Below are 61,486 nucleotides of genomic sequence, written 5' to 3'. Positions count from 1 at the left end.
CACAACCCACCGGTTGAAACTCGGCCCTCCCTGGACAGCCCTCAAGCACTGCATTTTTTTTCAGTTGCTCTCACCAACCCCACAAATGAAATTATCTTCCCTGCTTGTGCCCTTTGGCTGTTTCTGTTTCAGGGAACCGTGGGCTCAATAAGCTCCACTGTTCTACCCAGCTGGCCAAACAGCCTCGTCTCTGTTTTCCTGGCCAGACCCTGGGGCCTGGAGTCCTGCCTCCGGGAATTCCAGAATTCGAGAATGTTAGAGCTGGAAGAAACCTCAGCCCTCACCCAGTCCTGCCCTAACCGCTGTACAGATGGGGAAACTGAGGCCCAGGGAGGGAGGGGAAGGCTTTAGGAGCTCAGAGCCTCAGCGTTTCCTGTCAGCCTAGCTCATGCAGGCAGCAGCCATAGCCACCATCCCTGGCCTGCTGGCCTGCCTGCCATGGAGAGCTCAGACTCTCCCAGGTAGCCTGCCCCATTGCTGGAACAATAGGAATGTTCTTCCTAATGTCGGGCTAAAATTGGCCTCCTACCTCCGTTTAACACTCACCTATCTGTGCAATCTCCATGGAGATACGACTAACCTGGACAGAACAACTGGAAGTCAATTCACCATCAAAGGGAATGGAATAGACTGTCGGGGACCATTCTTGGGCAGCCCTTGCCTACAGGACTAGAGAGAAGGCCAAGCATCTGGATCAGAGGGACCCGGGTTCAGTTTCGCTCTGTTGTTTCAGAGTTGTGTGATGATGGTGTGTTACTTAACCTGTTTAAGCTTTAGTCCCTTGTCTGTAAAAACAGGAATAATGGTAGCTGCCATCTCGAAAGGCTGCTGTGAGGATGCTGTGGGATGAAGTGGAGAGTGATTTGGCATGGAGCTGGTGTGTGGTCAGAATACAGCCGCTGTGGGTTTCATTGATGCTGTTGTAAGAGCACAGGCTCTAGATTCACATTGCCTTCATTTGAATCCCAGCTCCTTCACTTACTATGTAACTTACTTGACTTTGGACAAGTTACTTAACCTCTCTGGGCCACATATTCTGCATCAGTTTGGATATTTTTGGTTGTAAGTTACAAAAAAAAAAAAAAAAAAGGAAGGAAGGGAGGGAGGGAGGGAGGAAAGAATCCAGCTCAATTTTCTTAATAATGGACTTTATTAATTCACATGAAAATCCTAAAGTCATGAGAGTTTCAGGAATAGTTTGATCAGGACTTCTGCTTATTCTCTATGATTCTTCTGGCTTTGCCTTCCTGATATGTTGGTTCATCCTCAGTATGGTTCACCCATGATCCTAAGATGGCTGCAGACAATTCTAGGCCTCCCACCTGTACATATCACAGTCTAGCATAAAACGGAAAGAGAGGTCTTTTCTTCCCTCATTATTAAGTCAAGTTCTAGTCTACACTTCACTTCAGGATCAACCTGAAGGTGTTCCTCTGGCATGGCTATGGGGTTACCCTGATTGGCTCAGTTCTATTGGGGCCTACCCTCAGACCTGGGACTCGGGTCAACCCTGCCTAGCCTGCAAGTCTGCTACACAGTGTGGGTGGGATATGATGATGGCTGCATGGAGAGGCAACCACCATGCATTTGTAAGGACTAAATGCAATAATGCATGCAAAGCTTTTAGAGCAGTTGTCTGACACCCAGTGTTAACTGTTTGTCATTAACTATTAATGTTATTCATATCCTGAGCACATTCCATCAGTCACTTTTCAAAGGCACTGCTGAGGGCCAGTTTGGGGGACTGTTCCAGTTGTGTCACCAAGCCCTCTCCTTTCTGTTTTTGTTTTTTTTTTTGTTTTTTAACATTTATTTATTTTTGAGAGAGGCAGAGATGGAGTGTGAGCAGGGGAGAGGCAAAGAGAGACAGAGACACAGAATCTGAAGCAGGCTCCTGGCTCTGAGCTGTCAGCACAGAACCCGATACAGGGCTCGAACTCACAGACTGCGAGATCATGACCTGAGCCAAAGTCAGATGCTTCACCAACTGAGCCACCCAGGCTCCCCAAGCCCACTCCTTTCTACCTCACAGCAGCCATGTTGCTGCAGCCCTCCTCCCTGTTTCTTTCTCTCTTGGGCCCCTCCTCAGCCTCAAGCCGTTGGGAATGCTTTTAGGCCCTGCAGTGCCGACAGCCTGCTCTTGATCATGGCTTATAACTCCCTAACCCTCTCCTAGCTCCAGGGTACAGCTGTGCTGCCCAGCTCTTTGTCCTGAAAGTAGGGTTTCCTTTATAGTCTCTCCACATCTTTTTAAAAAAAATTTTTTTTTCAACGTTTATTTATTTTTGGGACAGAGAGAGACAGAGCATGAACGGGGGAGGGGCAGAGAGAGAGGGAGACACAGAATCAGAAACAGGCTCCAGGCTCTGAGCCATCAGCCCAGAGCCCGACGCGGGGCTCGAACTCACGGACCGCAAGATCGTGACCTGGCTGAAGTCGGACGCTTAACCGACTGCGCCACCCAGGCGCCCCAGTCTCTCCACATCTTAATTTGTCCCTCCAAAAGTTGCTTTAAAGCATCCTGGACCCTAGCTCCATTCTCCCCTTTGATCTGTGTCATTCAAAAAACACCAGCTCCAAAATACAGGGGAAAGATAATACATCATCCTCTGCTGGCTCCATAAATTATCCCAGGAGAGATCAACTTTCTCCTCTGGACAAAAGTTTAAGGGTGTCCTTAGTGGCATGTGTTCTACCAACCTGAGTCTAGGCAGATTAAACCCAAGTCTTGGTGATGCAAAAATGCAAGAGATTTCTTACAGGAAAGAACTTCACATTCATGGTTAGTATTGGAATCTATTATTTTCAGATGACTGATGCTGTGAGCTTCTCTTTGACCTTCTTGCTACAGCAGAGAGACCATGAGTGGTTCTGGTTACCAAGACTCTGGTCAACACTAGCCCCTTGCCAGAGCCTGGAGAAATGTGTCTGGATCCCTTCTTGTCTTACTGGTGCCATACAACTTAGTCCATTTGGTATCTTTCCAAGGATCTGCCCAATGGCCCTGGGAGGTGGTGGTGGGGGGCTTATAAAGTTTACAGGTAAGAGTGCCAGGCTGGATGACTTTACATAGTTTGTGTAAGATCACCTAGCTAGGGGTGTCTGGGTGGCTCAGTCGGTGAAGCATCTGACTCTTGATTTTGGCTCAGGCCATGATCTCACGGTGGTGAGATAGAGCCCCAAGTTGGGCTCTGTGCTGAGCATGGAGCCTGCCTTGGATTCTCTCTCTCCTTCTGCCCCTCCCCCCCTTAAAAAAAAATCACCCAGCTAAAAAGTGAGAGAACTGGGACTTGAATCCCGGCCTCCTGCCTCCTGAATGCAGTTCCAGTGTTGTCTCACTGCTGCAGATCCACATCTTGCCTTTGGACTGGTCCTTGGGAAAGAATACCTTGAGAAACTGGAGTCAGGCCTGTGTCTTCGTGCACACCCCAGCCTGAGCCAGAGCAGGGGCTGGCCAGTGCAAATGATCAGGGAAGGGCTCTAGAGCCAGCTCTGACCCTGCCTGGCCTCTTCTCCCAGCAGGGGAACACAGTGGGGGGATCCCAGGAATTAGACCAAATCCTTAGCTCCATCTGTAAACATGGCTGCAGTCTCCTTCAGATTCCTTGAGCTCCATTCACATCTTGCTGGGTGAATCTCTCTCTGTTTTTGGCTTCAGTCTCCTCCCTATGTCTCTCCTCTCCATCGGACTTTGATTTTCCTCTCTCCTGGCCTGTTAGTCTCTTGATATCCAGTGTATCTTGGTTGGCCTTTATCTCTTGTTGATGTCACCTTTCTTCCTCTCCCTCAGTTCCTCCTCCTGAACTTCCAGGTCAAGCAGGCAAGGGGGGGCTCCAGGAGAGGGGCTGCTGAGCTGCCTCTTCTCCCTCTCTCTCCCCCACCAGTGCCCTCCCCTGGCAGCTGCCCTGCACACTTCTCTTGGGCCCTGGCTCCTCATCACCATAGCCAGGTCTTCCTTGATGTGTGGGGCTGAGACAAGGCACAGGGAGGCCGTTAGAGCCACTTCTCTGGATACAAAAGCCTCTTTCTCCCCCTCAGAGATGAGGTTTCCAGGCAGGTTATTTTTATAGCAGGGCTCAGGCAGGATCCTTCAGAGAAAATAAACAAAGTCCCACACACCAGTCCTTCACACCCCTCAGTCCCTTCCCTGGAGAGGGGTCTGGCCTGGCTGTGCCCGCACAGGGACACCCACCACCTCAGAGGGGCTACAGGGGCTGCTGCCTGGCTGGAAGAGGCTGGGAGGTCCAGCTGGGGAAGGAGCACTTGGAAGGGAGACAAAGGTCCTCTGCAGCTGGCCCCAAGGGGTCCGGGAGGAGAGGGCTGAACTCCTAGGGACCCCATCTCACAATGTGGGAAGAGGTCTCCATTCCATATCTGCAGGGGAGAATTAAATTCAAATTCAGATTTAACCCAAATTTTCTAAATGCCTACCAGGCACCGTGCTTGGAAGTTTCAAACACATTTCACTTATTCCTCATGGTGGAATCCAGTAGAATTCAGATGGACAAATTGCCATTTTGTACCCACTGCTATATGCCCTGTTTTAGGTGCTTGAAAGACAAGAATAAACGAGACACGTAGGGGGCTGTTCTCATAGAGCTTTCCAACTGGTGGGGGTCTAGATTCCTCAGTACAAAAACTTGAGGTAGGTAGTATTATACTCATTTTGCAGGTGAGAAAACTGAGGCTTAGTGAGATGAATGACTCATCCAGGGGAAGCTTGGGCCTCAGAAGTCAAGGGCATCAGGGATCAGCAATCTCTTGGGGACAGGTTTCAGCTAAGAGGCTGTAAAGGACAAAAAGCCTGAGCAGGGATAAGGGAACAAGGGACAAATCCACATCCAGCCTTCCTGGGGTCCCCGGCCCCCATCATTCCAGATCTAGGGTAGGGCACACGAGGTTCCTAATCCTTGAAGGTAGGCAGGCAGGCAGTGATGCCTCGTCTAACAGAGCCCCAGAAAGGAAGGCCTTTCATAACTAGGTTCCCTGGAGTCCCCTCAAAGCTCCTTTATGAGGCAGCCTCAGGTTGAAAGGACTTCATAAATCATGTGCATTCCCCGTTTGGCGACAAAAATACCCAACCCCTGCACGTCCCTGCCCAGTGGAGGCAAACAGAACTCACTGAAGCAAAGTGCGAGTCCACACAGGCAGCCACTGTCCTCGCCTCCCTCAACAGAGTCTGTCCCAGGACTCAGGCCCCTCTCCCTCTCTGGACACAGAATTCCAGATACCAACCATTCACACTAATTACCCTTCAGGAGGAGTGAGCTTCCTTCCACGTGCTTCCTCAGCCCCACTGTTCCTTCAGCCTTTTCATGACTAATAGTGGAATGAAGGAATGTGTTCAGAAGTTCCAAGTATCAGTAGGTAGAGTTCTAGAGCGTTCTTGAAGAGCCAGAGGAGGCCCAAATAACACGTTCTGGTATCTGTACTTCGTCATCTTTAAAATGGAGCTAATAACCCTTGTGTTGTTGTCTTACCAAGAGCTTATACGCAGGCAGTGTTTAGCACGGTGCCCGCCACATGGTGAGTGCTCAAGGAGTCCGAGCCACTGTTGGCCCTCCTCCCCAGGAAAAGGCTAAGTATTTACTCATTCATTCAGTTTATTGAGTGCCTGTATGTGCTGGGCACTGGGGGCTCAGGGTCTCCTGACGCCCAGCCTCCAGCCTCCGGGGGTTCACAGAGTGGAGGCTGTTCAGACAGACCTTACCCTCGGGACTCCCAGGATCAGGCAGGGCCGAGTATGGGGCATCCCCTTTAAAGTCCACCGGTTTACTTCCCACCCACCGCTTTCCCTGGTTGCAGTTTGTTGTTTTCATTCTGCTAGGGGCTGACCTCAGCATGGTTTAATGGCCTCGCCTCCTGTGGCCCCTCTCAACTGACACCTGGAATGCCACTCTGCGCCGCCTGGGCCTCGCTGTCGCTGCTAATGAGGTTTCCTAACAAAGCCCTGCCTCGCTGGAGTCTGCTCAGAGGGACTTCTGGACTGCAGCCTGGGGACCCGGGCTCTGTGGGAGGAAGGGGATGTGGCGAGGGGGGAGGGCGGAGGGAACACACATTTCTTTCAGAGAAGGCCGACGACCGGGTGGGGGAGGGAAGGCCCGCAGCTCCTCTAGGCCTGTGGCCACTGGCCGGTCACTGGGGCACTGATGCTAAACCCCAGGCTCTGGGGCCGTCTCTGTAGTCAACCAGAGCAAGGGCTGAAGGGGACAGGACCAGGGGTAGGGCCTGGGCCTCCAGGGCCACACCTAGCACAGTGCCCTGCACAAGGGGGCCCTGGCTCAGTGTGTGCTGGTGGCCTCTCTCTAGTCTGCAAGATGGCCTTGTGTGTGCCCAGCCGTTGTCCCCTCTGTCCCCTCCCATCTGCCCCGGGGAAGCTTCGTGTGCCACCGCTGCCGGTCTTGGCTGCCCCTGGGAAGATTCTAGCGTGAGGCCAAACTTGAAGGAAGAAGAGGTAGCTCCACAATGAGCCCTCAAGACCAAAGAGGACTCACCCAGAGAAGAGAAGGCAGTGAGATGGTCCAGGAATAGATGCGTTTCAAGGCTGCAGAGGACCTTCAGACCTGGGAGAGGGAACACTGCTCTCGGGCTCCGCGGAGCCTCTGATCAAGAGAAGTATGTAGAAAACACATCACAGGACATCCACCATCAGTCAACAAATACCTATCAAACACCTACTCCCTGTAAATGACTGCCAAAAGGCTGCTCTTGGTCAGAACTAAACTCCAAGTTCAAGGAAGGGCAGCCACCGCAGGGTACTTATTGCTGCTGTGTATCTGGTGCTGTGCCAAGGGCAGCATCTCATTCAGCTTTCCCAAAAACCTGGGAGGAGGGAGATGTTGCTGTCATCACCCGTCATTACAGATGAAACAACTGAGGACCAGAGAGGGCAAGTAATTGGCTCAAGGACACACAGCTGGTAAGCAATAGTGCTAGAGTCACAACTCCAAGCCTGGCCCTGAGCGTTGTGCTAGACCATCAGTCTGCCTGTTGGGAGGAGGAGATTCAGAGGCCTGGGAGGAGGTTGAGGAAGCATAGGACAGGTTGGAGGTGAGTGGACAATGTACATCGGCAGAGCAGCTGGAGCAGAGTGATCGCCAAAGGGGGGACACCAGATTTCCAGGCAGTGAGTACATGGGCCTGTGGCATAAACGGAAAGATGGATTGAGAAGGGCCTGAAGTGCCAGGTTGAGGAGTCGGCCTCTATCCCGTAGGTAATGGGGAGTTATGGAGGGCTCTTGAGTAGTTTGAATTATGGGAGTAGTATTTGAGGATAGCGAGGCCGGCCAGGTGCAGACCTGTATGGGACGGACGGAACTGCATTCGAGGGAGCTGTGACATGTCCCTGGAGCTATATACAGCCCCTCTCCCTGGCCAGTTCAGGGCAGGACCATCCTGCTGAGATCAAAACCGTGTCTGTCAGACCGCCATGTCCAGGAAACTTCAGATGAGGGCTGAGAGCAAGTGTGCAGCATTCCCAGAACTATTTGTCAGATCTGAGGACCACCTAGACTTATTATTCATTTAATAGCTTCCTTAAATCAACTCTCTCACTCTCTTTTGCTTTACTCAAGGTTACTTGAACTGAAAACTCTGTATCATGGGATTGACATTCTACCTCTCCCTCCAATCACATTGAAATAAATACATTGAAAAATAAATATGTAACTATTAAAATGAAAAATGTTTATCCAAGTTCCGTCTAAAGTCACCCCAGGGACCTCTGCACTTAGGAAATATCGCCTTGGTGACCCTCCCCTCGCTCCTTCCCCGGTTGAAATGACCTCACTCAAAGATTTCACATTTGGAAAAAGCAAGTCAGAAATCACTCAGAGCCAGGGGAGGGGAGGAGGTTGGGCACCAGGGGGCCTCTGCACACCAGTCCCAGTGGGGTGTGAGATGGAGGGGCTGGGGCAGCTGAGGGAGCTGCCTGGGGAGTGAATGAGGCCTTGTTTCCCGCAGTGGCAGTTAGGCGGTGTGCAGAGACCGGGCCGCAAATGTAAAGTTTCCAATAACTTTTGTGGATGGTTTTCCAATAAACATGTATGCCGTCTGTCTGGACCAGGAGATGTGCAGTCCCAGGTGCCTGGCGACGGGGCTGGGTGGGGGGCTGCTCTCTGCAACGTCAGGCCTCTGAACCCCTCCCACCGTGTCCCCCCTCCCCAACCCCCACTTGTCCTCTTGTTCTTTCTTTTCGCTGAGATTAGAATAGCTTGCATTTGCTGAGAGCTGAGTGTGAATTCTCTTCACATTTTATCTTACTTAATTCCCACAATCGCTTTATAAGGTAGGTAGGTGCTAGCATCGTGCCACTTTCGTAGGTCAGGAAACATGGCAGCACATCAGCCCAGGAGCCCTTTGGACCCAGGTCCGTGTGACCCCAAAGCCCGTGGTCTCAGCCACCTGCACCCTATTTCCACTGCATCGCTCTTCCTCAGCCTCATCAGCGCACCGCCCTCCCTCTCCTCCTCTGCATCTCTGGTCAGAGCCAGTCTCAGCCAGAAACAGCACGAGAGAAGCTCCTCTCACAACTGACACCACTCATGAATACAGAGGGCTGGTCTGCAGGTCAGTTGAGCTTTCTGACATGGGATTGACCAATCTAATCTCAGAGACCTTTTTAGCCATTGAAAGTCATTTAATTTATTGGCTCTGGCTTCAGATGAACAGAATAAATAAACGTCAGCTGAAAAGGAAATGGTTTCTGTGGTCTTTCTCTGAATTTGGTCCATCAAAGCCAAGTTCTAACTCTGGTTGGAAGCATGCTCTCAAAAGCATCTTCCAATGGTGTCCTTTCTTTGTTTAGTTGACTTATCACAGGGCTATATGAATTGATAATATATCTTTTCCTTTTTTCTTTTTTTTTTTTTTTTTTTTTTTTGTAGATGCTCAATGGGCTTGTTGGGTCTATCCAAAGACAGAACATTATAGGAGAAGAAACTATCTCAAGAAGTGAGTTTCTCAGATGTCAAGAGACAGAAATGGTGGCCTTGAAGCATTCCAGCTACAGCCCTAGCAAATACTCAAGGCATCGTAGCTTATAATGAATCAATCAGCATGTTGCATTAGCTCCGCTAGCACAGGCCAAACTGACTTCAATCCTCTATTTCTTGGGTCAAGCTTTTTGTAGGGTAAAGTTGATCTGTCAATGTATATAATCTTCACAAACTCCCAATGTGGAAGCAGTCGGCTGGTACTTATAACCCATGAAAAAGAGTCTGATCCTCTGTGCAGAAAAAAGTCCACCAAGGATAGGGGTGCCTGGGTGTCTGAGTCAGTTAGGCGTCTGACTTTAGCTCAGGTCATGATCTTGTGGTCTGTGAGTTCAAGCCCCGCATCAGGCTCTGTGCTGATAGCTCAGAGCCTGGAACCTGCTTTGGATTCTGTATCTCCCTCTCTCTGCCCTTCACCCCCTCACACTCCGTCTCTCTCTCTCTCAAAAATAAATAAACATTAAAATTTTTTTTAAAAAAGAGTATATACACGTTTGAGGTGCCTGGGGGGCTCAGTCAGTTAAGTGTCTGACTCTTGATTTCAGCTCAGGTCATGATCTCACAGTTCATGGGTTTGAGCCCCACATCAGGCTGACAGCGTGGAGCCTACTTGGGATTCTCTCTCTCTCTGTCCCTCTCCTGTTCATGCTTGCTCTCTCTCTCTCAAATAAACTTAAAAAAAGATTAAGAGATTTGCTATTTAAAAACAAAAAGATTAGTCACACCCTAGATCAATCAGTGCATATATGTGTTGTCAAAATCTCAGAAATAGCAGAAGTAAAAACAATGAATCACCAAAGTAGTAATTAGTAGAAATTTACTGTGCACACCAAAAAGACAGTTTGAGAGCAGAGAATGATAGAATCAAACAGTGGAATGAGGCTCTGGGGTATATTGTTGTAAAGCAGCTTATATAGCAAGAAAGCAGGGACTGCTAATTCTTCACGGTGATTGGTTATAGTATTAGAACTTCTTCCTTTTCTTTCCTTTTCTTTTCTCTTTCTTCTTCTTCTTCTTCTTCTTCTTCTTCTTCTTTTCTTCCAATATTAGAATCTTCTTAACTGACAGGGAATTGGTCAGTGGTTATCTCATATCAACCTTGGGAAACAGTTCTTTGCCTAGGATTTCCAGAGGCACAAGCAAGAAATAATCCAAGGCAGGTTAGTTCTGCAAAATAAGTTACATTCAGCTTTGTTGGTACAAGTGAATTGGTTTTGTCTGCTCAGGGAATTTTCAAGATTGGTCTCTATTTTTTTATTTTAACAGTGTGCACTCAACCCTGCTTTATGACCTCTCTTATTTTATGTTTGCATGCAGATTATAAGCTCCCTGAGGGCAGAGACCACAGACTGGGAAAGTCCTTCTCCTTCCGAGATGGAGTTTAAGACAGGCGGGCCGGCAGATGAGGGGGGCAGTGCTCAGGCTCCCTGCATGCCATGTCCACACCTTAATGCTCCGATCCAGCATCTGACAGCGTTGCTGGGCTCCTGGGCTTGGAGCACCATGTTTCTTTTACTTTAACACAAGCAAGAGAGAGAGAAGACAAAAAGATAGGCAGCTAGGGGATCTCAATAGCTGCCCAGCCCAAGCACCAGCAGCCATTGGATGGGGAAGACCGACCAGGAGTGAAGCCTGAGAGCGGGTCTGGTTGCTCCCCTCGCTTCAGCTGGGAAGGTTGCTCAGAGGAAAGAAGTGCGGCCCTAGGCTCTGAAGGGTGTCATCGTCACCAAAGGACAGAGGGCGCCTATTCCAGCAGCCCCTTTGGGGCTGGCATTCCTCTTCAGGCCCCAGCACCTATGGTCATTTTTCTTCCTGATTTATGTTTCCTGTGGAAAGTCTGAAGAAAAACCGTGGAGCATCTTTTGAGTTTGCCTTTGGAAGGGAGAAAATATGCTCCTTCTCTGCTGGGCAAACATCACAAACATTGGTGCTTTCACAATTCAAACACAAGCTGGTTTTCAAAGCCTCCCCGCCTGGCGGCCCCTGGAGCTGTCGCTGTCAGAGGGAGGACGGGCTGCAGCCACCTGGGTTGGGGAGGTTTGCTTTGGGAGCGGAGCTTGGAATTTGTGAATTTTCTACTCCAAGCACATCCAAACGGTGCAGCCACAGCCCCCTTCTGCACAACCTCGTTCAGGCAACCGGGGCTCCATCTGCCTGGGCTGGGGTGGAGAGCCAAGGGCCTCGGATGACTCCCTGCCCCCCCCCCCCCAAGCCTGTGGCGGGGCAGGGGGAGGCTTAGCGGGAGGACAAAGATGAACAAAGATGCCCTCAGGGACTCTGGTCCTGCTCTCAGGGTGATGCTGAGCACAGAGGGTGGAGGTGAGAGTGAAGGGGATACGCTTCTGCATCCACACATTTTCTGGCCTCCCAAACACGAATCAGGGCAGAAGTTGTTCCTATAAAGCGGAATTGTGAGAGGCAGCTGCAGACTGTGGGCTGTCTGGCTCTTTCCATTAGTCTGTAACAAGGGTCTCCTTCCTTCCTCCAACCCTTCCTCCCTCTTTCCTCCCCCTCCTCCTTCCTTCTTTTCCTTCCTTCCTTCCTTCCTTCCTTCCTTCCTTCCTTCCTTCCTTCACAAGAGAATAATATAATAACTGCCAAGCACCCATCAATAGCTTTAACAATTATCAACTCATGGCTAATCTTATTTCATCTGTAACTATACCTACCCCAGCCACTCCCTGAACTCCTACTGGAATGTTTTGAAGCAGATTCCAGGTATCATTTTATCCATAGATATCTGGACTTTTTTTTTTTTTTTAAGTATTGGACTCTTAGGAACACCAAGGACCCACCCTCCTCTCCCACCACTTAGAAAAATGCTCCCCCCAGGCTTACCTATAAATATTGCAAATCACTGCAGGGGTCCAGGGAACCTCTGAGGCACATCTGAAGACCTTAAATTGAAAACCTCAGGTATATAGGATAATTTCTACCTCCAAAGGAGAACCTTCCTTTTGATAGCTTGGAACTATTAGCTGGTCCATCAAAGGAGATTTGCTCTCTTATGTTATTTGCAATATTTACTGAGTGCATGGACCAGAGCCGGGTTAGAAAAGGGGCCCAAAGCAGGGCAGCTGCCAGTGAGGCGCGTAGGGTCTGGTTGGGGAGGAGCTCTTGGGCTGAGAGAGCAGGAGCTGAGGGGGCGCTCGGAGGGAGGGAGGGAGGGAGGGTGAGAGGGAGGAAGGTTCTGCATAATCTCTCCTGGGGATTTGTTTATTGGCCCGCATTAGTTCAGTCTTTTAGTGGCTGTTAATGTGTTTGTCTAGGGTCTGTTGTAATGTCTCTAAGATAAAGACCAGCTCAATTTACACTCCACCAGCAATTGCTGGGTTTGAGGCTCGAGGAGCCTGTGGGGGAAGTCACTCAGTGATCAAAGCCCTACTTCAAGGTGTCCCCAAGCTCCTAAACTTGGAAGGGAAGCCCCGTTTCCCCGAGAACATCAGCAGAGTGCACAGAAAAACAGGGGGTTCCCTCCGGGCCAGACAAATAGATTTTTAAAACGAGGAATAGAACTTCTTTGTTCTTTTTGTTTTTCTTTAGAGAGGAAGTGTGGGAGCAAAACCATTTTAGATGTGGGGAGGCTGTGGAGAAAGCCTAGAAGTTTTCTGATGTTATCCAAGCCTTTTGCTATTCCTCCACCCCTACCCCATCCCAGTCCAGTGTCCACAAGCCCAGGGACCTATAGTCAAGTCCAAGTGGCACAGAAAGAAAAAGAGAGGGCCTGGTGCTGGCGCATGGGTACCTAGGCCAATGAGGCACCAGAGGAAGAGCTGGGACAGGCACAAACAAACCTTGGAATTTATTACATAGAGAGGTTGCATTTCACCCAGTAAGGAGAGAAAGACTTCTCAATAAATATCCTGGGGAGACATTGGGGGAAAAAATAGAGTCAGACTCATACTTCACACCTTTAAAGGAAATGAGTTGCCTGTAGATATAAAGCTTAAATGTAAAAATCAAGGGTACCTGGGTGGCTCAGTCAGTTGAATGACTCTTGATTTCGATTCAGGTCATGATCTCAGGGTTATGAGATCGAGCCCCTCAAGCCCTGCACCAGGCTCCACGTGGAGCCCACTTAAGATTATCTCTCCTCCACTGCCCCTCCCCTGCTTGCATGTGCGTGCTCTCTCTCAAAAAAAAAAAAAAATGTGGGGTGCCTGGGTGGCTCAGTTGGATGTGTCTGATTTCGGCTCAGGTCATGATCTCACAGTTTGTGGGTTCAAGCCCCATGTCAGGCTCTGTGCTGACAGCTCCGAGCCTGGAGCCTACTTCGGATTCTATGTCTCCCCCTCTCTCTGCCCCTCCCCTGCTCGCACTCTGTCTCTCTCTCAAAAATAGATAAACGTTAAAAAAGTAAAAATCAAACTCTAAAAGAGAATTTTGAAATCTATGAATGAAACCAGAAATCGTAAAATAATGATAAACTTGATAAAAATAAAAAGGTTTGCCTGGCAAACAAAATCACCACAGGCAAAGTCAAAAGACAAAATGTCAAACCACAAAGAAGTACTTGCTATTCTTACCCAGGACAAGGTCTAATGATCTGTACAAAGAGTGTGCACAAATCAGATACTACACAAAATACAAAACACAATAGAAAAGTGGGCTAAGTATATGAAAAAAAAGGGCTCCTAGAAAATAAAAACAAAATAAAGCCCAGTCTTAATAAGAGAAATACAAATCAAAACCACACTCAGACACCATTCTTCACTTTTCAGATAGGAAAAGGCCTGAAGGGTTAGTCACCATACAGGTGGCTGTTGTGAGATTTCTCTAGTAAACCATGGCAGGAGTGGCTGGAAAAGGTTTGGTCAAATGGGCACTCATACCCTGCTGAAGGGAATGGCATGTGCAATGTTGAAGGGAACTTAGCAATACCTGTCAGATCAGGTTCCATGTTCAGCGCAGCCCAACGCAGGGCTTGATCCCACAACCCTGGGATTATGACCTGAACCAAAATCAAGAGTTAGACGTTCAACTGACTGAGCCACCCAGGCGCCCCTACCTGTCAAACTTTTTAACACACATCAATTTTGACCCAGCGATTCTGCTTCTAGGAAATTATCCTACAGATAAATGTGTGTATGTGCAAAGCGGCATATATACCAATATTACTGCAGCATTTCTTCAGCAAAAGACTGGAAAGAGCTCAAATGTCCATCAAAAGGGGACTTGTTAAACAGATTGTAGTATGCCATACAATGGAATAGTAAAGCATCATTAAAACAATGAGAACACATTTAATGGGTTGGTATGGAATCATCTCCAAGATACAAAAAAACTGAAGTCCTGTGTGAAGACCAGTATATGGAGTACATTCCCATTTGCGCTAAGAGAGGGGAGGGATGACTTTTTACCATTTGTAACGGAAGTGGGAGATTTTATGCACAGATGTTTGGGTATGCTTGGAATATCTCTGGACAGGTACCTGAGGACAGGTCAAGTTGGTCCCCTCTGGAAGGGGAAGTAAGTGGCTGGGAGGAGACTTTACCTTCTATACCTTTGATATTTTGAATCATGCGAATGAATTACCTATTAAAAATAATATTAAAATTATGATTTTTTTTCTTAAAAAAAAAAAAAGAGAATAATGATGCAAAAAAGGGAGAGAAGAAAGACCAAGTGTACTTTCCTTTCTTTGTAGCTGAAGCAAAGCTGACCCAACTTGGTTCCCAGCAAGGTGGCTTTCCTTTCTCCTTTTTGGGCTCTTCCAGCAGCCATGCTCACAGACACTTTAGGAAATGGGTTGTCTGTAACATCTCACCACCGAACCACACTTTCCATACTTTGGGGTTTACAGGTCTTCCCTTTGAGTGGGGCACAGCTGACTCTATAGGTAGGGTACATGAATCCCAAGCAGCACTGATTCTGGGCAGGGAACATGTACTCTTTCTGAGAAAACTGTGTGCATTACATACCTCTGCAATGCAGAACCCTGGAGGGGAAAAAAAAGGCTTAACCCCAGCCAAAAAGTTAGGGGGAGAGAGAAAGAGAGATTGAGAGGGAAAGGGGAGAGCAGGAAAGGGAAGGAGAGAACAAAGAGAAGCAACTGGATGTCCATCAACATGGTGCCGCCATACCGAGCAATGCGCCACGTCACGCAGCCATTACACAGAAGAGGTGATCCTTGGTGCTCAGTTGTTGTTTATTGTTCATTCGCCATGTCCCACGGCTGTGCTCTAAGCCAGGAGCATGGGGTGAGTAAAAGAACCACAGATGTGGTAAAGCTTGATCAAAGAAACAAAACTCTTGAAGAATGTCATCAGCCTGGGTTTGGAAAGAATGGAAGGGGCTTCCTCGCTTGGAAAGTAGTACAGGTGAGAGAGATTTGGGCTGGGGAACTAGTCCACATCTTGGAATGTGTCCCCATATCTCTTATTATCTCACTGCAGTAACAATAGCTTGACACAACCATTAACAGCAATCCTGTATTTAGAGAATGATTTTGCAGCTTCTTGAACTTGTAAATATTGTTTCTCTGGTTGGACAATAACCTTATAAGGGTGTCATTATTCTACCAATTCAGCTCCCTGCCCACTAGAACTCTCCACTTATTTGGAGAGATAGGATTTGCACTTGAAGTGAACATAAAAGAAGGAAGTTCACAGATTTGGAAGACCCAAGTTCTCCTTTGGCCTCTGGTCAAAACTAGTGTCATCTTGAGCAACTCTTCCTGCCAGGGCCAGGCCTCGAGTGAGACACTCACCTCGGGTATAAACTTGAAGGGGCACCAAAAAACTCAGTAGTTAAGGTAGAGAGGATTTTAAGGCACTGTTTTCAAAAATTAATGCAAAAAAAAAAATCCATAATGAACAAAATACCAAAGTTTTCAATAGATATGGAATCAGTATTACTGATTTCTCCTTTAGCTTCAGGCTCCAATATGCTCAGAGCACTGCTTCCTGGGCCCCATTTCCCCCATCTGTGAGTCAAGAGTGTTGGACTCTTTAGCCTCCAAGGAGCCTGCGGGGCCCTGATGCTTTATGGCATGGTGATGAAGTGCCATTGAAGAATTAGCGAGCACTTAGCCAAGTGCTAATTGTATAGCCCAGACATCATTGTAGGTGAGTGACACCAAGTCTTCAGAGAGACAACAGGACAGCAATAGAGTTAAGAAAGCTGGAAGAGATAACATTTGGCCAACTTTCTCTCTTTCCCCTGGGCACAACCTTGCCTAGGCAACCATGGAGGGGAGAAAAATCCTCTCCCTGCCTCCTTCCTAATCTTCCCCAGGAAATAGGCTCATATCCAGCCAGAGCACAGAGAGAGCCTCATTCATTCATATGTGGCTTGTGGTCTAGGGACCTGCTGGCTAACAAAGCTTTCTAAGGATATCTGGATATCTGGAAGATGCTTGGTAACCTACAGGTGAAGGTGGACTTGGAGGTGGAGAGAAAGCAGAGAGGCATTTGCTCTGGTTGTCCTTGGAAACTCTCAGTGCTGGCCTTGGTTCCTCCCTTGCTCCAAGATGGGCGAAAATCATGGCTGGCTCTCTCATTGTCTTCCTAAAGACACCCTTGTATTCACCGACTCTCCTAAGGTCAGCATGCAATGCATGAGAAGAGCTGTGGATTCAGAGCTTAAGAAATTCTATGGATATGTCAAGACAAATGAGCCAAAAGTCACATAGTTGGGGATCTCATTTCCAAAGTGAATCATTTGCATCTCCATATCACCTGAGTCAAGGATGATGTTCCTCAGTGAGACTCTGGAAATCAACACCCCACGCAGGGGCTGCAGCTCCATCCCTTGGGACAGTCTTGCTTCTGGTGGGACCCAATTTCTTCAGACCCCGATTTCACATGTGCTTTCCCTGAAACTTCACCCTCTGGGAGATGAAGAATCATCTCTGCAAATGTCATTCATCACTAGAAAGTGGCTGGGGCCTCTCAGGTCTTGTTCAGATCAACAGGATGAGAGTCTGGCTGTTCAGGAAAACCCACCTTTTCTCTTTGGCCCCAGTGACCCTTGGGCACTTGCTGAGCAGCAGTAAGGGACAGCTGAAGACAAGTTGCATTGGAAAAACCAGCCGCCTCCACCCTGAGTGGGAATAATAGCTCCCTTCATGGGGCTGCTCTGGGATGCCAGGGTATCCGGGCCCCAGAGTGAGGAAGTGAATCAGCCCTTCCCAGCCTTCAGTGACCCGGCTGGCTCAATACCCTTTGGTGCTGTGGCATTTGGACGTGTTTTGTCAAAAACTAATGAACATCTCACTTAGGCGCTGGAAACAAACATAAACCCCAGCCAGTTCTTACACTTGCTGAGAATGAATAACTCCCTTTGGCTTCCCAGGCAGCTGGGCCCAACAAGTGAATTTAGAGGCTAAGGCTGAGTCGCTGGCCCTCACATGGACTCATCCATCGGAGTGTGACCCAGGCTGGCTGCCTGGCCCCAGAGTAGCCGTTCTCAACTTCGTGTGCATGCTGGGATCACCTGGGGGCTTAAACAACATGGGTGCCTGGGTTTCACCCCCCACAAATACTGGTTTCATTTGTCTGGGGTGCAGTCACAACACGGGGAGTTTTAAAAGCTTCCTGATATGTAAGTGATTCTAATATGCAGTCAAGTTGGGAAGCAGTGCCCTAGCCCAGTGCTTCTCAAACCTGATGTACAAACAGATGACCTCAGGATCTTATTCAAAGGAAGGTTCTGATTCAGTAGGGCTGGGGCCCGAAATTCTGTATTTCTGACATGCTCCCAAGTGACGTGATGTTTCTGGTCTGCAGGACACATTTTGAATAGCAAGGACATGATGCATGGTCCAGTATGATAACTACGGGCCACATATGGCCATTTAATTAAAGTTTTAAAAAATAAAATTAAATAAACTTAAAAATTCAGTTCCTCAATTGTATTAGCCACACTTCAAGTGCTCAAGCACCACACGTGGCTAGTGGCTACCATACTGAACAGCACAGACACTGAATGTTTCCATCATCACAGAAAGTTCTATCAGGTAGCTCTGTCTTGAAGGATCTCTGTGTCTCTGACACCCCATTTGAGGGGCCAACTCTTGAAATGTGATTCAAGCTCTCTTGAGGGCAGGGACTAGAACACATTTCTTTTGTTCTCCTTGCAGAGTGCGCATGCTCTGGACCTGTAGTAAGTGCTCAGTTAATGCTTGCTCGGGTTAGAGCACTAACGCCTTTGTCCATGGACTACCACCATATAAACACTGGTTGATTAATTGATGTCTACTTGGGCATCAATTACATTCTTGTAGATTTGCAACCAGGACAACTCAGCATGGCATAGATGAATCACCAGGTTGCACTGGAAATGCTCCCCTACCTCTGGCTGGCCCACGAATCAGGCAAAAAAATGCAGGGCCCCAGGTGATCCCTGTCAGAGCATCTGTCATCATTAGTCATTATAACCCAGAAGATGGGCTGAGATGCACCCACCTTCCACCCAATTCAGAGATGACAAATCTGGACATTCTCTCTCTCTCTCTCTCTCTCTCTCTCTCTCTCTCTCACACACACACACACACACACACTCTCTCTCTCTCTCTCTCTCTGCCTTTTTCCCTGGGTCTTGGGGAAAGGGAAGTGTCTGGAGACATCCTGCTTTCTATTTCTCTATTTCTGGGTAACCCCTCTGCCTCTTCTTGGGCAGCCAGCATGGGCCCAGGAGACAAGTGGGGCTGGGAGAGAGGTGCTGAGTCCCAGGGGGAGAGGAGCTTCTGGGTGGGAAAACTTTCATCCAGTTGATCTCTTATTTTAGCTCATTTCAGATTCCATTGATAGGTCCTTGATAGTAAAACAAAATTCTGCTAGGATTAGGGTCAAGGGGACAGGGAAACAGACTAGAGCTTGTGCCTCTCATCACAAAACCACATGCAGCTACCCTACTTTACAGATGAAGCCTCTGAGGCCCAGAGAATAAAGCAATTAGATCAAGATCACACAGCAAATTAAATGCACAGGCCAGTGCAAAATTTACAGTTCCTAAGTCCAAGGCCAGTGTTCTTTTCACCGCTTCATGCCCAAGAGATTTGCAAGAATGTACGTGCCATTCAAGAGAAGAAATAGAATATTGCATAAATTTGTGTCTCTAAGACAATACATAACATAGGTGTTTTTGAAATATTTTCTGGAAAAGATGGTAAATGAAATTGCTTTTTTCCTGCCTTCTCACTCCCACTCGTCACATCCTACTGCTGGATTCACCTTGCACACACTCCTTCTGGGATGACTAACCCCCTCCGCTGCCCCCACATATCTCAGCGTTAAAGCAACATCTTTAATGAGTAACTCATCATGCATAAAGAGGTTGTGATGAGCACTGCAACCACAGAGAATGTTTCCAAGCTGGTAGAGAAGGGCAGCTCCGTTTGTGAGCCTACGGATACACCCCCCTGCACATTCGCAAGCTGTGCAGCCCAAGGCACCAAAGTGGTAAAAAGTCAGCTCTTAATAAACATATCCTCCAGCGTTTCTCAAATCTCCTTTCTTTCTCCCTACCCTGGCACCGATCATGTTACTTACCAGTTCTCAGGCTAGACATCTATCCCAGGGTTATCACCATTCAGTGTTATCTCCACTGAGAATCTGTGCTAGACAAAAGGAATCCCTGCCCTTTAGTTTAATTCCAAGAACAAATACACCAGACTGGACAGACACTCACAGGCATTAATATTAGGGGACTCTAACATCTGCTAGGCGCTGTCATTTAAAAGACTTTTGGTAGGTGCTCGCCAAGAATAAACACAGTCACTGAATTCACAAGGAGAATGTTAAGCATTTACAACCCTTATAGAAGAGTAGAGTGATGTGACCTCCACTGACATTTGCTAAATCACACTCCTCAGCCCACGGGCTCCTGGGCACTTTGCCTGCAATTGTGACCCTCTGCCACCAGGTGGATATTCGGTTGTATCTGTGGACAGTTTGAATAACCTGGCGCATGCGGTTTTCTATTTAAATATACCTTCCCTGACAAAATAGAACCCTCTGTAAATGCAGTTAAGTATAAAGATTACAAAGAATCAGAATACATAATTTAAATTTTTTTTAATGTTTATTTTTGAGATGGGGAGACACACACACACACACACACACACACACAATGCAAGTGCGAGAAGGGCAGAGAGAGAGGGAGACACAGAATCCCAAGCAGGCTCCAGGCTCTGAGCTGTCAGCACAGAGCCCGAGGCGGGGCTCGAACTCACAAACCACAAGATCGTGACCTGAGCCGAAGTCAGACGCTTAACTGACTGAGCCACCCAGGTGCCCCAGGAAAATTTAGAAACAAAGCTCCATAATTCTAAGCAAGATTCAAAGACATAGGAACACCGAGATAGGATGAGGCATCTTTTTCACTCATTTTGAATCGTTCTCCCTCCCTGGAAAACGTCACACTGTCACTATCCTGACCCGAGAAGAACTAACTTCTCCCTCTCTTTGAGTTAGATCCTCGCAAGCTCCTCATCCAACCGGATCAAAAAGCCTTGCAGGTGGTTTCCCCCAAATCTTATCTTTCGACAGTCAAATCAAACTTGTCTTCTTGTTTAACCTGATAACGGTGGAGGTCAGCTGCTATTTTCGTCTTCCCAGCCTTCATGACAACGTGACAAGGTCCCGGTCTCCTTCTTAGGGAAAAGCTGCGCCCGAGCATCAAATCCACATATTCCCGGTGCCAAGGATGCTTTTCAGGTAATACTGAAAGTTTGTGCACCCAGAGCTTGTGTTACAGGTTTTAAGATAATTACAACGTCTTCAGCTAAAAACCTCAAACTGCAGGATGTTCGTTGATCAGCCTAGACGCCGTTGTTGTAATCCAAACTCGTGGAGACATAACCGGTAAGACAAAAAATGTTAATTCGACTTGATTAAACACAGAGAAGTGGTATTGTTTCTGTATGGGGTGACAAGACAGACGGGATGAGGGTCAGTAACTAGGGCAGTGACCAAGGAAAGCGGTGCTGAGGATGAGAAACACGACTCTGAGCCTCCTCTGTAAAGCACTCCACATCTGTTACTTGATTTGTCCTCACCATGAGCCCATGAGCACATTGCTGTTATCCTGGTTTTATAGATGAGATTCAGAGAAGCTGCATAATTCGCCCAAGGGGGCAAAGCTAGGAAGTGCACTTGCCGTGTTGAACCTGAGTGGGTCGAAGGGCAACCCTCGTTTCTTTTTATGTGCACCCAAGAAAACAGTAAGGATAGATGTGTTTCTAGGTACTGCGAGGGTGACACTAGACTGATGTCCTGGCGGGCTGGCACAGGTGACAACCGGATGCCCGCGGGATTCTTTACTCTTGCTTGATTGCATGGGAAGGAGATGCTCGGACAACCAGCGGAGGACTCCAGGGCGGGGTCCCTATGTGACAAGGAGCAAACCCCGTTGTGGGGGCCTCGCTGGTCACATAGCTAAGCTGCCAGAGGAAGAGACTTATCATTGGGGGTGAAGGTGGGGGTGGAAGAAGGCAGATCTCTGGAGCTCGGAAGGAGATTAGTAACGCCGGTGTAGCACAGGTGTGACCAAACTATCCTCATTGCCCAAGGCTGTGTCAAGAGCGAGTCTCAGTTAAAGGCCAGGACAGAGTGCTTCCATACAGGGCATGGCCGTCACACCTCATTGCAACATATTACCATGTATTTACCTCTTAGTTTGGCTTTGTATGTGAGTATCTCCTGGGGGGGGGGGGGGCAGTAATCTCCTTGAGGATAGGATCCATATTAAATAGATCTTTCTTTGTGTCCCCCACACCATTTAGCAAGTGCCTAGGGCATAGCTGGTGCTTAGCACAGTGGAGCTGAAGGCACAGGAAGGGGAGGGGACAGGAAGGAGGACGGGGGTGGGGGTGGGGGTGGGGTGGGGGGGCAGTCAAGAAGGACTCCAAGGCTCTGAGGGAGGGGTTTCAAGGGCAGCAGGTGGGTGTCAGCCGAGGAGCTGGCCTGCAGGCTAGAGCTGGTGCAGGCGTGCGGACAGAATGGTGCTCCGGCTGCCCCTGGACAGGTGCCTCAGGCAGGGCAGACAAGGCGCCCTCGTTGGGTTTGTGGTGTGGAGAAGGGCAGTACACAGTGTCCTGCTCCCTCCAGAGGTTGTTTTTGGCAGGGGAACCCACTAGAAGCTTGCCACAAGTTCCCTTGAGCTTTTCAGGGACTTCCTGGAGGGCAGGCCCCCGCCCCCACCCACCGGGGCAGAATAAACGTGGCTTCCAGGCGCCTGGCTTTCTCTGAAGGGTGCGCGCCCCGCTAGGCCCAGAGGCATCCCTGTCTAGCTCCTCGCTTTCCGTGCCGCTTCCCACCCAGGAAGAGTTCATGGGTGAGCGGCCCTGGAGAGGCAGGGCTGAGGCGCTTGTTGGGAAAGGGGTCCGACGTCAGCCTCCACTCGTCTCCTGCTCTGCCCTGACGCCGTCTCCACGGAGCTCAGGCTCTTCCTCGCGCTGACCCCATTTCCCCTCAGAAATAGAACACAGGGAAAGTGACCTCCCCCCTACCACAGAAGGAGCCGGCCTTTGAGAGTTAACACGCTCACATCCCCAGCAGCAGGCCTTTCAAAGTGGTGCCCCCTCTACAACCTTCTGTCCATCCCTCTCCCTCAGCTCCTGTCCCCCAGCCCTGGACTCGGGCCCCCACCCTGCCTTGCCTGCAGATGCAGGGCACGTGGGATCCCCACCGTGCAGACCACACCACTCCATCAGCCCGGGGCGGCTGGAGGGGGCACAACTCACTAGCCATCACCACCAGTCCTTAGACGGGCACTTCTCCAGCTTTAATGGGCATCTGAGTTATCTGGCGATCTCGGGAAAACGCCAGTTCTGATTTAGTAGGTTCCGTTTTTCTAACAAGGCCCCAGGGTAGGTTGGGGATGCTTGTCCACGGACCACACTGCCAGTCGCAAAGATTTAGGACACTCAACTGTTTCGGCACCTATGGAGACCCGCCGTGTGTACGTTATGGCCCCTGGTCTCCAGGACGTATGAGAAGAGAGTCGCGTAGGATTTCTCTACATGCGTGAAGAATAGACGAGGGAATGAACGAACGACTCAGGGCACAACCCCACGGTACTGGCGACATGTAAGTGAGGAGTGCGAGGGAGGGAGAGAGATGGGAGACAGAAGCCACCCACTTTCACTTGTCTGGCAGGTTTGGGGCCCCTCCAGGGGTGCCCCTGGAGCCACTGCGCTGTGCCATTGCTGGACGAGTGCCCAGAGCAAAGGCTCTCTGGCTCTGGGACACGGCGGTGGCTGGACGACCTTCCGATGCGGAACCGACTGCCTCACTCACAGCCTCTGCTGGGAGTGCTCGGACATCTCTGCATTGAGGCATTTGTGTTTTTCCCTGCACCCCAGCACCATCAAGGACTGATGAGAGAGACACACGTTCCTTAGGAGCCAGAACACCATGCACTTTAAGAAAACGCAAGACTTGGTATGAAAGGCTTATGTAAAGGAAGGAAGGAAGGAAGGAAGGAAGGAGGAAGGAAGGGAAATGGGAAGATCATCTCTGTATTTCTTCAAAAAGTAAACCTTAAAAAAAAAAACAAACCCAGACATCTTTCTCTCTTTTTCCACAAAAGGCCTATCTAGTGGGAGACAAGTTGAAGTGGGAGAGAGGAGAAGTAAGAGAGGCAGGTCTGAGGCAGACTCAGTGACAAATAGCCGCATTCATGGAGTCCTCTGCGCCTGGCCTTGATTTCATCCGGACGGCTATGTCTTATTCCCGGTGGCCCCCAAGGCTGACTCCACACTGCTCTGGGAGCCTTGCCATGTCTTCTGCTTCGTTGCCTGTTTGCCTTCTTATAGGAGCCAACCCGTGCCCTTCCTATGCCTCTGCATTTTCAAAACCCTACCTGTCCCAGAGGCAAACTTCTCCCAGGAAGCCTTCCCCAGCATTGCTCTCTGCTATTCTTTCTGTTTCTGTCCTTCTCTCTCTCTCTCTCTCTGTGGTTTCTTTTCTTTTCCTTTTTTTTTTTTTTTTTTTTTTAGGAGGGTACCTTCCTTCCAGCATTTCTCAAATTCCTTTTTTCTCTTGTTTCCTTTAGAGAATCCAAAGGCAGTCTCTTCACCCTCTCTATCTCCCCGTTTCGTACAGAAGCGCTAAGCTGGAGTCACACGGGGCTGAGACAGGACGGAGGACAGAGTGGGGTTCTTGATGTTGTTTGCATTTGAAGACACATAGTAACACATTTATGCTCCTATGCGATGGAATGTACACCATGAATCTGGAAACCCTATCCTGGATAGTCCTGATTCTGTTACTCTGCCCCCAAAATGCCAAAGGAAAACATAAACACATCTTGAAAGGACGTCTGAACTGAGCCCAACCGACAGAAGCTGAATGTCACTGAACGAGGCGGACCCGCCAGCCCTCCACCACGGCTGGCCCTGGCCGGCCGTCTGGGTGAAGTGCGGCTAGAGGCTGAGTGAAGTGTGCGCCTTCACTACCTGCCATATTTGGGGTGGGTTTACCTCTTTGGAATGCGAGTCCTTCCTCACTTTATCACTATTTTTAAATGGAATTTGTGCAGAGGGAGAGAAAGACCCTTTCTTTCCAGTCTACCTACAAATATCTTTCCCAGTGAGTCTGTGTCTACGGAAGTCTAAATTTAATATGCCCATAAAAAGGAAAAAATCGTTGAACAGTTAGTTTGTCTACACCATACAAAAATGACTGGCTTCATCCATCTGTCTCACCGCATCGATCTGATCTGGGGCAGATGCACTGATTGTGTCTGTTTGATCGCCAAATGTTCTACCTGCTATCAGGCGTGCTATTCTCCAAGGCGTAAGTGGATGACGAGGCCACGTGGGACCTTTGTCCTCAGCCATCCATGCTTTTCTTCCACCGAGTGGGGGAACCAGCAGCTCTTTGATACAGGTCTGCAGTTGAAGGCACCGCGGCGCTTCCGCATCTATTTTGCACTGCTAGGACAGGAGATTTTTTTTACATTAAGTGAACAAACATTTATTTTCATTATGTTTCACGGAGACCTTTCTAAAATGTAATGCGTAGCTCCCTGCCTCCTCAAAGGGACCATATTAAACTCAAATGAACATTTTCCTGGACATTGAAGTTCATCACTATGAACCACAGCACTGCGGCAGATGCTATGAAGCTGGATACCCCCTGGTGCCATTGAGGACCATGGAGCATTTGACCCCAGCCCTCTTGGCCCCAGGCTACCATGTTCTTTATTCACTGTCAACTTCATATTGCGTTTTCTATCTTCTTTTCTTGTCCCTTCTTGCTGTTCTTATCGTGCTTTCGTCCCACAACTGTTTTGCTATCTTACCTCTATCTTTCTGCATCTAATTGGTGAGGTCAGATGACATTACCTGTGAATGCAATATCTAAACCATGACCAACACACCCAGGGCAAGAGGGGCTGTACTATGCATAAAATGCATATGCTTTTAGTCCGTGATGTGAATTATGGCTGCTCAGGTTTCCGAGTGGTGCTTCTTCCCCTGCTCACCGGTTTATTTCCTCTTCTTTTTAGCTTCTTGGCTATGTTCTGGATAGTGAGATTGCTGGGTAAGTAATCTCCAGATCCATGACTTTTTCTCTCTTTTTGCCACATACAGGTTCAGTCTTAGTCCGAGTCACAAATTAGAGGTTTTGAAATGGTAGTTGTTTGGATTCACGAATGGGTAAAATATTAATATTGGTGTTTAGTTGACTTTAGAATTTAAATAATTTCCGTAATTTATTTCGGCTTTGTTGATTTAAATTTTAAACTTTATTTGCTTTGCTCAATTCTCATCTCTGATGAAAAAAAATCCCCCCCCCCCCCCCCCCGCCACAGCAAGTGGAGAACGAAACTGTATTCACGGATGAACCATGATTACTGGGAAGAATCCAGAGTTCTTATATGTAGAAAGAGTTCACTAGCAAAGATGAATCACAGCGACAGAGGATGAAATCAAGAGCAACTTAGCTCAGAAGTATGTGGCACTTTGCCGCTGGTCAAACTAGATCACTTTGAAATAGGCTTTAATTTTTTCATATATTTTAGTGTTTTCCCCAAGACTTTGTTTTCGGTTGAACTTTTATGGCCATTTCTATTTGAGGTCAGCTGTATGCATGCCTAGCTTGATAGCTGCCTATGTATTGCTTGCATCACAAAAGAAATCATATTTTGCAACTAAATGCACTAGTCCACAGGGGGTGCACCTAAGGCATTGCTCTTGTCCCAAGGGGCTCCCAGGCTCGTTGCTAAGGTGAGACCAGTTAATGCAAGGGTTAAAAAAAAAAAAAATGAAAACCACACAGAAAACATATGTATCTTACAGTGTAACTGTGGATACGGGCTACAAGTGCCAGAGGGATTCAGAAAGGCAGGGAGACATTGTGTTCTAGAGATATCCGAGAAGGCTTCTCAGAGGGGCTCTCACCCAGGGGGTGTTGGGATTTGGTCATCCTACCTTCCCGGTGGAAGATGGGACCCATGGCCCCAAGGAGGGCACTGGGACGCTGTAGGCCTGAGAGCAGCTTTCTCTGGGCAGAGGCCGGGGCCAAGGAAAGGCTCAGAGCTTAATGCAACGTCCTTGAACAGGAGGTGAGGAAGAGAGCGAAGGAAGGCCCCTGGCGGGTAGAGGAGTTGGAACCAGTGATTCAGTCCCTCACCCACCTCCATCCGGACTGCACGAAAATGTGGAGCCATCTCTTTAAACAGTGACAGTTCTTTCTGTCTCTGGCCAGCACACATGCACACAAGTCCTGCACTCTGGGAATTCGGGGCTCTACTCGGGGAAGGTTCATAGCATGGGGGAGTGGAGAGAGGGAAGGGAAGCCCAGAACTCCCTGTGTAGCTTCTTCCAAGGGCCCTCAACTTCCAGAAGGAAAGCACAGCAAAAACCCCACCGCCGAGGAGGGGAGATCCGGCAAGTCAGACCCTCAAGTCCAAGTTTCACGGAAGTTTGTATTTTTCCTAAAGTTGTTTGAGAGACCTGACAGTCCTCGGGGATAGAAAACCATCTCATCAGGAGGAAGAAGGTCTGTTTGGGGTCCTTTCCTCTCTAATATCAATGGAGTGAGTCACCAGGAGCCAAGAGAAGAGCATGGCTGAGCCCTGAGAAGGAGGCAGCATCCGGCCAAGATGCCCCAAGGGAGCTCACCGGGGAAGGTGAAGTGAGGTGGGAAGCAGCAAGAGGGCCAGGGGGCCAACTAGGAAATTCTGGCTTCTCCCCTGGCTCACAGAACTCGGTCCAGCTGGAGCAGCCGCCTCACTCCCTGGACGGGGCTGCAGCAGTGACCAATGTCCCTGGCCAGAACTGCTCAACCCCGGGCGGCAGTGCCCACTCCCCCCCGGGGCCCTCTCCAGGCCCCCGGCCAGGAAGAGCAGACACCACGTCTGAGCCTGGAACTAGACAGTCCCCCACCTCGGCAGCACGCACGGTTTAGTCTGGGCTCCCTCCGTCCTCTGTAGCTGCTCAAGCCCCCTTCCCAGGGCCTGCCCCCGCCCCCACACCTTCACACAGGTCTCCCTCTGTGCTGTAACACACCGGCCCCCTTCCTGGCGATTGGCTCCGGCCAACTTCTGCCAAGGCTCCAGAGGAGGCTCTTTCTTCGCAGAGCTGGGTGGGGGAGGGGCTGGGGCCTGTCGTTCCGAATCTCCAGGTGGGAGCCCCGGGGCCAGGTACTCCGGGAAGCGGCCAGAAGGCTAGAAGATAGGCCGGGGCACCTCCCCAAACTTGGCCTTGCTTGCCAGTTTCCAAGAGTTGGATTCCGGATACCATCGCGAGCTCCCCCTGCGCCCTCCTCCCCTCCCCCTGCCCTAGGTCCCAAAGCGGAGCCCCGCTAGCTCTCCCCCGCTGCTCCTTTCTACCGCTTTCCCTCCTCCCTCCCAAGTCTTTTCCGTCCACGGTCTAGGGCTCGCGGCCTGCGCCTCTGCAAACACCCCCCGCCCCTCCAATCTGGGCAGAACTCCGAGGGGAGGGGCCGGAGGCCCCCCTTCCCGCCTGTTGTCGGAGGGGGCAGCGCCGCAGCCCTGGGTTGGGGGGAGGACAGCAGCCGTCTCTGCGCCCCGCCCGATCAGGCCACTCGGCACACTAGGGGTGGGGGGCGGGAAGCAGGGCTAGCGGAGAGGGGGGTCCGGGCCAGGCAGGTGCGGGCTCTGGCTGGGCCCAGGCCGGCTCCGGGGGCGGGGTCTCAGGTTACAGCCCGGCGGGGGGCCGGGGGCGGCCCGCGGTTTGGGCGAGTTCGCCAGCCTCGAGAGGGGCCGGACGCATATAACGGGCTCCGCGGAGGCGAGAAGACGCAGAGCGCTGCTGGGCTGCCGGGTCTCCTGCCTCCTCCTCCTGCTCCGAGGGCCTCCTGCATGAGGGCGCGGTAGAGACCCGGACCCACGCCGTGCTCCTGCCGCCTCGCTGCGCTCCGCTCGGGCCGGCTCCGCCAGGCCCCGCGGTGAGCCATGATCCGCCTCGGGGCTCCCCAGACGCTGGTGCTGCTGACGCTGCTCGTCGCCGCTGTCCTTCGGTGTCACGGCCAGGATGTCCGTAAGTCGCCCGGTCCCTGCCTGCCACCCTTCTGTGCCGTCCCTTCGCACCCTCCCCCGGCCCTCTCCCTCTCTGGAGCCGGCGGGTCCAGGCTAGAGTGGCTCCCGGGGTCGTAGCGCGCCGAGACTTGGGCGCATGATGCGCAGGGGCTCACCTAGCGGAGTTCTGCAAGTCAGGGGCTCTGTTGGAGCGTCAGCTGGTGCAGGTCGCAGTTGGAGGCATTTGCAGGTCTCTACGTTGCGCAGGAATTTGAAACGTGCAAAGTGTCGGGTCGAGATGTTTGCGCATAGATTTAAGCGCGCTCTTTTCCACCAGCTTTGATAATTAAGCAGGCGCACACCCACCCAACTCACCTCCCCGAAGCACTCGGAGTGCAGCAAAACAGGTCGTGGCCCATCGATCTTAGGAGAAGTTGGAAAGGGCTCTAACGAAGGGACGAGCAAGCGCCAAAGGGTTGACCTCGCAGCCGCGTCCAGGGGTTGGTGGCTGGAAGGTTCAAAGGGGAATTAGACAAAGGAGATGCTCTGAATCTGGTGGGCTGAAATCGGAGGCCACAAAAGAGAGGCTTCCGAGAGGCGCTCTGAGATCTCAGCGCCTCTCGCAGTTTCCTCCCCCTCCCGGCTGGCGCAGGAGCAAGGTGCAGCCCTCGTTCTCATCTCGGCTTTGGCCGTGCCTCTAACGGGTACAGAAACTCCCCGTAGGAGAGGCCATCTGAAAGGCGATAACATTCCAACCAGACCGTGCTTTTTTCAAACGCCCCAGAAAATAGCGCCCCCTCCCCGCCGTCTTCCCCTCCAAACTCCGGAGGTACTACAATGAGTTACTCTTCTAAATTTCTGGAACTCACCGGGCTAGGCTGTGTGTGTGTGTGTGTGTGTGTGTGTGTGTGTGTGTGTGTGTAGCAGAGGAAGGGGGCACAGTTGGTCAATTGCTATAACAATTTCAGCCGAATATAGTTAGAGATGGCAGTTTTACGGTCTAGTCCAAAGGCGGTTCGGATCTCACCTTTCCATCGTCTCCTTTGGTAAAGTCCCACTGTCTGGGATTATATTCAGGACAAACGAAGCCTGGAAAGTGTATTAGGTAGAGAGGATTTTTTTTTTTTTTCCCCACGTGTTTGGGCACGTTTCCGATGGCTGGGATTCCAGCCCTGTCTTTGTATGTTACAGATTGTAAATCAATCGCAGAGGAAACTGTTTGGGGAGGCGGGATGGAGGTGGGGGGGGGGGATCAAAATCCCTCTGCCGACGAGGCTCTATTTGGTGTCTCCTGCCACCAGGCTGTCTCCAGAGACGGTTTGGAGGGCTCTGGGCCCAGGAGGACTTTCCGTTCATTAGAGTGGTTGACCCAGGCGGGGGCAGGACTGGAGCCCGCGGCGCAGTCGCAGCGAGCCCGGGGCAGGAGATTCTGGCCGGGTCGTCGCGTGCTGCGCTAACCTGGCGGCGCGCTCCCGGGCACTTGTTGGGATACGGTGTGTCCATCAGTGTTTCCGGCTCGGACTGGCTATATTTTTGTCCTCAAGTTCCCTGTACACCCACAAAGCTGTCTTCTTGACTGACCTCTGCTTAGTGCACAGTGAAATTAGCTAAGTGACTTTAAAATAATTCCCAAATTCTCCCTCTGTTATTAGAGGCGCTCACTTAAATGGCAGAGCGCTCTCACCGCCGCAACTTTCCCGGGAGTGAGTGAATTCCACAGTTTCTTGGGCCCAAACCTTCCAGTCGCTCCTCCTCCTCCTCCTCCTCCTCCTCCTCCTCCTCCTCCTCCTCCTCCCCGGGGTGGGGGGGGGGGAGTGCATCGGGGCGGTTGACTTCGCTCCCAGGCGCATCCGAGCCTCGTAACCCCCTCCCCTGGGTCGGTGGACCCAAAGAAGTGACGTGGGGAAAGGCACAGTCTGCGTGGACGTCAGGAATGTCAGAAACCTAGAGCTCGGGCACGCCCCTCCTCCCCATCTGTCCACGACTTTGAGAAACTTATTGGAGGCGGCGTCTTTGACCCACATCTGCATTTCACAGCCCTCGCCTGCGAAAGTGCCCCTCGGCTGAGGGGAGAGACCTCAATCCTCCTTTGTGAGGCTTGTTTGCGTTGGGAGATTGGCAGCGATGGCTTCCAGATGGGGCTGAAATGCTGCCCGTATTTATTTAAACTGGTTCCTTGCGGAGACCTGTGAATCGGGCTCTGTGTGCGCTCGAGAAAAGCCCCATTCATGAGAGGCGAGGTCCGGTGGGTTTCCCCGGACTCCCTGACCCCCCTCTCCACAATGCCCCCCTGTGCCCGCCCGCCGCCACCTCCCGGGCTCCAGCCCTGCGCAAAGCGGCGGCGAAGCAAAAACAGTTCCCCGAAAGAGGTAACTTTTTAATTGGCCTGCCACAAAGGAGCACTTATACCGCGCTGCGGTAATGAGGGGAACCGGATCAGGCGCGCCGGGATGCTATCGGCAGCGGTTTCGAACAGCAATTATGGTGGTGCTGGGCTCCTCCGTCCACACCTAGGGGATCCGGTTACGGGGCTGGCTCCTTTCTGGGGCAGTCATTTAATCCCACTTTTCACCCTCCCAGTGTCTGTGGGCGAGCCGCGTCCAGAGCTGCTGCCAGAAGTCACCCAGCGGCTCCCACATCCCGCGCTGCCTGGCCCCGCCCCCGCGCATCCCGGGGCCGCCCTTCCTAGAGAAATCTGACCCGCATTCGGGTGCACCCCCTTCTCCCAGCGTTTTCTTTTTTCACCCTGGGCCCTCTTGGGTGAAGGTGGGCTTTTCCTCGGTCCAGACGGGAGACCATTAACCTCTGCTCCTTCTCCTTCCCCACCGCCTGATTTCTACCGTTCCAGCTATTTTAGCCGTGGGCGTGTCCCCGCAACTTCTGTGTTTACCCTGGGATCCCCCTACTCTAGCCGGGATTATTTTGCCTAAAGGCTGAGCGGATTTCTTCTGGTGGCAAGGGGGAAAAAAAAAAAAAAAAGGAAGGTTTATCTTTAGGTTTTCAGAGTCTCCTTAAAGAGCAGGAGGCTGGCCCATTTCTTTCTCCGCCCACCTGGTTTGTGGCGCTTTCCTATTATTCATCCCCTGCAGCTGCCTTCGCTTTGGGGATTTTGATGAGAAAAACAGCGCTGGGCGCTCCCTAGCACGTGGTGCGGGCTCTTCAGCCCCTGGCGCTCTCGGGAGCGCTCTTGTCAGCACAGGTTTCGTTTGCAGGGTGAGTTCCAGACGGCAGGGCGCTGGTGGAGAGGGACTAGTCCGTGCCGTTCTCGGTCTTCATTCTTGGAGGAGGCCAGGCCCGGACTGGCTAATCTTAGCCCAGGCCAGGCATTCAAAGCCCCCAGCGCCCTCCCCGCCCCCCCACATTGAGGTTTGTCTTCTGATGAAGGTAGGGTCTCTCCAGGGAGGGCTACAGCTGGAGGTCAGCAGAGGGGAGCCCCTACGCCCTTCTTGTCTCCCAAGGCATTTTGTTAGCCTGCTGGGGGTCCCAAGGGCATTGTTTGAATGGGCCCCTATCCTCCTCCCCAAATTGGCCCGAATTCTAATATGATTTAAGTCGTGGGACATGATCCTATTTCTAACCGCTCCTCCTTTAACCCCCACCCCGTATATCCGCTTTTGGAATCTGGTTGTTTATAGATTCTAATTCTTGTGGGTTGAATTTTCTACATGCCTCCTGCATTGTAGCTGTCAGTCGTATTTAGCAAGTCCCGTAGTTCCTAGAGGAAGGCAGAAAAAAGGCCTCTGTTCCTGTGCTGGGGGCGGAGGGGGTCTCTCCATTTTCCCCTCTCCTCTGTACAGTTCCTGAGTTCCCACTCGGAATCCCCGCCCCCCCCCCCAACACCCTTGGGTCTGCCCCAGGCATTCGAAGAGAATATGCTACAGTAGCACCCCTCGCCCACCTTCACTGCTGGGGCAGGGTTTTCACTGGTTAATAGATAGCACAGTGCAAGGTGCACAATAAACATATGTTGACTACACAAAAGATTGAATGATGTCTTAGAAAAATGATTTCCAAGTTCTCTACTTTTGGATGGCCGGAGCCCATCATTCTTCGAATGATGTCAAGTTGACTGCAACCTCTTTCTCTTTTTCTCTTCTGGCTCCCCACCCCCTCCTTCCCTTCACTCTCTGCTTCCCCTGCCCCGCCCTTGGTGCAGAGAAGGCTGGCAGCTGTGTGCAGGACGGGCAGAGGTATAATGATAAGGATGTGTGGAAGCCCGAGCCCTGCCGGATCTGTGTCTGTGACACTGGGACTGTCCTCTGCGACGACATAATCTGTGAAGACATGAAAGACTGCCTCAGCCCTGAGACCCCCTTCGGAGAGTGCTGCCCCATCTGCTCAACTGACCTCGCCACTGCCAGTGGTCGTAATTTATTTATTTCCTCTTCCACATAAATAAATTACTTGCAGGTGCAGCAAACCTCCCATGGATGCTGGTCATCTCTGCGCGGCAGAGGGGCTGGTTATCCATGGGACCCCGGCAGCTGAAGCTGAAAGGAAAGGCCACTTCTTGCCTGCGGGTTGAAAGTGAATGAGCCTGGGACACTAGAGGGGTCCCTCCTCACCTAAAACCTCCAAAAAAGTACGCTTCCAAGATACGGAAGGACAGATGTGATTCCACAAAAGTATCCTCTCTGGAATCCTCTCTGATCACTAGAGCCGCAATGGAGAGCCCATATCCTGTGGGCCGAACCCCAGATTAATTCCCCAGATTAATTAGTTACCCACACCTTGTCTTCTCTGTAGACGACCACTAATGGTCTTCAGTGGGGAGACAGGGCGGGCTCCCTCTTTGAAATCTGGAACGTTGGTGGCAGTTGCCTTTTGTTTTCTTTACCTCTCTTGGAGTTAACTGCCAATTACGAAGCGAGTTAATAGGAGAAGGAGGGGCTGGGCTCTGAGAGATGGCGCTGGGCTGGAGCCCTGCAGGCGTGCGCTCTGGTGGGTTTTCTCACTCCCAGCCAGAACCAGTGCTGGCGGACCACATGTGTGCACGTGACCCCTCCCCAGCACTTGAACATACACCCCATCTCCCTGCGGGGGGAAAGGAGGGGTGGGGACGGGCACATGCCTAGGTCTCTTGGGTGGCCCTCACTGTCCCATTCCTACCCAGAGAAGAAAGTTGAAAGGGAAGCAAGGAGTTGCCCTTCCTTAACACCTTCACCAACACTGGCAAGCTGCTTTTGTGGTCTAGATTTCCCGATCGTTTCTGAGGCCCCAGTTGGGGAAGTGGTGAGGGCCTCACTGCTTTGAGGAGGGAAGGGATCATTGATTGGGGGGGGGGGGGGCGGGTGCTGGCTTCGATGCTCTCTATAACTCCTCTGCCCTGCTGTGTTTTTGTGCTCGCTTCAAGGAGACCCTGCTTGAACGTAAGACCCTTCTACCTCCCTAACCCTTCTTCCGGGAGGGCTTGGGCTGTGTGGGAAGGGCTTCCTCCCCTGTGAGGAGAGAAGAGACTGGACCTTCTGCCAGCTTCTGGTGCTTCCTTTCTTGGTGCTCATGAGATCTTGAGCTGCTCATTTGCTCTTCAGACGCCCTGCTCCATTCTTTTGCATGCTGACTGCTTTCTCAATACCAAAGCCTGGGTCCTCTCCATTCCTCGTGGGACCTCCAGCAACCCCGGGACCCCAGTGACCCTAACATCCCAACAGAGGGACAGGAAGCTGCCTCCTTCCCGGGTTGCATCCTTGTCTTTGTTTAATCCATTAGAGAGTGTTTGAGCACAAGAACTTGTGCTCACCCATCTCACAAATCTTCCATTCTTCTCTATTCTTTCCCACTTGCAGGGCAACCAGGACCAAAGGTAAGGGTTTTTTGTTTTTTTTTTTTCCTTTTTTTTTTTTTTTAAGTTTATTTGAGAAAGAGACAGAGAGACAGTGTGAGAGGGGGAGGGGCCGAGAGAGAGAGGGAGGCACAGAATCTGAGGCAGGCCCCAGGCTCAGAGCTGTTCGATGCAGGGTTCGAACTCACGAGCCTAGCGGGGAGATCGTGACCTAAGGCGAAGTCGGAGACTGAACCGACTGAGCTACCCAGGTGCCCCTCTTTTCCTTTTGTTGTTTCTGTTTTTGCTTTCTTCAGGAGCAATGTTGTGCTCACCCAGCCTGTGGTTTTGTAGGCAGCAGGCAGAGCTCTGTGTTACGGGGCGGCGGGACCTCAGTGCTCAGGCTGCAGGGCAGGGTTTCGTGCTGGGGGCTTTAGTGGGCTTGTGTGGCTCCGTCCTCACAATGTGTCGTGTTTCAGGGACAGAAAGGAGAACCCGGAGACATTAAGGATGTAAGTACACATTGTCCTCACGTCGGTTGCCTCCACTGCTCCGAGGGGGTCGGCTCCTTGGGCTCCCTCTAACTTGCCATCCTCTGGGTCTCTGTCTCTCTCACAGATTGTAGGACCCAAAGGACCTCCTGGGCCTCAGGTAAGAAAGGGAGAAATCCCTTCTCCCACCTCTTCCTCAAGTCACTGCTCTGCAGGCCCCTGGCCATGCTGTCATCTCATCATTCCCTTCACCTTCAGGGACCTGCAGGTGAACAAGGACCCAGAGGGGATCGTGGAGACAAAGGTGAAAAAGTGAGTAGAGAAAAGCTGCCCGATTCCTGTGGAACCCCCCAGATCCTCCGGGCATCCCCCCTGCCCCCTCCCATGTGCATGACCACCCCCCCCCCGGGGGCAGCCGTGGCCAGGGGGGTTCTTGTGTAAATCCTGCTTCACACGGGTGCCCTTCTCTCTTTCTGCCAAGGGTGCCCCTGGACCGCGTGGCAGAGACGGAGAGCCTGGGACCCCTGGAAATCCCGGCCCCCCTGGTCCTCCTGGCCCCCCTGGCCCCCCTGGCCTCGGTGGAGTAAGTATCCTTAAGTCCCCTTCCTTCAGCTGCCCCTCCAGAAAAATGCGGCTTCTAAATTGCTACTCCCGCTTACCTGGCTGGCTCCCAGGCCTGCCAGCAGTGTGTGCACAGCCTGCCCGTGGGCTTCTCCCCGGGCCTGTAATTTAGCGGAATCACATATTAGGCATCAGACTGTGGCGCTAAGGGATGACTTTTTTCACTCACTGGGTTTCTGCAAAGAAAGTCTTCAGTTACCTGGCTCCCAGGCGTCTGTACTGTGCGGTTGATTCTTGGGCATGGGTGTGGGGCCGGGGGAGAGGATGACTGGGCACTTGTAGTTCCCTGGAAGAAGAGAGACCACTGTCCTTGGAAGACATTTAATCGTGGCCCTTGCCAAGTACATTCCAAGGGACTATTCATTCTCATGAAAGAGCCCCACTGAGTGAAGGTGTGTGGCTCCAGTCATTTTTGGAATTAAGCCAGTCAACGAATTGTGTTATTGTCCAGTTTTTGCAGGTTGGCCGTTTTGACGTTTGCTGCGTTTCAAATTCTTGAGTGGCTCGCAGATGCCTGCTACCTTCCTTGCTGAAAAATTTTAAGGTTGTGGGTTTTAGTCTTTGGCTGGACGATAAAGACCTGGAAATTTTTTTCTCTGAAACCCTGAGAAGCGATGTTTGAGTTACATTTCTCGACGTAGGTTGAACAGCCTATTTACCATTTTAGAATTTATTCTTTTTTTAACGTTTGTTTATTTTTGAGACAGAGAGAGACAGAGCATGAACGGGGGAGGGGCAGAGAGAGAGGGAGACACAGAGTCTGAAACAGGCTCCAGGCTCTGAGCTGTCAGCACAGAGCCCGATGCGGGGCTTGAACTCACAGACCGTGAGATCATGACCTGAGCCGAAGTCGGCTCAACCGACCGAGCCACCCAGGCATCCCCCATTTTAGAATTTAAAGTGTAATCCTGTAAAATGAAATGCAAGTCACGGATGCTTCTCCAAATAGCACTGCATCTTCCAGGGAAATGAGTGTGCCGCTGTCATCTAATAACACATTTCCACACCGGTTTTTCAGGAATCGTTGGTAATTCTATCCAATGCTAGGTTAGTTTCCAACAATTAGAGTTTATCTGAAGTTAAGGGTTTTTTTTTTTTTTTCGATACCGATTTACAGCGGAACTACACGGAGCCTGTCGGGCTCCTAATGTGGTTGGGTTTATTTGCAGAACTTTGCTGCCCAGATGGCCGGAGGATTTGATGAGAAGGCTGGTGGTGCCCAGATGGGAGTGATGCAAGGGCCAATGGTAAGACAAGACACCAGTTTTTTGGGTTTGGTTTTTCTGGCAGCCAAAATGGCAGGCGGTGGCCCTTAGCAGAGTCAGAGACGCTGACAACCTCACTTTACAGATAATTGCGTAGAGCAGCTCTTCTCCACCGGTTATGTAACCTCCCATGCGGTTAGCCCAACGCATTTGGTTTTTAATGGTGACGGATGCCGGTTTCAATGATGCGCTGGAGTGACCAAGAAGAATGAGGATGGAGAGACACATATAGGCTGGTCTGTTGCAAGGCTGGTTGCTACTGCTCTTGGACTGAGAACTGAAGAACGCAGACAGCAGCCACTGTTCTCCAGCATCCACAAGGCTTCCAGCAGGAAATCTCGGCCCTGCGGCTTGGATTTGGCACATGCTAAATGAAACTCAGACTTTAGTAAACATGGCTGCGGGCCAGGAGAGAGCAAGGCCAGCTTCTCTATCCAAATGGTGCCTATAAATAAATAGATTGTTGTGCGGGGAGCGGGAAATGAGAGGGAGCAGCCACTGGATGCCCCCTCCCCACGGGGTAACTTTGTGTCCTTTGTCTGGGCCCTCGGCTGGGAGGAGGTGGCCCGCGGGAGGCCGCTGGCGAGCCAATTCTGCTGAGCTTCCTCCTTTTCTGTTCCGATGCAGGGCCCCATGGGACCTCGAGGGCCTCCAGGCCCTGCTGGTGCTCCCGTAAGTACTGGGTCTTTCCTGGTGGCGTGGATGCTTTCAAGCTCTCGGGTGTCAGTTTGTAGGGCTAACCTGGTGTCCTCCTGTTACTTTTTAGGGACCTCAAGGATTTCAAGGCAACCCTGGAGAACCTGGGGAACCCGGTGTCTCTGTGAGTGCCAGCGCCGGGCCCTGTCCTCCCCCTGGGGAGCCTCCAGTGATGGATCACCCAGCTCCTGGCACTGTCACCTCCCTGGCTCTGCCCAGAGCTTTCCCAGGGGAGGGCCCCGAGGAAATCTAGATGCCACTTCTTAGCTCTGTGGGATCTCTGACAGAGAACCACGGTGGGCGAGGACCACCAGGAGCTCTGTCATAACAGTCCCCTTTCTGGGCCGCCCCTGGCCTGTGCCGCCTGCTGCCTTCCAGTACAGTCGGCCCTGCACGCTCACTCTCTCTCAGCGCAGAGTGGGAAGACCCCTGCACCCCATCTTTCTTCCTTATGGGGGGAACTAGATTCCAGAGGCTACAGTCCCAAAGTTTTGTCCACCAATCAGGTATCGTCCCGCTCCGGCCATCTCTTAGAGTCCCTCACTTTGTTTGTAGGGTCCCATGGGTCCCCGCGGTCCTCCTGGCCCCCCTGGAAAGCCTGGCGATGATGTGAGTATACCTGACCAGTCAAACGAGCGGATGCCTCCTTTGAGAGGGTCTGGAGGGGGTGTATGTGCTGGGGCAGAAGCGCCCTTGGCTTGGTCCGGGGGAAAGTGTCCTTAGGGGCGGAACTGGTCAGTCGGAGGCTCAGACCCTGTCTACTGTCTACATTCCCACTTGCGAGTGCCCGGGGACTGCTTGGGACCCACTGGGGAGGGAAATAATTAAAACATCATTAGCTCCACGAAGGGAAATTGAGAAACAAGAGAAGGGAAAGGGAAAACACAGAGGGACAGATGTAGAGAAGGAAAAACAAAGGAAGACACTCAACAACCCAGCATTATCTTACTTGTAAATGAGTTAGGAAAAGCGCAGCCTGAGTCAGGATGTCTGCAAAGGATGCAAACGAAGTGAAGGGAGTTGGCTCTCGAGCTATTCTTATGAATCGCATTAGACAGCAAAAAGTCTCTCAGGGTAAGGCAGTGCTGGCCCTATGGGCAGAGCCTAGGAGGGGAGAGAGAAAAGCCCCCCGGGACAGCTGGGGGCTAGTGGGGACGGAGAAGCTTGCCCAGCTGTCTGAAAGAATGCATGGTGACCCAGGAAAGGCATTCAAAGTGTGGCATCTGAAGGAGGTGGCGGGGGCGGGGCGGGCAGGGAGTAAGCAGGTGGGCAAAGGCATAGAAAGCTAAGAGGAGAGAGGTGATCTGGATGGATCGTGCCAACTGTGCTACCTTGTCTTCTGGAGAAGCTGAAATACATCTCTCTCCCTTCAGGGTGAAGCCGGAAAGCCTGGAAAATCTGGTGAAAGAGGCCCTCCTGGCCCTCAGGTAAAGCCCTCCCCGCCTTTCCCAGCCCCGAACCTCGTTGTGAGTCTCCCTCCTTTGCAGCCAAGGCCGTGGCCTCGCACCCAGCTCATCCAGATGGGTTAGCGCACTTCTAAAGCAGAATTCCAGCAGCCCCTACGTACATCAGACCTTCGTGCTGATGTTTAGGATCCTAACACAGGCCCACGGGGTGGGGATGGCTAGGCAGCTGTTTACACCCGTTTTCCCATAAGACAGGGGAAGCGCGGCGAGGAGGGCTCTGGGATCTACTGAAAGAACTGTCCAAGTGCTGGGCTTCTGACCGCCTCCCCCTCCTGCCCCGGCCTGAGGGAGCTGGCTTTGGAGACTCTCTGCAGTGCGGCTCTGCCTCTCCTGGGCCCTTCCGCACTGTGCCTTCAACGTCTCCTCTTTGGACTGCAGGGTGCTCGCGGCTTCCCGGGAACCCCAGGCCTTCCTGGTGTCAAGGGTCACAGAGTAAGTATCACGGACGCGGGTGTTGGGAGGAAGGAATTGCCCTGGGGAGAGAAAAATCATTTGGGGGGCATGAATCTTCTTCCAGAAGTGTGATCGAATGTTTTCTCCTGTCCCCTAGGGCTACCCAGGTCTAGATGGTGCTAAGGGAGAAGCTGGTGCTCCAGGTGTGAAGGTAAGGACCAAGAAGCACATGGGGACAATGGAGGAGCCTTTCTTTCCGGTCAAGGAGATGCTATTGAGTCCGTGGAGTTAGGATGTCAGAACAGCTTTGGTTGGGAACAGCCAGTCCTACATCCTGATGGATGAGCAGGAGGCCGGGAGAGCTCGGGGAATTGTCCCTCGCAGAACTGAACTTTGGGGGGGGTCTCGGTGGTAGCTGAGTTGACCAGAGATTTCAGCTTCCTCCTTGGGAGTTTTCTGGGGGCAGTGGGGTCCCGCTCACTGACACTGTGCATCTTTTTTCCAGGGTGAGAGTGGTTCACCGGGTGAGAATGGTTCTCCGGGCCCAATGGTGAGTGTGAATATCACCCCCGGGGGAGGCCCACGGGACGCTCTTCAGACATCTCCTAAAGCCTAGTAGATGACTCTGCTTGCTATGGACACCCCTGCTCCCTTTGTGCAGAGGAGATACTCGGTTTTGTAGATTTGATCTGGTTACGATCAGATCCAAAAGCTAAATTTATCAGCTAGATGATTTGTTCAAGGTGTCACCAGTGTTTCCTTGAAATAGCCCGTGAACACACTTAGGATGTGCTTCAGTTTTTTAAAATTCTGTTTATTCTCCACGTTTTGGGGGGTGTTCATCTATTGCACAAAGCAAGGCACGCCTGTGACCAGACTCCCGACAGTAACGACAGGAGCGTGTGTGTGATCTGCTGGGCAGAAGAACTTTGATGTGATATGAGAAGTTCTAGATGGGTCAGGAAGGCAGGATCAGGGGCGTCCACACCTTTGCCTCCCGGGCACACGCTCCCCACTCCGGTGTCTGGGAAGGACTTGTGGAGCGTCGTTAAGCCGACTCATGCGTGTGTTGTCCTGGTGTGTGTGTTCCAGGGTCCCCGCGGCCTGCCTGGAGAGAGAGGACGGACTGGCCCCGCTGGGGCTGCGGTGAGTAATGACAAGGCCAAAGGCCACCTTTTGGCCGGCCCTTTAGAGATTACAAGGCACTTTCGTGGGTGGCTGTTTTGCTTGACCCTCAAAACGACCCCGTGAGGCGCAGAGAGCATTGTCACCCCGTGAGGATTATCTCTGAGTGACCCTGCTGCAAATCCCCAGGCCGAGTCTGCACCGTTGAAGGACAGCGATGGGAGGGTTGGTTGGTGAGGGCAGGATCCTCTCTTAACCAGGCTGGATGGTGCAGGTAATCCCTTTCACAGGGCCCCCCCCAGCCCCCACGCCCCCGGTCAATCCAGTTTGAACTTATGGACAGACTTACGGTGCTGTGCTACTGTCTGTTCTTTCTGGCTGTTGAGATGATGCCCTATTAAAGCATAACAGTCTAGCATCAACTAGGCACATGGGGTCTTTATACTGGACATTGCTGCTGCCGCTGGTGATACTGTGATAGATAATCCCAGTGGCCACCCTGCCACAGGCACTTCCTCGGGTTAATACCTTACATGCTTTGTCTCACCGAATCTTCCCTCATATCCTGTGAAGTAGATTCTGTTCTTCTCCCCATTTTAGGGAAGGAGAAACCGAGGCACAGAAAGGTTGCATAGCTCAAGACCCTGCTCGGCAGCCTCCGCCTCTGGTGGCCTCTTGTTGACGTGGGAAGTGAAGGGCATGGGGATTTGCAGGGGATTTGCGGCGGGCGGCGGAGGGCGCAGGTGTTTATTTCTGATCCCTCAGCAATGGAGAGCCCTTGTAGGCGCTTGGTCAGGCGAGTGATGTGATGAAAGCTGTGTTTGAGAAAGATTATGCTTTCAGTTGAGCTCATACCCCAGCCACCCAGGCTCCGAGGCCCCTCCTCACAGGCCGTTGCAGGGCTGGCCAAAGTAAATCAGCTTCACTCACTCTGCTGCCTCCTGCGTAATGTGTCGGTTTGGCAGAAATTTCCCTCCAGAGCAGATCAGTGAGATACAGGCAGCCCCGACCCCCGTTTGTCCCCCGGAGCTGCTGAGGTGCCTTGTCCCAGGGTCACTTTGTGTGAGGGGATTAGAGAGTGCTGGGGCTGCCAAGAAACACTGCTATTTTTGCAGATTATTAGGACCTGGCCTGTGGCTCTTTGGCCGGGCCCGGAGCTGTGGTGGCCGCACCCTGTCAGGGGCAGAGATGAGCCGCATCCCTGTTCTTCCTCCTTCCTGAGCACAGCAGGCCTTGCTCCTTGCTCCTCCCCGCTGGTTCCTGTCCCCGCAGTAGTCAGGCTGGCAGGCTGCGTATAGGCTTTGGCATAGAAAGTTGACAACGTCACGCAGTTCCAAGTGCAGGCCTGGTGTCAAGGCTGGGCCCGGGACGGGGCTGGGCTGGCCTCTGCCTGCTGTGGTCACGTGCCCCCTTGGGCCAGACTGTGCCCTCTCCCAGCTCTGCTGCAGGGAGAGCCACCGACGCCAGCACAGGCCTCGCGGGTCATGCTGGGCCCCAGGCCTCTCCTCTGGCCAACCCCCGGAGGGAGGGTGCTCCATAGCTTCCCGAAGCAGCCGGCCTGGCCCAGAGTGGGCCGTGGCCAACGCTGAGGCTTTATGTTCCCTCTGACATTTTTTTTCTGTCAAGTCTCCTCTTGCGTTCCTGTTTAATGCCAGTCTGGAGCATCTCAGTCAGGAGAAATGGATCATAGCCAGGAAGAAGATTTGAGTCTTATTTAAAATATGAGCTCCCCCCCAAAGCATCCTTCTTTAGCACCCTAGAAGAGGCAGAGGCAGGCAGGCGGGGCACAGCTTGGGAAAGGTTGCCTTCTGGCCTGCTCCAGTCCCCTGCCAAGGACCAGGTGCCAGGCCTAGCCTAATGGTTCCTAGAGTTTGGGTAAAAGTTCCCTGGGCCCTGAGGGGCCTTGAGAGAGAAAGCTGGGGGGGGGGGGTGAGAATGTGCTCACCACAAACCTGGGGGGAAACCCTCAAAATTAGTCCTAGAGAGCGACCTGGCGGCCCTGTCTTTCTGTGTAAAGGACTCTCAGGGGCAAGAGCTCAGATGTGGTCCTCAGGCTGTGCCCAGGGCTCTGTCCCTATCGCAGAACACGGCTTCTTCCTGGGCCAGCGGCAGCATCTGTGTTTCCTTAGAAATAGGTTGTCTACAGTGGGTGGGGAGAGGGCGGAGCCCAGAGGCATCCCGGACCTAACCAAGGGGAGGCCTTAACCAAGCCTCAACCAAGGAGGATAACCAAGCCCCTGGAAGTGTTTCCCCCTGCGAGCAGGTGGGAGGAATTGTGTGAGGTTTGCTGCTTGGCTGTTTCATTGTCCTTTGGCCTGATTCACTGAGTCTTTAGATGGTAGCTTGGCCTTGATGTTGGGGATATTTGGGGTCTAAATGGAAGTTTAAGAAATGATGGAATAGCTAGGAGAGCACCCAAGCTGTGTTTAAGCTCAGAATTTGCCCACCGCTGCCCCCAACACGGAGGGGTTCTGGGGCTGCTCCTCCCTGGGGGGCTGCCCTGCACCCATCCCTGGCCAGCCCCCCACTCAGCCCTGAGGCCCCTGGGGCCCAGCGCCGCCCACATTTTCTGTGGGGGGGCGGGCACTGTGGGCGGGGAGGGCCTGGTCTCTTGGTCAGGCACCTCTCACCACGGCCGCTTCTTCCCCCCCCTGCTTATAGGGTGCCCGGGGCAACGACGGTCAACCAGGCCCTGCTGGGCCTCCGGTAAGTGCCTGTCATCTGTGGTAGGTTTACCCGAGTCCCTTTCAGCAGCCCAGTGGGGTTGGCAGTGCTGGCGCTTCTTGGGCAAAGGGAGAGGAATCCATATCACCCTAGCCTGTCGATAACAAGCTTTGAAGCAACGGTTCATTTTTGTCAGCCATCCTCTTGGCATTTTTTTTTTGAGGAGGGATAGATAGGTAAAAGAATCATCTGCTTCTCACCATGTCTATAGTTAGAAACCGGCTTTGCCTCGTGAAGCCAGGCTCAGGCAGAGGGGGCGGTTTTCGCCCAGGGACTCTGAGCCACGATGGATGTAGTGCAAAATCAGTACAAAGGTGGGAAGGAGTGTGAGGTGTGGGGGTGGCTCGCAACCCCTTTGGGGGTTGCAGCAACACTGCCCGGAAGCAGCATTCCCCTCTCCCCCTCCTTCCTTCCTCCAGGGTCCCGTGGGTCCTGCTGGCGGTCCTGGCTTCCCTGGTGCTCCCGGTGCCAAGGTACGTGCCCTGCGGGTGGAGTCGGGAGCCGCCCCCTCCCCACCCCATCACCCTCACCGACTGCCCCCTGGACAGTCCCCCCACTTCCCTTCTGAGGAGTGTGTCCCACCCCCACCCACTGCTTCTCTCCGCGGAGGCAAGGACGAGCCAGGCGGTTCAGTCACCAGATGGAAGGGAAAGTAAGATGTAACGATAAGAAGCTGGAGGTGTGGTTACAGCATCAGACCGGGGAAGGGAGGAAAAGATGGGGAGACACCGGAGATCTGGGAGGGAGCAGAAGACCAGGAACTGGAGGACGGCAAACTCTAGACCCGGAAGAGAGCTGGAGGAAGTGGGCAAGGAGATAGCTCCAAGCTTCCCTCTCGCCCCTACCCCATCGGGGGCCTGGCTCTTCCAGGCAGTGTGAACAGAGTTCTTCCAAGGATTAATAGGGGCCAGTGGGAGGCCAGCCAGTTCAGGGAAAGGCCCCTGTGGCCCAAGAAGGATTCCAGTGCGCACGTTCCCTGGGAATTCTCTCCCGGGGCAGCCGGGAGATGAATAAGGAGCCTCCATGTGGTCACTGGCATCAGGTTGCCTTTCCCCTCCTGGGGGTTTCCATGGCAACCAGACAGTGTCTGAGGCCCTGGGAGCTGGGTGAAGGAGACCCATTGTGAAGAGGGACGGCGGAAGGTGAGGGGGCCTGACCTTTAGAAAATAATAATTACAAGAGTGGAGCAAGAATGTTCTGAGAAGAAACCTGAGGAGGCTCTGCCCCGCCTCCAGGTCAGCAGTCCTCCCCAGAGGACTCGGCCGGCCAGAGAGCCCGGATCGCAGCCAGTTGTAACTTTCAGGAAAAAAATGAAAATAAAAGCAGAGGCCATTTTGGGGGGTTGCGGGACCTGCCAGAGGCCGAGGAGGACTGGACCGTGGTCAGAGCAGGGGCAAGTGGAGTGGGGCGCTCGTCCCGGCTTGCTTGCGTCCTGGCTTCCTGGCTGGCTTCAGACAGGCCTGGGCCGGAGCCTGGGGGTGGCGGTGTTCGCACGTTGGCCAGACGCAAGTGGAGTGGTGCCCTGAGCCCAGATGTCCGAGGGCCTCCCTTTCCCCGCTGAAGGAATAGGTGGAGAGTGGGAGGTAAAGGCTGCCCACCTCAGTGGCCCGTCTACCAGCTCACGCCCCTCAGCGTGGGCAGGACCCCCCAGCACTGGCCTTCCTGAGGCCCGATGCCGTAGCACGGAGGTGTGCATTTGCTGTGGGGGGTTAAGGTGTGGAGGGGAGACGGAGAGCGGAGGAGGTGTGGGGGGAAGGCATCAGGTTGGCGAGCTCACTGGGGGGGGGGGGCGTGTGGGACCACGTGGGGAACACGCTCGTGCACGCGCACAGTGGGTACGGCGTGTGCAACTCCGCTTTCTGTCCCTGAGCTGTTGCTGGCCGGGGAGAGGTCTTTGCCCCCCACCCGCCCCCCGGCGTCTCCTCACTCCACCCCTCTCCGTCTCTATCCAGGGTGAAGCTGGCCCCACTGGTGCTCGAGGCCCCGAAGGCGCTCAAGGTCCTCGCGGTGAACCTGGTACTCCTGGGTCCCCTGGACCGGCCGGTGCCTCTGTAAGTACAGCTTCCCTTTGGCCTGAAGTCTGTGGCCTGGGTGCTCTTGACTCTGTTTACCTCTGAGAGAAGTGGAGCCCATTTGGACACCCACCAACCAAACCTTCATCTAGGCCCAGCACCTGCTCCCTGATCTCTAGGGGCAGGTCTCCTTCCAACCCCATCCTGTCCCAGAAACCCCCCGCAGGACCATGTCTGGGACGGCCAGCTGCTGGCCCAGCCCCTGCGCCTGTGGTCTGGGAGGGCAGGGAGGTAGCTGGGGTTTATTCTTTGCTACTTATTTCATAATGACCCCCTCTCTTTCCTCAGGGTAACCCTGGAACTGATGGAATTCCTGGAGCCAAAGGATCTGCTGTGAGTGTGGCCCTTGGATTTGGCTCCTCCAGGTGGGGTCAGTCCCTCCTTGCCCCCTCTCCTGATGCCCCTCTCTTCTACTCATGCTGACAGGGTGCTCCGGGCATCGCTGGTGCTCCCGGCTTCCCTGGGCCCCGTGGTCCACCTGGCCCTCAAGGTGCAACTGGTCCGCTGGGCCCGAAAGGTCAGACGGTAAGACCCAGAGTGAACCCCAAGTCCCATCGATACCATCGGGGTCAAACCCCGCCATCCCTCCTTCCTGCACTCACACCAGTGTCCTTTGTTGGGGGCTGGGGGAGGCACGCCTTTAAGGGTTTCTGGAGATGGGGGCAGGCTCCATGGAGAGAACCCAGCGTGACAACCTGCCTCTGTCTTTTCTCAAGGGTGAGCCTGGTATTGCTGGCTTCAAAGGCGAACAAGGCCCCAAGGGAGAGCCTGTGAGTATCTGCCCACCAGCTCTTGGGCCCAAGGCCATCCCCCCGCCCACTGCCCTCCTCCTCCATAGCCCTGTCCCCTAATCTGGGACCCCTCAGGCTGTGTCTGGGGAGGGGGACATATCGGGGTTGAGAAGCTGATGCAGCTTCAGCTCCCATCTTTGACCCTTACACCCTCTCTCTTCCCACTGGGCCACTTCTGCTCTTCCTGGGCTGACCCTCTACGGCCCCTCTTCCCCAAATCCCCTAGCCCTGAAATAATGGCCAAGGTCACTTCCACCACATGCCAGGTCAGTGATTGACCCGGGGCCAGGTGAACACTCACCCTGTTTCTCTTTTGTGCTGGTTCTCAGGGCCCTGCTGGCCCCCAAGGAGCCCCTGGTCCTGCTGGTGAGGAAGGCAAGAGAGGTGCCCGTGGAGAGCCTGGTGGTGCTGGGCCCGTTGGTCCCCCTGGAGAAAGAGTAAGTGGGCTCTTACTCTAGAGGTAAGGGGACTCCTAGTCCCCACTTTCTGTGGGTGTGACCTGAACGTGGAAGTGGAGTCTTGGTGGTTCTGTGTTCTTGTCCAGTCCTGTGGCCTGAGTATCAGATTCCTCTCTTCTCCACTCAATGCCACGGGGACAGGGAGCCCTTCTTATTTGTACCCCGTGCCCCCAGGAGGGCATGAAATGGTTTGAGCTACTCCCCAGGTCAGGCCCAAGAAGTTACTCTCTCGGAATCTTGCCGGCCATAGCTACAGCCCCACAGAAACTGTGGGTTGGTGGGACTGATCCCCCGAAGCCTGGCTGGGCTCCCTGGAGTTACCGTTGGGTCAGGGGCCATTGTCACTCACCACCTGCCCTCCCATTTCTTCCTAGGGTGCTCCTGGAAACCGTGGCTTCCCAGGTCAAGATGGTCTGGCAGGTCCAAAGGTAAGTGGGGGAAGAAGGGCTTAGGGTCCCTGCATGGCTGGTCAAATGGCCTGCTGATGACTGCTGCCTCCCCTTGTGTAGGGAGCCCCTGGAGAGCGAGGGCCCAGCGGCCTTGCTGGTCCCAAGGGTGCCAACGGCGATCCTGGCCGTCCCGGAGAGCCTGGCCTTCCTGGAGCCCGGGTAAGTAGCCCAGCCGCCTTTGTCCTTGACTTCCGACTGTGATCGGGAGTCCTCGTGCCCTTCCCCACCTGCTCCCTCCAGCCCTGTGCTGAGGATCGGGAGGACCTGGGGCCTGCCCCGACGCCCGCCCACCCTCTGTCTCTCTCCTCAACAAAGGGTCTCACTGGACGCCCTGGCGATGCCGGTCCTCAAGGCAAAGTTGGTCCTTCTGTAAGTCTACCACTCGGAGTTGTTGGGAGAGGTTGAGGGGATATCCTTGAGGAGGCAGGTAGGAAGACAGACAGGAGTCTGGGTGGGGGGCAGCCCGTGAATTTTGAGAACAGGGGAGGGGTGCAGATGGCAGGTACCGGGGCCAGGTGTGGAGCTCTGAAAGTGCCACCCCGTTGTGCATTTGGGCCTTTGCTCGGCGGAAGACGAAGCCTGGTGTGCACCGTGAGAGGCAAAACTTCTAATTTAAGCAGCACCTTGTTGCGGACGGGGGTCCACATGTGCGGCGAGGGCTGCTGGTCGAAACCTTGCTCAATCCCTGTGCCGTGCGTCTGGTCGTTGCCTTGCCCTGTGCCTGCCACGTAGTAGGCACTTAGTAGGTGGATGGACGGATGTGGGAAGAGCGTCTACATTCTGAGAACGGTGTCCTCTCTTTCAGGGAGCCCCTGGTGAAGATGGTCGTCCTGGACCTCCAGGTCCTCAGGGTGCTCGTGGGCAGCCTGGTGTCATGGGTTTCCCCGGCCCCAAAGGGGCCAATGTAAGTAATAACCCGCCCTTCCATTTCCTTCCACATGGTGCCACCTACCTCCTTGCCCCCTGTGGAAAGGACTGGCTCCCAAAGAGAGTTAACCAAGGGCAGGTCTGAGTGGGATCCTGGGTGCCATGGCATCTGGGGCCTCCATGTCCCACAGGAGTGCATGTGATCTGGGGAAACCCGGGGCTCCTTAGAGCTTCGGGACATCTCAGCCGTGACATTGTTCCATGGGGCAGTGCTGCCATACCCTCTGAGTGTAAGACAAGGTGCTGATTCTCAGCTTGAGCTTTTCCTGTCCATCAGGCTGTGGCCCCAAGCCCCAGGCTCCCCCACCTGCTCTACCCCCCTGCCCCCACCACCAAAACCCTCCCTTCATGGTCCTGCACTCTTTCCTCCAGGGCGAACCTGGCAAGGCTGGTGAGAAGGGACTTCCCGGTGCCCCTGGACTGAGAGTAAGTACCCCGTCTCACTACCCACGTATTGGTGCTGGCTGGACACCCTCAAGGGGAGAGGAATCCCGTGGCATGCTCCTGGGGTCCCTAGTTAGCAGCGTGGAGTCCTGTTGCTGAGCCCATGCTTCTCTAGGGCCTTTGGGAGTCCACACAGGATGACTTCTAGTCGCTATTGGTCAGTAGCCGGGAGTTGGGGAAGGCTCCCATGCTGAGCAAGACTGGGAAAAGGAGGGGCTCAGGAAAGGAAGTGGGGAGAAATGGAGTTCAGGTTGCGGGATCATGGAAACTCAGGGCCACCGACTGTGTCTGCCCAGTACTGGGGTCTACAGAACTGAAGAGCGTGTGTCAGGACCTCACCCTTTTCCCTTCCCTCTAGGGTCTTCCCGGCAAAGATGGTGAGACCGGTGCTGCGGGGCCCCCCGGACCCGCTGTAAGTACCTGCCTGGCCTCTCTAGGTGGCCCTGTGGGCATGGGGGCGGTGGTGTGGAGGCCGAGGCACCTCAGGACCGCTCGGCATTGAAACTAACAGTTTGGGTGTGGGCTCATGCGGGACACCAGACCCACTCAGCCAAGGCAGTGTGGACCCCACCCGTCTCAGGAGTGCAGGTCATTGGTGGGAGAATAGCGAGGCACACACTCCTGCAACCCTGTTGGGTGGTGCAGGGGGGTGTCTGGCCTGTCCTCCTGCTGAACACCCCGGTGCCCTGTGTCTGAGGCTCTTAGATTCTCCGGAGCGCTCGGGTCACGTTTGTTTCCTTCTGCAGGGACCTGCCGGTGAACGAGGCGAGCAGGGTGCCCCTGGGCCATCTGGGTTCCAGGTAGGTGGCCGGACTGGGCCCCCTCTTCAGTCCTTTCCAAGCCCGGGGTTCTGCGGGCGGTAGTAGGCACTGCAGGTGGAGGGCCCGCCCCTCTCATGGGGGCCAGGGGGGTGAGGCTTCCCTGCAGTCCTGGCTCTGGCCTTGGGCTGGGCCTCCCTGGAGGGCGGGAGGAGTAAACTTACTCTCTTGCTAACGCATGTCACTGCCTTCTAGGGACTTCCTGGCCCTCCCGGTCCCCCAGGTGAAGGTGGAAAGCCAGGTGACCAGGTGAGTGTGGGGCTCTTTGAACCTGCAAACTATTTAGATGGGAAGGTCTTTTTTGCTTTGCAGGAGGGCACGAGGAGCCCCACGAGGCCCGGAGTGTCCGGGCCACATCCCAGCTCAGCCTCCAGAGGGAGGGATGCTCCTCCCTGGCTGCAGGACATCAAATCTCCCCCTCTTTCACACGTCTTTGTTTGTTCTCCAGGGTGTTCCTGGTGAAGCTGGAGCCCCCGGCCTTGTGGGTCCCAGGGTAAGCACTGGCCGTTTCTGGTGGTCCCCTCAGACCTGCTCTTTCCCTGTGCATTTCTGCCAGCCTGGCCCTGCAGAGCCGCGCCCGGGTCCCGGGGCCCCACTCTGCTTGCTGCCCCCCTGCCTTTCCCTGGGCCTCTGCCCCATCACTCACTTGACTGCCCCATGGTGTCTCTGCCACAGGGTGAACGAGGTTTCCCAGGTGAACGTGGCTCTCCCGGTGCCCAGGGCCTCCAGGGTCCCCGCGGCCTCCCTGGCACTCCTGGCACGGACGGCCCCAAAGTAAGTGAGGCTGTTGGGGTTGTCTGGGTCAGCCTAGGAGGCCCTGCTGGGGGAGGGGAGGGAAGATGGAAGACAAGACAGAAAGGAGGCCTGGCAGGGGAGGAAGGGGGGCTTGGGTGCTGGGGTCCTGGGCAGGTGCTGCCCACCACAGACTCCTCTACCCCCACCCCACAGGGCGCATCTGGCCCAGCCGGCCCCCCTGGGGCTCAGGGCCCTCCAGGTCTGCAGGGGATGCCCGGTGAGAGGGGAGCAGCTGGCATCGCTGGGCCCAAGGGAGACAGGGTGAGTACCAGGCCTACTGTGCCTCCCCCAAAGCCGCGCTTCCCTGTGCCACACTCGCCCCCTCCCCACAGCACCTGGGCGGGGGGGGGGGTCCCTAATTAATCCTCTTGAGGAACTTAGAGACCTCCCCCCCGACCCACCCACCCCAGGCACTATTTGTCTTTTAGTGACCCCCCTCTCCCAACCCTTCCCTCCATCTCACGCCTCTCACCCTGAACCCATAGCCAACCCTGCTGGGCCAGGAGCTGAGCTGTGCCTGCAGCCTCAGCCAGGGTGACACGGAGCCAGAGCCCCCTCCTGAGGTGGCCCATCTTCTCTATCCCACAGGGTGACGTTGGTGAGAAAGGCCCCGAGGGAGCCCCTGGGAAGGACGGTGGACGAGTAAGTGAATGCTGGCTGCAGGCACCCTGGGGACCCCGTGGGTCTCCAGCCCTGCGCTCTGGGCACGGAAGGGCAGTGTGTGAGCACAGCCCCTGTCCTATCTCAGTTGTGCAGGCTGGGCAGCTTTGGGACTCTCCTGACAAGGCTGGGGCCACGGGTGTGAGGTCCCCAGACTCCCTACTGGGCTCCAAGTCCCTGGTCAACTCTTCCTCCCTCACCTTTGTCTCCTTTCTCCCTAGGGCCTGACTGGTCCCATTGGCCCCCCTGGCCCTGCCGGTGCCAATGGTGAGAAGGTGAGTCACAGCTCCCTTTGCTCATGGCTCCCCTCCCCTATCACACCTGTGCATCTCCTGCCAAAGACTGCCGTCTCTTCTCCTCACTCAACAGCTGGCACCCTCCTGCCCACTAGTAGCTGCAAGGAGTGAGGGGTGGGAGTCTTCTTAAAAGCAGAGTCAGGGGCTGTGCACCCCGTCCAGCGGAGCTGTCGCAGGGAGGGAGGGGGCCGGTAAACCATCATTCAGCAGAGGCCCCAGGAAGTACCTCTCGGACCGAAGCTACAAGGAGAAAACAGGCCATCTGCTGCAGGGCTCCCTGGATGCACTTTGCTCTTTAAGGTCCCCACTCTGACCCTCACCCCTTACCTGTGGCTCTCGTCTCCCCTCCCCACCCTAGGGAGAAGTTGGACCTCCTGGTCCTGCGGGAACTGCTGGTGCTCGTGGAGCCCCGGTGAGTATCTGCCCCTGTCCCCAGGCCCCTGGGAGCAAGAGAAGCCGCCCTGCCTCTCAGCCTGGCCCTTTGGGTCTGGGGGAGGAAGCAGAGATGAGAATGGAGGGAGAAGGCCTCATCTCCATGATGCGGTCGAGGTGGAGGGCCTTCAGGTCGCCAGATCCTCTGACCAAGAGAGGTCTTCTGAAGTGGGTCCCTTGTATTTAGGACAGAGCTTCCTGGAGGCTGTCTGCGTGTCCTGTCTCTGGGCTTTCTATGCAAGGGCTGGGCCACAAGGGCCTGGGTTATAGGAGAGGACAGAAGCAGGCAGGCATAGGGCCTTACCTCTCCTGGGCCCTCTCTCCCACAGGGTGAACGTGGAGAGACCGGCCCCCCCGGGCCCGCTGGATTCGCAGGACCTCCCGTGAGTGTCCCTGTCCACCCTCCTTCCCACCCCTCTGCTCAGGCCAGCTCTACACCTGAGGGCACCTTCTAGCTTGTGGGGGAGGGAGGGAGGGACAGAATGTAAAGAGGGAAATGGCCTCTTCCGTCTTTCCTTGCACCTCCACGCTGATCTCACAGTCCCATCTTAGAGCAGCTCGCTCACTCACTCATTTACTGACCCACCCACTCACCCAGAGCTCTGGCCCTTTTGGAAGAACGTGGAGTATCTGGCTTGCCTCTAACTCATCTGCTTCCTCCTCCTTGGGACAGGGTGCTGATGGCCAGCCAGGTGCCAAGGGCGAGCAAGGAGAGGCTGGCCAGAAAGGTGATGCTGGTGCCCCGGGTCCTCAGGGCCCCTCTGGAGCTCCTGGACCTCAGGTGGGTAGCAGTGAGCTCCCCCAGGAGCTGTTCCCATGGGATAGGGATGTTGGGGTGCAGGATGAGGGGCCTGGACAGGAGGCCTGGGTGTCACCCCAAGCTGAAGCCCCTCTACCTGGCAGATGTTAGAGCCTGCTGCTGCTGCTGCCCCAGCCCCAGAAGGGAGCAGCTGTGGGGAGGAATCTGTACTTGGGGATAGAGGTTCAAAAGGAGTTAACTGGCTTATGTCGTCTAGGGTGTGGGGGCCAGGAGATGACACAGAGTGCAGGCTAAGGATAGATGACCAGGGAAGACGCAGCCAGGCTCCTGGGGAGGGAAGGGGGAGACCTCCAACCAGCTCTGCAGATGCCTGCCAGGCCTCCCCCCCACCACCCCCGAGGTCTCCTAGAGCACGAGTCTCTCTCGGAGGGGGTGGCAGGCCCACCTATGATGCCTTCCCCAGGCTGGGATTTTAGTGACAAGAAAGCTACATCTCGGAAAACTAACCCCTTGGGAGTCGGCTCTTGGGGGTCAGACAGGCCCTATACCCAGAAGCCCACAGCTCTCCTCCGGGTGACCGGGCCTCACTGTCTCTCTCCTTCCTTCCCAGGGTCCTACTGGTGTGACTGGTCCTAAAGGAGCCCGAGGTGCTCAAGGCCCCCCGGTGAGTGAGGTCCCCGTTCCCACCAGGTGGGGTGGAGGGCGCCTTGGGGGCGGCAGCTGCTGTCACGAAGAAGGCCTGGCCAGATGCTCCCACGGTGGTGCTCTGGGATTTACTCACCCCCTTCTTTCTTAGCCTTGCTTCTGCCCCCAGCCTGAGCCCATCCCACAGCCATGTGGGAGAACGGGAGCCCCTCTCTGCCGGTGTGCGGTGATCCGGGGAGGTCTGTGGTCCTGGGCAGGCCCCCTGCTCAGCTCCCAAAGCACTGGCTGTCCCACTTGGATGCACCTCCTCACCCCACCCCCTACAGGAGCTGGAGGCAGAGAAGCTGCAGCTTCCTGATCCAATAGCCAGACCCCATGGGGCCCTTTCTCCTTCTCTAGCTCTCCTTGCCCCTTTCCACACCAGCCTCTGAGACACCCCTGTCTGTCCCCCGATATGATTCCTGACGCTTCTGAGGGCCTGAGGGATTCAGAGTCTTTCTTCTCATCCCATAGGGAGCCACCGGATTCCCTGGAGCTGCTGGCCGTGTCGGACCCCCAGGCTCCAATGTAAGTGATGCTCCTGGATGGTTCTTACCTTACTCTTGGCATGGGGGGCACAGCAGGGGTTGAAGAGCCTGGCACAGTCCCAGCAGGGCTCCAAAGAGTGCAAGCTGGCCTCCATCCCTTTGTGCCTTTTCCCACTCCTGGGAGTAATTGATCATGGGGACCTGTTCTCGTAAACAGCTGCGAGCAAGGGCTGTGGCCATGGGCAACCTTCCCTGCCGGCTTGGGCTTGGACCCTCCGATTCCTGGCTCAGTGGGCAGGACAGGCTGGCACGATTGCCTCAACACATTTCTTGAGCGCATTCTGTGTTCCCGGCCTGTACGAGTTCTACATTTTGCCCACAGGGAATCTGCCATGGAGGGACGAGAGATGGTGAAAAGTCACCAGTTTACCACCAATCAAGTGCAGGGGGAGTGGGTGCAGAGGTTTAGGGGTCCGAGGAGCCACGTTTGAACTGTTCCTTGAGGGATGGTGGGATTGAGATTTCTAAAAGAAAGGAGGCAGGAAGAAGTCCAAGTAGATCAGAAAAAGCAAATGTGGGGCTGGACAAGCTAGGGCTGGCTGCTCAGAGCTCCCTCCTGGGAGGGAAGGTGGAAGAAGCAGACAGGGGTGGGGGTCAAGCTTCCTTTGTGTGGAGGGAGCCACAGAGGGGAACTGCTATCCCTGGGGCCACAGTGGCTTTGGCAGTCTGGATGGGGCAGGGTGAGATGAGTTCTCATTTCTTGCATTTGCTTTTCTAGGGCAACCCTGGACCCCCTGGTCCCCCTGGTCCTTCTGGAAAAGATGGTCCTAAAGGTGCTCGAGGAGACAGCGGCCCCCCTGGCCGTGCTGGCGACCCTGGCCTCCAAGGTCCTGCCGGGCCCCCTGGCGAGAAGGGAGAGCCTGGAGATGATGGTCCCTCTGTAAGTCCTTCCCAGGCCTGGGCCAGGAAGTCTTCTGAGCTCACAGGGCATGGAGGAGGAGGGGACACCATGGAGGGGGCCACTGCCAGGGAAGAGTGCTGGGACCTGTGAATGGCTGCCAGGCTGGGTGTGGATGGCTGGGCCACTCCCTGTCAGAGCTCAAATTCTCACTCTCGCCTTCCCTCTCTAGGGTCCCGATGGTCCTCCAGGTCCCCAAGGTCTGGCTGGTCAAAGGGGCATTGTTGGTCTTCCTGGGCAACGTGGTGAGAGAGGATTCCCCGGCCTGCCTGGCCCATCGGTGAGTGAAGGATGCCCCTTCCTCTGGTGAACTGGGCCCAGCCTGGCTCTGGCTGGTGTTCTTCACTCAGTGCTCTTGGTGGCCTGGTCTCTGAAGAAGCAATACTACCCCCTGAGATTTCCCCCTACTCTGCACCCTCAGCACTGTCTCTCTGTCAGCCCTTTCTTTGGAAGGGCTCAGTATGTCCCAGGACGGGATTCTTAGAGTGCACACTCATCCTCTTTGTCGCTGTCCCTCCAGGGTGAGCCTGGCAAGCAGGGAGCTCCCGGAGCATCTGGAGACCGAGGTCCCCCCGGCCCCGTGGGTCCTCCTGGCCTGACTGGTCCTTCTGGCGAACCTGGACGAGAGGTGAGCAATGGGACCCACTGTGTGTGTGGCCCTTCCCAGGGAGAGGTGTGCCGGGCCAGCCAGGCCCAGTCCTGGTGCCCTGGAGGAGGGGATAATGGGATGGGCCCATAGGCCCAAGTGCCCAGCTGCGATGGAAGGTCGTGATGGGAGAGAGAGAGGGACACAGAGACTAAGAACTGGTAACGTGGGCAGGAAAGGCAGAAGGAAGCTTGCTGAGCTTCCAAAGCTTTAGCAGGATGGAAGGGAACAAGCCTGGGGCTCCCGAGGGGAGAAGGGAGGAACAGAACGGGAGTCTGGCAGGGGCAGCTCTAATGGCATCTTGTTTCCTCTTGCCCAGGGAAGCCCTGGTGCTGATGGCCCCCCTGGCAGAGATGGTGCGGCTGGAGTCAAGGTGAATATCTCGGTCTCTCTATGAGCAGTGGGACAGGAGAATATTCTGTTGGGCCTACCAGGTCAGCCCCAGGTGGTGGGCTAGAGTCAGAGTCTTGTCTCAGTTTGCAAGGGCCTTTTCTCCATGGATTTTCTGGAACATTCTTCTCTAAGCCTGAGACCTCTCTCCTGACAGGGTGATCGTGGTGAGACTGGTCCCGTGGGTGCTCCTGGAGCCCCTGGGCCCCCTGGCTCTCCTGGCCCCGCTGGCCCAACTGGAAAGCAGGGAGACCGAGGAGAAGCTGTGAGTATCCTTAATTCAGTAAAAGCTGGAAGTGGAGAAGGGTGGCCAAGTGAGCTGGGAGCTCGTCCACTACGTGCCTGACTCCCAGGCCCTGGATGCATCCCTGGGTCCAGGGAGTCTTGGGGCCCAGTCTGGGCCATAGGCAGAGGAGGGTTTTGCTGACAGAGTTCCCACTCTCTCCCTCACAGGGCGCACAAGGCCCCATGGGCCCTGCAGGACCAGCCGGAGCCCGGGGAATCCCAGTGAGTATCTGAGTGTCCTCTGTTGGGTTCCTAACTGGGGCAGGCTTGGAGGTCAGTGGGGACTGTGCGGATCCTGGGACTCCTTGGCTCAGGTGAGGCCAACAAGAGGTCTCTACCCCGGTCAACCTGACCCAACCTGTGTCTGTCTCATTCCCAGGGTCCTCAAGGTCCCCGAGGTGACAAAGGAGAAGCTGGAGAGGCTGGCGAGAGGGGCCTGAAGGGCCACCGTGGCTTCACTGGTCTGCAGGGTCTGCCCGGCCCTCCTGTGAGTATTGCTGTCTGTGCATGTCTCCCAGGTGCCTCCCACTGCTCAGAGCTCACTTGAGTGTCCCATGCAGCCAACCCAGCTTGGGATCATCCTAAGAAATATCCAGGACCAAAAGAAAAATTTCCAAGACTTCCTTGGGGTTGGAGGGAGGAGCAAATGGAAAGGACGGGGGAGGGGGGACATGCATCGTATGCATATTTAAGAAGGCTTCCCATCCTGGAAGATGGGGCCCTGTCTGTGCTGACCTCTGACTTTTGCTTCTTCCTTCTGCACAGGGTCCTTCTGGAGACCAAGGTGCTTCTGGTCCTGCTGGTCCTTCTGGCCCTAGAGTAAGTGAGATGCAGTGAGTCCTTCCTCGGGGGTGGGGCCAGGTGTGGGCGCTCTGATGGGGAGGGAAGCCTGGGGCTCAGGGGGCCTCACTCGGAGGTGGAAGGACGACGGGCTCCGGGTGACTGTGGCCAGAAACCCCCTGAGATCACAGGCTGGATGAACATGAGAACAGCTCTTGGCTGTCAGCTGGGCCCACTGGGAATAGGATTCGACAAAGAGGAGCTCAGGATGGCAGAAGAGCCGTGAAGCCACCCTGCTGGTCCCTGGCCCAGCGGAGACGAGTCTGGGCCCTCCGAGAAATGTGAAGCTGCAGGGCTTCCCATCAGGACAGCCACCCGACCAGCCCCCCTTGCCCCCCCCCCCCAACACCCCTGCCTTTGCTGACGGCTCCTCTCTCCTGGCCTGCAGGGTCCTCCTGGTCCCGTCGGTCCCTCTGGCAAAGATGGTGCTAATGGAATCCCTGGCCCCATTGGACCTCCTGGTCCCCGCGGACGTTCGGGCGAAACTGGCCCGGCTGTAAGTGTCCTGACTCCTTCCCCAGCATCTGGGAGGCTCGGGCTCTCTGGTGCCAAGGGCCTCTTTCAGGGCATCCACCTGCAGCTAGTGAAGATGGCATCCTGTGTCCTGGGTCTTCCCCGGAGGTTCAGAGGGTCCTGCTTGGTGTTGGGAAACAGGAGAGAGGGGCTGATGAAGAAGTAGGGAAATGCTGTGATTTTTCTTGGTCCTGGGCTGCTGCACCCCTCCCCCACCCAGTGTCTGGAAGAAGACACTAGTATATTCTAAAATTTTTTTTTTTTAATGTTTATTTTTGAGACAGAGAGAGACAGAGCATGAACGGGGGAGGGGCAGAGAGAGAGGGAGACACAGAATCGGAAGCAGGCTCCAGGCTCCGAGCCATCGGCCCAGAGCCCGACGTGGGGCTCGAACTCACGGACCGCGAGATCCTGACCTGAGCTGAAGTCGGCCGCTCAACCGGCTGAGCCACCCAGGCGCCCCGACACTAGTATATTCTAGCAAGTGGGGATGTACACAGGAGGGGCACATCCCCACAGTTCCTGGCTGATTTCTGTTTCCTGCTACAGGGTCCTCCTGGAAACCCCGGACCCCCTGGCCCTCCAGGTCCCCCTGGCCCTGGCATCGACATGTCTGCCTTTGCTGGCCTAGGCCAGAGAGAGAAGGGCCCCGACCCCCTGCAGTACATGCGGGCTGACCAGGCAGCTGGCAACCTGAGACAGCACGACGCCGAGGTGGATGCCACGCTCAAGTCCCTCAACAACCAGATTGAGAGCATCCGCAGCCCCGAGGGCTCCCGCAAGAACCCCGCTCGCACCTGCCGGGACCTGAAACTCTGCCACCCTGAATGGAAGAGCGGTGAGGGTGCAGGGCAGGGCCCCTGGCCCCGGAGAGCAGGAAATCGGCCTGCTGGGCATGACCGCCTTCAGAATGAGGGAGGAGACAGCTCTTAGCACAGGCCAGAGCCAGGCCTGGAAGGTTCTGGTGGATGGTTGCTCCTCCATTTCACAGCAGAGATACCTCAGCCCTGGCTCCCGTCCTGCCATGGCTACATGGCAGATGTGACTTGAGGGTAGAGTTCCATCCACCAGGCAGGCGCTGCTCCTGCCCTGTTGCTTGCGCCCCTGTTTAGCATCAGACTCTCCCGTCCAGGTCTCCTTGCTCCCAGATCCCTGCATCTCCCCTCCCTTTGGCCACACGTGGCCCTCACAGCCTGTGCCTCTCCCCCTTGTGTCCTGGGAAGCCTTTCCGTCTCTCCCAGGCAGGCCTGGCCCTCTCGGGAGTACGTGTGTGCCTGTCTGAGCCCCAATGGGGTACTGCCTCCTCCCCCTGCAGGAGACTACTGGATTGACCCCAACCAGGGCTGCACCTTGGACGCCATGAAGGTTTTCTGCAACATGGAGACTGGCGAGACCTGCGTCTACCCCAACCCAGCGAGTGTTCCCAAGAAGAACTGGTGGAGCAGCAGGAGCAAGGACAAGAAGCACATCTGGTTCGGAGAAACCATCAACGGTGGCTTCCACGTGAGTACCTGGCTGCTCTGGGCCCCAGACGGCTCCTCACCTTCTCCCTTGAAGTTGGTGGCACCTCGCCCACCACTTTTCTTGGAGACTTCCTCCTCTTTCCCTCTTCTGAAGAGTATTCTTAACCATGATCCCACTGGACACTGCCCCTGGGCCTCACGCCATCGCTCTCTGCCCTGACAGTTCAGCTATGGAGATGACAACCTGGCTCCCAACACTGCCAACGTCCAGATGACCTTCCTACGCCTGCTGTCCACCGAGGGCTCCCAGAATATCACCTACCACTGCAAGAACAGCATTGCCTACCTGGATGAAGCGGCTGGCAACCTCAAGAAGGCCCTGCTCATCCAGGGCTCCAATGATGTGGAGATCCGGGCTGAGGGCAACAGCAGGTTCACATATACTGTCCTGAAGGATGGCTGCACGGTGAGTCGGGCTGGCTGGAGCAGGCAGAGGGTTGGTCCACAGCAGGTGTCATAGGCCTAAGGTGATAGGATCCTTGAGAGGTGAGCGTGAGGGGTTATGTAGAGAAGGCGTGCGGAGTGCCAGGGGAGGGAAAGGTGCCATTGTTGTATCTTCTTCACTCCCTGGGCTCAGGGGAAAGAAGTCCTACCTGGCACGTCCAGTTACTCTCGTAGGAGTATTCATGGTGTGTGTGTGGGTCTGCCTTGGGGATGGAGTGAAGAGACGCTCACTGTGGGGGAGGGAGCAGGTGGAGGGGGCCTTGCTGGAAAGGACAGGAGCTGGGGTGGAGAGGGCTTCAGCAAGCCAAGGAGAGGTCGGGGGAGCCCTGAGCGTGTTTTACACTTTGTGTTCTGTGATGCTCCGTTTTGGGGTCCTGGGCAGCTGGCATTGGACAGTGTCTCCTCTCTTTCTCCCCTAGAAACACACCGGTAAGTGGGGCAAGACTATGATCGAGTACCGGTCACAGAAGACCTCGCGTCTCCCCATCATTGACATTGCACCCATGGACATAGGAGGGCCTGAGCAGGAATTTGGTGTGGACATAGGGCCTGTCTGCTTCTTGTAAAAACCCGAACCCACAAACAACACAATCCATTGCCAACCCAGAGGACCCAAGTATTTTCCAGTCCCAGTCACTCTAGGGCTCTGCACTGAATGGCTGACCTGACCTGATGTCCATTCATCCCACCCGCTCAACAGTGTGGACTTTTCTCCTCTCTCTTTCTGAGAGACCTGAACTGGGCAGACTGCAAAATAAAATCTCGGTGTTCTATTTATTTATTGTCTTCCTGTAAGACCTTTGGGTCGAGGCAGAGGCAGGAAACTAACTGGTGTGAGTCAAACGCCCCCTGAGTGACTGTCCCCAGCCCAGGCAAGAAGAGCCCCCTTCAGGTGCCGGGCGCAGGAACTGTGTGTGTCCTACACAATGGTGCTATTCTGTGTCAAACACCTCTGTATTTTTTAAAACATCAATTGATATTAAAAACAAAAAAATTATTGGAAAGTACATACCGACTTGTGCTTTGTTCATTTTTCCTTTAGTCTTTGATACTGTAGGCATGACCAAATGGCAGTCCTGAAGGCCTTCTTCTATTGACTTTTCAACCAGGAGGGAGGACTGTAGAGTCACACTGCCTGGTTTAGTGACCTCACACAAACACGCATTTGCCTCTTTTTGTAACCTCTACGCTGCGTGGAATCCAAGAGTAAACTGGGACCGGAGGGCAAGACTTGAGAAGGGAGGCAGAAGACAGGAATGGCCTTGTTCTTGAGGAAACACAAAACACAACTCTAGGGCGTGGGGATGGACAGAGGGGATGGGACAGTGTGTGGGCCACACCTTGCTGGATGAGGGAGATCAGAGATGCTCCCAAGGGAGGGTGGGGAAGAGGCGCGGGAGCAAGTCCACAGAGGCCCGTGACGAGTACATACCATCAGCCAACCCTGGCGATCTATTTATCTGCATCTTTCTCTAAGACTTTTAGGTCAAGGAGAGGTGGGAGTGTTACTCACCTCTACCCCTTATTCTGCTTTCCTGCGCCCTCCTCTGGCCCCTCCTCTCTGCTTGCCAGGCCTACACTTAGAGCTTCCATGGACTTCCTCCCAACACCAGGCTTCTGAATGGATGGCCTCCCGTTTCTCCCTGCCATCAGGGGTCCCTTGCTTTCCAGTGACTCAGGGTGGCACAGCGAGGAAACTGTCACCTTCTCTACTAGAGGGAGGGGCACAGTGGTGGTGATGTGTGAGGTGGACAGGAGACACGAAACCAATCAAAATCAATGACAATAGTATCTGGCAACATAAATTTCAAGAGCTACCCAGCACTACTGATAAACCAGAGGAACTGTCCCTCTCTCGGTCCCATTCTCCCATCCCTGCCTGTCCCTTCCTCCAGAGGAAGGTAGACAGCTTTTCTATTAAAGAAACAGAAAAAAAAAAAGATACATAGGGCATTTCTGTTGGACTGTTTGTATTATTAATATCCAACTTACAGTGTAAACTTTGTTGAATAAAGTGTATCTTATCAGGGCTAGTTCATGACAAACTAAAGGAGTAAAATGAAAACATACTTAAAAATACCTAATTAGAATAGCTATCTCATAATTTAAAACAGCCCTTCCATCTACCAAGAGAGCTAAGGTGGGCAAGGGGAGAGCAGCTTTTGAAGGTGGACAAAGGTGGAGCCGAGTCACAGAGTGTGTCTCTACCCCACAGCCACTCTCACCGAGCTCACACTGCTTCCTAGCCCACCTCGCTTCCCACAGTGGTGTCACAGCTCCTGGTTCTTACTGAAGCAGCTCAGTAGATTGTGACCATCAGCCTGGACCTTTGTAAGAGAAGTCCCATTTGCACCAGGGTATCAAGGTGATCCCTCAAAGCCCATCCACTTCCTGGGTACCTAGTAAAACCTAGAAATAAGAGCTCAGACTTCCTCAAGTCACCTGGATCCTAGGTAAATCACAACAATTTCTGAAATTGGTTCCCCTTCCAGCCAAGTGAAGGAACACAGAGAGAATCTTAAGACTGCTATCGATGGGGCGCCTGGGTGGCGCAGTCGGTTAAGCGTCCGACTTCAGCCAGGTCACGATCTCGCGGTCCGGGAGTTCGAGCCCCGCGCCGGGCTCTGGGCTGATGGCTCAGAGCCTGGAGCCTGTTTCCGATTCTGTGTCTCCCTCCCTCTCTCTCTCTCTCTCTGCCCCTCCCCCGTTCATGCTCCGTCTCTCTCTGTCCCAAAAATAAATAAACGTTGAAAAAAAAAAATTAAAAAAAAAAAAAAATTAAAAAAAAAAAAAAAAGACTGCTATCGAGGCGATGAAGAATCTTATTTATAATTACTTCTGGGG

At 53.9% G+C, this 61,486-nt stretch overlaps 1 protein-coding gene and 2 long non-coding RNA genes across 4 annotated transcripts; 2 read left to right on the top strand and 1 right to left on the bottom strand.

Annotated features, from left to right (window-relative positions):
• Nucleotides 1-8,839: 8,839 nt before the first annotated feature.
• Nucleotides 8,840-11,595, top strand: LOC123590238. Its single transcript, XR_006708681.1, has 2 exons — nt 8,840-8,952; nt 10,311-11,595. It is a non-coding gene; the product is annotated as an uncharacterized LOC123590238 (long non-coding RNA).
• A 16,604-nt stretch (nt 11,596-28,199) lies between these two features.
• Nucleotides 28,200-59,649, top strand: COL2A1 (collagen type II alpha 1 chain). Of its 2 annotated transcripts, XM_045463142.1 has the most exons (54): nt 28,200-28,449; nt 32,584-32,790; nt 34,214-34,230; nt 34,668-34,700; nt 34,807-34,839; nt 34,938-34,991; nt 35,161-35,262; nt 36,470-36,547; nt 37,193-37,237; nt 37,332-37,385; nt 37,817-37,870; nt 38,635-38,688; nt 39,106-39,159; nt 39,278-39,331; nt 39,626-39,670; nt 40,213-40,266; nt 42,907-42,951; nt 43,389-43,442; nt 44,922-45,020; nt 45,330-45,374; nt 45,468-45,566; nt 45,758-45,811; nt 46,162-46,269; nt 46,665-46,718; nt 46,800-46,898; nt 47,055-47,108; nt 47,545-47,643; nt 48,039-48,092; nt 48,469-48,522; nt 48,857-48,910; nt 49,124-49,177; nt 49,377-49,421; nt 49,604-49,702; nt 49,877-49,984; nt 50,312-50,365; nt 50,605-50,658; nt 51,038-51,091; nt 51,441-51,494; nt 51,785-51,892; nt 52,482-52,535; nt 53,030-53,083; nt 53,822-53,983; nt 54,174-54,281; nt 54,522-54,629; nt 54,967-55,020; nt 55,195-55,302; nt 55,491-55,544; nt 55,702-55,809; nt 56,088-56,141; nt 56,551-56,658; nt 57,225-57,513; nt 57,991-58,178; nt 58,362-58,604; nt 59,062-59,649. In XM_045463142.1, the coding sequence occupies exons 1-54, from the start codon at nt 28,365-28,367 to the stop codon at nt 59,206-59,208; spliced, it is 4,464 nt and encodes a 1,487-aa protein (XP_045319098.1). In that variant the 5' UTR covers nt 28,200-28,364; the 3' UTR covers nt 59,209-59,649. The 2 variants fall into 2 exon arrangements, with proteins under 2 accessions (XP_045319098.1, XP_045319100.1); XM_045463144.1 differs by lacking the exon at nt 32,584-32,790.
• On the bottom strand, nt 54,824-56,541 carry LOC123590228. The gene is made up of 2 exons (XR_006708680.1): nt 56,058-56,541; nt 54,824-55,327 (listed from the first exon to the last, which is right to left on the bottom strand). It is a non-coding gene; the product is annotated as an uncharacterized LOC123590228 (long non-coding RNA).
• Nucleotides 59,650-61,486: the final 1,837 nt, after the last annotated feature.

Source organism: Leopardus geoffroyi, chromosome B4, assembly GCF_018350155.1.
Source record: "Leopardus geoffroyi isolate Oge1 chromosome B4, O.geoffroyi_Oge1_pat1.0, whole genome shotgun sequence".
Classification (NCBI taxonomy): domain Eukaryota; kingdom Metazoa; phylum Chordata; class Mammalia; order Carnivora; family Felidae; genus Leopardus; species Leopardus geoffroyi.
The sequence above is the reverse complement of the archived record's forward strand: the minus strand, read 5'-3'. Positions and strand labels throughout refer to the sequence as shown.

Coding starts and splice junctions, on each gene's coding strand:
- COL2A1 (XM_045463142.1), top strand. CDS start 28,365: ATGATCCGCCTCGGGGCTCCCCAGACGCTGGTGCTGCTGACGCTGCTC. Junction 49,178..49,376: donor GTGGAAAGCCAGGTGACCAG/GTGAGTGTGGGG, acceptor TTTGTTCTCCAG/GGTGTTCCTGGTGAAGCTGG. Junction 57,514..57,990: donor CCACCCTGAATGGAAGAGCG/GTGAGGGTGCAG, acceptor CTCCCCCTGCAG/GAGACTACTGGATTGACCCC.